Raw genomic sequence first — 72089 nt, forward strand, 5'->3', positions numbered from 1 at the left:
TAGTTTGGATATATGTGTTCTTTTAGTTTTTGGATATGTGTTTTTGTCTTTGTGTTGCACTGCTGTGGGCTGGGTGAAACAATAAAGTGTTCCTGATTCCTGATTATACACTTTTTATGAACCAATCAAGTGCATTTACTTTCCTCTTCGGGCAAAGCTCCGGTCAGGGCCGTGGTTCTTGGGCCCACGGGGTGCAGAAGTCCAGGCTCCCTCAGCCAATCCAATGCTGGCTCTCCCAGCCAAACACATTCAACACCCCCCCCCCCCACACTCTACACGACGACACTAAAAAACAGTCAAGGCTGGGCGAGGCCGCTGCCAGACCGCCATCGGTGTTATCAGAACTGCTGGTCTGCATGGGCTAGCAGTTAGCTTAGCCTGTTCCGCTTCCGCGTCCTGTCAGATCACCCTCAGTGTTAAATCTTCAGACACAGCTCCAGACAGGGCCGTGGTCCCTGGGCCCACAGGACGCAGCAGACCAAGCTCTCCCAGCTGATCCAGCGCCAGCTGTCCCAGCCATCAAACAAAGACAAACTTAGGATGCAGACGTGGACAAAGACACTGCGTGGACGGTACTGGGCGAGGCCGCCGAAAACATGAATTCGTGTTTTCATCTTCCCATACCGGAAGCAAAAACTTACATGCTCACTTCTACTGAATAAAGTCCCGATTCTGTCTTATCCTCCACGGCAATTTTCAACGAGGATATGCTTCCTTGCAACGACATCTTTGCTCCTTTTACTTCTTTCTACTTTCTTCATCTCTCGGACATCCCACTTCTTCTTTGCCAACCTCTTCCTCTGCATACTTTGCTGTACTTCCTTATTCCACCACCAAGTCTCATTGTCTTCCTTCCTCTGTCGAGATGACACACCAAGTACCTTCCTAGCTGTCTCCCTCACGTTTCTGCAGTGGTTGCTCAGCCATCCAGCAACTCTTCACTACCACCCACCAGTGCCTCTCTTAAATCCTTCCTGAACACCAGACAACAGTCTTCTTTCTTCAAATGCCACCATTTGATCCTTGGCTCTGCCTTCACTCTTTTACTCTTCTTGATCTCCAAAGTCATCCTACAGACCACCATCCAATGTTGTCTAGCGACGTACTCTCGTCACCAGTTTGCAGTCTCCAATCCCTTTCAGTTTGCGCCTCCTGCATAAGATATAGTCCACCTTTGTGAACTTTCTTCCACTCTTATACGTCATCCTGTGTTTCCCCCCTCTTCTTGAAATGTGTATTTGTCACAGCTATTTCCATCTTTTTCGCACAAACCACCACCTGTCCTTCTGCACTCCTCCCCTTGACAGCATACCTGCCCATCATCCCTGTTCCCTTCGCCAGCATGCCCTTTGCTGCCCCTTTAAGAGCTGGCAGAGTGGTGACGCTGTTTATCCATGTAGACGTAGTAAGGGCAGAATATGCTCATTGAAGTCCACTTCAACCACTACTCTCTCCTCCCAGGGTGTAATCTCCAAAATTTACTCCCACTCACTCCAGAATTATTCTTTCTCTTCCATCTCACGTCCAACTGGAGGGGAATATGCGCTGATAACATTCATCATCACACCTTCGATTTCCAGCTTCATAACCATCACTCGATCCGACACGCTCTTCACCTCCAACACACTCTTGACATTATCTTCCTTCCGAATTACCCCTACCCAATTTCTCCTCCCATCTAGAAGAGTTTGAACCCACCTCTGGTTCTCCTGGCCTTACTCCCCTTCCACGTGGTCTCTTGCACGCACAGTATACCTACCTCCCTTCTCTCCATCATATCAGCCAGCTCTCTCCCTTTACCAGTCATAGTGCCAACATTCAAAGTTCTGACTCTCACCTTCGCACTCCTACCCTTCCTCTTCTCCTGCTGCCTCTGGGCATGCCTCCCCCCTCTCCTTCTCCTTCACCCAACAGTGGCAGAGTTTCCACCGGCACCCTGCTGGCCAACAGTACCGGTGACAGTCTTTGGTAACCTGGGCCTCGATCAATCCGGTATGGAAATCTGATTTATGATCCGTATATTTCATTTTGCAAAGGTTTTACGCCGGATACCCTTCCTGGCGCAACCCTCCCCATTTATCCGGGCTTGGGACCGGCACTAAGAATGCAGTAAAAACGGGAAATAAAACACAGAATATGACAGTTAAAAAGGTACACAGGGTAAAAGGATGGTCAGATTGTAGAAAACACTATTTAGAGAAAAATGGGGAAGCATTTAGGATGACTGAAACAGATGTAGTTAAACAGGTAGTGTGCTGGAGAGAGGGGGAGTGATAAGAGAGAAGACAAAACATCAGCATCACCGTGGAAACAGCCCAAGTGGAGAGATAAAAGAGACGAGTGAAAAGCTGCGGAGAGGGAGGAGCGTGAGGGCCCCGAGATTCAGCCAAGAGAGGCTGAGTGGTCCTCTATTCATTTAGATAGGAGAGGCCTGGCCAAGAGGAGGGGTTGAAGATGGAAGTGGATGGTAAGTGTTTTAGTTTAAAGTCAGTCTGCCCTCCCTTTACTCTATCTTGACTAGTGTAATATCGATTTTTCAGTCGGCTAGACAGTCAGGCACAAAGAGCTGTCACTTTTGAGTAATCTTATTGCTTTTCCACGAGCATGTATATGTCACTTAGACTGCGGTTATCTCTCCCACCCTGGTATTTAATAATTAAACTTCATGTGTTTAATTTTCACACTTTCCCTACCCCCACCACCCCACCGCTTTACTAGCCCAAGGCGACCCAAGTCTCATGCATATACAGCTTCAATGATCCCTGTGAAATGCTGTGTGCATTACCACGTTCGTTCACTTTCTATACGTGGCGATCGGAGGTCAATGACCCTGAGAGGGAAGGTACTCATCTGGCCAGGAGATGACGCGGTGGGCAGTGATTAACCGAGATGCTGCTGAGCTGAACAAATCTCAACTCTTGACTCATTCTCAGTGGACAAAACAGAATCAGAATCAGAAACACTTTATTTATCATTTCATTTCATGCACTTGCGTACATGAAATTAAATGAAACATCGTTTCCCCCAGCCCACAGCAGTGCAACACAAAAACAAAGCTCGCCCAGCCAGACACCTCCGACACACCTCCCTGCACTCCACACGACAACACTAAAAACACAGTTAAGTCTGGGCAAGGCCACTGCCAGACCGCCCTCAGTGTTATCAGAACTGCCGGTCTGCATGGGCTAGCAGGTAGCTTAGCCTGTCCCGTTTCCACGTCCTGTCAGACCACCCTTGGTGTTACATCTTTAGGCACAGCTACAGGCAGGGCCGTGGTCCCTGGGCCCACAGGACGCAGCAGACCAAGCTCTGCCAGCCGATCCAGCGCCAGCTCTCCCTGCCATCAAACAAAGACAAACTTGGGACGCAGACGTGGACAAAGACACTGCATGGACGGTACTGCTGCTATCTTCCCACACCATCTTCCCACACATTTTCTTGTGGGAAGATGGACGGTGTGGGAAGCGGAACAGGACCTGTGTGATAGAAAAGAAACTGGAAGGTTGCATGTCAGCACACACAGTAAACAGAAACAGAGAAAAACACAGGGAGTTTAGTGACACACCTTTGCAAATGTTGTTTAGGAAAGCCCCACAAAAGGACACCAATGGCTCACACTATTGTTAGCGGGTTTATTAGCCAGTGTGAAAGGGGTATATATGATTCCTGTACAGGACACTGAACACTGAACACAGAATTCATTAAAAGATTAAATCTTCCTCTAGATCATATTGTAACGTGCATGGATAAGTAGACACGCTGGCCGCTGGCTGGCGGGCCTGACCCTTTAGTCGAGCGGTTAGCGATGTCTCGTGCGGGCGATACGGGTTCGCTTCCCGGCCGCGGCAGTTTCTGTGGTTGCGTAACCCTCTCGCTACAATATCAAAAGCGTAAATTTGTAGAACAACGCAATAGGGTTGGGCACAATAGGGCATGAAATTAGAAACGACTACTGCTGTATTTGATGCCTTAATTGATGTATATGTATGCAAGTAGCGACACTGACCATTGGTAAAGGCCTTTGCACACCAAGTCCGTGTTTTTCGTCCGAAATTTAAAAATAAATACGACGCCACGTTGTGCCAATCACGTTTCCACACCGTTTCCGGTAGTCGGGTTTGTCAGTACAGTTTTCGGAACAATTTCGATATTCTGCGTTTTTTCGCATCCGCCAAACGCCTTTAGAGCGTTGTTTGACCACTCCGAGCCACCGTAATACAAACATCGTCATCCAAAATGGCGTCGGAGATATGTTCAGTTCGTCTCCCAGCACAGAGGACTTTAGTACAAAGAAAGCAAAGAATACAGAGATGCGGAATTTATAGGCGGGTTGTAGCAGGCGATTGCAGAACAGCTTGGAAATGGGGATGGTAGGTACGGATCACAAAACAAAGGATGTACGAAAGATGAGACAGTAGCGATTGTGCTATAGGCAGCTAAGCTAATTTGCCTTGTTTTCTCAGGATTGGATGGAGCCAATATTTTATTTTCCCTTCTCTCTTTTCTTTCAAGAAGTGAGAGGACCACACAATCATCCTCACTGCTCGACGACTCCATTTTGTCTCGTATTGCGAATTTTCGCAACGAAAAGAATAATAATATGCATCTGACTCTAGTGTGCAAGGTTTCTGTGCGTAACGATGACGGATTAAAACAACGCATACCAAAACTACGGACTTGGTGTGCAAAGGCCTTAAGTCTTCACATTTCATCGAACACTAATGGCTAAGGTTTCTCATTTCATGAGTCCAACACATGCAAACAAACTTAATTTATAACTATTTCATAACTGCTCAAACGGGCTCACAGTAGTGGCGGACAATATTGCTAAACAGAGATGCCAGCTTGCTCTTCGTTGTCTTGTGTTATATCTTTATGCTTGACTTACACATGATTAATCGACTGTCCTTCACAAAAAAAAACGAACCCACAGGTCGTTTGTACAAGCAGCCTATTACGACCTATAGTTACGTTTTAAAGGTGAGCGACCTCTAGCGGCCGTGCTGCCAATAGCAATCTTAGTTACTATACTAGACAGCGAAACAACATAACAACGCACTGACTACATATTCTATTGTTCTCACATTGTTTTTAATCACTATTAACAGACTACTTACCTTTATTAGCCTTTTTATGACGTGTTGCAAAAATGATGTCAACAAGTAGATAAAAACCCATAATGCACAGAGGCGAAAAGTATCTGTGCTATATCTCCTGCCGCCGGTAGGGGCCCTAATTTAGGAAACGCTCCTGTGGGTCGTATTAGAGGGTATGACGACCTAAGTGGTCGCATGGGTTGGAAGACTTGTAGGACTAATCATGTAGCCGTTATGCTTATGACAGTGAAGTCTGATATTGCGTATCTTATACTTGAATGGCTAATCCATCTGTTTGTTCAAAATATCACATCACCTCACTCCGCATATCTATTTCCCAATTATAAGTAGTAATTATGTTTTATAAGAATGTGTTTATTAGTATTTACTGACATGTTAATGGTCTAATGAATTTAAAAAGTCTAAATTGTATGTTATAAAAAAACATCAAACAGCTATCCCGAGCGAAGACAACATCAGGAAGAAAAAGCATGAGAAGCTAGAGGAATACCCAGGGCCGATGGAAGAACTAGATCGGATGTGGAAGGTGAAATCCACAGTAGTCCCAGTGGAAGTAGGGGCACTAGGGTCTGTGACACCCAAACTGGCAGAATGGCTCCATTACATTCCAGGAACAACATCTGAGGTCTCTGTCCAGAAGAGTGCAGTCCTAGGAACAGCTAAGATACTGCACAGAACCCTCATACTCCCAGACCTCTGCTAGAGGACCCGAGCTTGAGGAAGATGCACACCACCTGAAAAAAGGGTAAGAAGGTGATTTTTAAAATGTTTAATTATATTGTTTCCTGTATCTGTGTTGATATTCTGCTCCTCATTAGTTGAGCACTTATAACACCATTGACGGCTTCGGAAAAAAACGCTATATATATATATAATATGCAAGTACACTGACTTTTTCATGAGTCTGACAACAGGACATTTATCACTCAGAGTATTTTATTTTTTATTTATATTATTTATTTTTTATATTTTCGTTATTTATATCATTTATATTTTTATATATTTATATCATATTTATATATATATATATATATATATATATATATGCGATGCGAGTACACTGACTATTTTTCATGAGTCTGACAACCTGACCTTTATCAGTCAGAGGTGTCACTCTTGTTTCCTGTGCAGCCTTTGTATCACAGGCAGCATTTCCATTTCGCCTGCAGAGCCTTTCTTTCTTTCTTTCTTTCTTTCTTTCTTTCTTTCTTTCTTTCTTTCTTTCTTTCTTTCTTTCTTTCTTTCTTTCTTTCTTTCTTTCTTTCTTTCTTTCTTTCTCCCAACAAAGTTCATACATCATAGCTGCCCCTCTTCTGTTAATGCTAAGCTTAACTGTCCAGTAAAGGCTGATTCTGGAGTTAGCTTGATGTGATCTGAGACTCTCTTCATCAATCAGGATGAGGCATGGCAATGGGGAAAGGTCAGCACATTTGTAATGGATTTAGTAGGTTACTAAAGTAGGGGGCTCAATTCCCTGTGTTGCGGCCCTATGTGGAGCCTGTGCCTTATTCATATCCTTACTCGATTTACTGTCCGTCTACAGCGATGCAGTGTCTGCTACTGCTTGTCTTGATGCATGCTCAATAATCCAAGAAAGGAAATCCCAGAAGTGAATCAGTTCATCTGGACACAACGTTTAGTGGGAGAAACGTTTCATCACTCACCTAAGTGACTTCATCAGTCTCAGCTGACTGCAGGTATCCTCCAACCTTATAAACAGCACAGTTGCATTATGACTAAAACCAACGATCGGTTTCATATGCAAATTGCAGTGACCATTAACTAGAGTTACAATGGCCCTGTGTACTATTGACAGAGGATTGGGGAATAGCTGCAGTCACAGCATTGTAAGATGGTGACACGTGTACTCTTAGGCCCCCCTCGGTTCAGGGATGGTTGTTCCTCTTCACATAGGGGGCCTCTTTGACTCCCCATTCAAACCAGCGTTCCTCCCTATCAAGGATGTGCACATCCTCATCCATAAAAGCGTGGTCACTGGCCTGTAGATGGATGTAGACTGCAGAGTCCTGGCCTGACAAGGTGGCTCTTCTGTGTTGTGCCATCCTCTTCACCAGAGTCTCTTTGTTTTCCCCGATGTACAATTCATGGCAATCCTCCCGGCACTTAACAGCGTAATCTACATTGCTCTGTTTGTGCTTGGGGATCCGATGACTCCTAGTTTGTGCTCCAGTGGATGAGTGCTGTGATTGCAGCTATTCCCCAATCTACTTTGAATGGTACACATGGCCATTGTAATTCTAAATAATGGTCACAGTAATTTGCATATGACACCGACCTTTGGTTTTGGTCCTTGTGCAGCTGTGCTGTTTATAAGGTTGGGGATACCTGCAGTCAGCTGAGACTGATGAAGTCACTTAGATGAGTGATGAAACTTTTCTCCCACTAGACATTGTATCCAAATGAACAGATTCATTTCTGGGATTTCCGTTCTTGGATTAATGAACATGCTCCAAGACATTTTGACTCATTTCGGTGAGGATTACGTTAATCTTGTACAAGTGAACAGTAAGATGGCAGACTACAGGAACCACCTGAGATTCAGCCTCAGGTGGGGACAGAGTGGGACAACACCTACGAGCCTGCAAATGAAATCTTCTGTCAAGGGCCACTGAGCTAGCAAGATCTCCAGAAGGCACAGAGCCAGCTGTTGAATGAACGGGTGAGAAAAACTAATTTTACCATTAACGCTAAGAAAGCCAAAGAGGAGCAGAGGCTTATGTCACATCTAGATGAGACCACTTTCCAACATGTGACTGAGTTAAAAAAACCAGGCAGTAAAAGAAGTTGGAACTATTTGCTGCATGCCAGAGACATCAGCAGACAACGGACGTCGCCCTCAACAGCAGGCAGAGAGATGGATGCCATACACATGCCTGTGATGTGCACAAGTGGGTGAAGAATCTGTCCGATAGACAACTCACTCAGGCGGAAAAAGACATCCTCGCTAAGGGGCTGAATTTTGCTGTCACGCTGAGGCAAGTCCCACTAGTGGAATTGATCACAGCCATGGAATCAGCAAATCCGTAACGACATCACAGACCCGGAAGCGGAGCAACTGCGGATGAAAGTATCAGCCTGCCTCAGCAATGCAAAACTGCCACCGTCCAGCATCAGTCGAGACGAGAGGAATGTGCTCACAACTCTCACTGTGGACAATAACATCATCATCCTTCTGGCGGACAAAGGCAGATGCATTGTTTCATAAAAACCAGACAGACTGTCATGAGAAAGTTATGACGCTACTCAGCGATATAAATTTTTATGAAGCCATGAAATGAGATCCAGTTAGTGGTTACAAGACAAATGTGATAGATTGCCTGAAGTGGTTAGAACAGGACAATGCTATTGACAGAATTTTGTACCATAGATTATACCCAGGGGAAGCTACACCTAGTCTGTATAGAAACGGGGTGTGCCGTTATGGCCTATTGTTAGTATGATTAACTCAGTGACCTGTAACATCTCTAAGTTTCTGGCATCTATTCTTAACCCATTGGTAGGCAATAATGAACATCACATTCGGAACACTATGGATTTTGTGGATAATATGAGGGACATCATTATGGAGGTGGATGAAACTGATGTTACATCTGTCTTGACGTGTATACCTGTTGATGAAGCAGTGGAGGTAGTCTGTATGAAATTACAGGACAACTCCACCCTTAGCAATAGGACCACCCTTAACACCGACCAAGTGTGTCTGCTCCTGAAGTTGTGCCTTCAGTCCACGTACTTCACATACAGGGGGCAGTACTATAGGCAGAAACATGGGTGTGTTATGGGTTCCCCAGTTTCACCATGGCCAACTTGTACATGGAGGAAGTGGAAAAGAGGGCCCTGATGTCCTATCCAGGGACACTACTTAGCCATTTGTTCAGATTTGTGGACGACACCTGGATTAAAATTAAATCTCAGGATGTACCACATTTCACCAACCACATTAACTCTATGGACAACCATATCAAGTTCACCAGGGAGGATGTGAAAAATGACAGGTTAGTCTTCTTAGACGATGAAATTGCAATTGGTGATGGGGGACATTTGATTGTTGATGTTTACCTACCATAAACTAACACTGTTAGAAAGGCTCCATTCACAAAGTTGATGATTGCCAGATCTTGGCCCCGCCCCCAAGACCAGAATCATTCTGGGGATAGCCTTCCAACAGAGATGAGAGAAAGTTTGCTACTAGGCTAGCAATATTACGTTTACAGTCTAATATTACTAGAAGGTGATCTAAGTTGGGGTTTGTCTTTGATCTATGCATGTGTGCATCCATGAGGATATGTAAGTTCCGCCCTTGTCCTTAGTGCACAACATTGATTTATTATTTGCTGAGATAATGTTAGCCTATTTACGTTGTTTAGATTAGCTGTAAGTGTCTGCTAAGTAACGGAGCCATTAGCCTCCTTGCTCCACAATGTTTAGCTAGATCGTTCGGGACACGTTATGAATGTGTTATGGATCCTAGCCTATTGGGCCCGTCATTGATGTATTTGTTATGAGCGTTATTCTCTTTGTGTACAAGCTACATGTTTGGTTAGCTAGCCTATATACTGAGTTCCATGTATACTTTCAGATCATCTGTTGTCGTCAGCTATAGTCTAATAACATTATAGCCTGATGTTTGACTTTGACATGAATGTTAGATCTGTTCGTTTACTAATGGTAGTATGATTTGTAATGTGTTACAGACCACACAGCATGTTAATAATTGAGAGGCCAATGAAGAGTACCCATGCCTTTGAGCCTTGGAATAAAGTGGAGTAAACTATAATCTACACTCCGTGTCCTCACTGACACCCTGGGGCGAATGCTAGCTATAAAAACTGTGACAACCACGGGGGAACTTAGCCCCCGACCCAACAACGAAACAGAGACCGTCGGCAGGTTGAGCCCGCTGTGGGCATTTATTCTAAAGACACACGGAGAGAACGCTCAACAGAAGTACTGCTCCTCGTCTGAGCCGGCTGACTCCCGTCTTCGTTGGCTCCTACGCTGGGCAGCCAACACAACTCTAGCTTTCTCTCTCCCCCCTGGGCAGCTGTCTCTGGCTCCCTTTTATCCTGGGGCTCCTCATCAGCCTCCGATTGGGGCCAGGTGTGTCGCTCAGTCTCCCTCTCATTGAGGGGGGAAGTGGGTACAGGTGCGTTTCTGGGCTGTGCCGGGTCGCTGGCCATGGTGCTGAAGCTGGGCTGACCCCGGGGTTGTCACAAAACAAACAACCGCCTATACAGTGCTTAATAGTCCTCCAGAACAAACACATACTGTTTTGACTCATCATCCGCTGGAGCACAAACTAGGAGTCATCAGGACACTGTACCACCGAGCTGAAAACGTCCCCACCAGATTAAGCAGGCCCTGGTTAAGTGTGGTTATCCTAACTGGGAGTTTGTCAAAGCCAGGAAGACGCCCAAACAGTGCACCAGCCAATCGAAGAGAGGAGAAGGACAACAGCTGTCTAAGCTTAAACCAGTGTTGGTTCCATTTGTGGCAGGAGTGTCGGAAAAGTTGAGACGCACATTTTCCAAACACTGTGTCTCAGTCGATTTCAAACCCCAAAACACACTGCGCCAGAAGATGGTCCACCCCAAGGATCAGGTCCCCAAGCACAATCAGAGCAATATAGTGTACGCTGTTGAGTGCCGGGAGGATTGCCATGACTTGTACATCGGGGAAGCCAAACAGACGCTGGCCAAGAGGATGGCACAACACAGGAGAGCTAACATGTCAGGCCAGGGCTCCACAGTCTACACCATCTACAGGCCAGTGGCCACTCTTTCAAGGACAAGGAGGTGCACATCCTTGATAAGGAGGAACGCTGGGTTGAACAGGGAGTCAAAGAGGTCATCTATGTGAAGAGGGAACGACCAGGGGCTAAGAGTACATCTGTTGCTATCTTACAATGCCATGACTGCAATCGTCATCTGTTTATAGTACACATGGCCATTATAACTCTAGTTAATGGTCACAGCAATTTGCATATGAAACCGATCGTTGGTTTCGGTTGTTATGCCACTGTGCTGTTTATAAGGTTGGGGGATACTGCAGTCAGCTGAGACCCACGAAGTCACTTAGAAGAGGGTGAAACGTTTCTCCCACTAAACGTGCCCAGATGAACTGATTCACTTCCGGGATCTGCTACTGATTCCTCCTCTGATAGGATAAAATGCTGCTAACTGGGAGTGTGGAGGGACTCTATTGTTAAACTATGTTCCAGGTTTATTTCACACATTCTGTCTGTGTCATAAGATAAGGTTAAAGCCACTCTCATACTCCCGCCCCATCCCAACACACATACACACACACACACACACACACACACACACACACACACACACACACACACACACACACACACACTGGGGTGTCAACTGCACAAGGTAACAACCAGCTCATCGAGAACATTTTGCAAAGAGGATTGAACAAGCAACCCTCCAGTTACCGGACAACTTTTCTCTACTTCCTGAGCCTTTGCCACCCAATTTTATTCTGTCTCAACTACAAAATAAAAATAGAAGTACAAACGGTAGAAATCTCTTTACTATTTTTCTCATATTTATATGAGGTACCGCTAGTTCAACTTCTCTCAGCTTCGCTCTCTTTTTTTCTGACACTCGTCATTAGACATCCATTTACATACAGCCAATTAGATCCAATCACCAAAATATGAAACTCCACTCACTCTTAACACTAACCTTTGCTTGCACTTGTCACTCAAAGGTAATCTCATCTCATCATCTCATCTCATCATCAGCCGCTTTTCCGGGGTCAGGTCGCAGTGGCAGCAAGCGAAGTAGGGCATTCCAGATGTCCCTCTCCCCAGCAAACGCCTCCAGGTCCTCTTCGGGGATCCCAAGGCGTTCCCAGGCCAGATTGGACATGTAGTCCCTCCAGCGAGTTCTAGGTCTACTCCGGGGTCTCCTTCCAGTTGGACATGCCCGGAAAACCTCCAAAGGAAGGCGCCCAGGAGGCATCCTAATCAGATGCCCGAACCACCTCAACTGGCCCCTTTCAACGCGAAGGAGCAGTGGCTCTACTCCGAGCTCCCTGCGGATGTCCGAGCTCCTCACCCTATCTCTAAGGCTGAACCCAGACACCCTACGGAGAAAACTTATTTCAGCCCCTTGTATCCGCAATCTCACCCTTTCGATCATTACCCAAAGCTCATGACCATAGGCGAGTATTGGAACGAAGATTGACTGGTAAATTGAGAGCTTTGCCTTCTGGCTCAGCTCCCTCTTCACCACAACAGTCCGGTACATGCTGCACCAATCCGCCTGTCAATCCCCCGCTCCATCCTACCCTCACTGGTGAACAAGACCCCGAGATACTTGAACTCCTTCACTTGAGGCAACAACTCATCCCCAACCTGGAGGGAGCAATCCACCATTTTCCAGTAGAGACCCATGGCCTCAGACTTGGAGGTGCTGACTCTCATCCCGGCCATTTCACACTCAGCTGCAAACCGCCCCAGTGCACGCTGGAGGTCACGTTCTGATGAAACCAACAAAACCACACCATTTCCGAAGAACAGAGATGCAATTCTGAGGTTCCCAAAACTGACACACGACTCATCTTGGCTTCGCCTTGAGAGCTTGTCCATGAATATCACAAACAGAATCGGAGACAAGGGGGCAACCTTGGCGGAGGTCGACACCCACCAAAAATGTGTTAGACGTTGTGCCGAGAATATGGGCACAGCTCTCACTTTGGTTATACAAGGACCGGATGGCTTGTAGCAATTGCCCTGGGACCCATACTCCTGCAGTACCCCCCACAGAGTGCCACAGGGTACACGGTCATATGCCTTCTCCAAGTCCACAGAACACATTTAGACTGGCTGGTCAAATTCCCATGCCTCCCTCAGTACTTCCGTAAGGGTAAAGAGTTGGTCCGTTGTTCCACGGCCAGGATGGAATCCGCATTTGTTCCTCCTGTATCCGAGGTTCGATAGTCGGTCAGAGCCTCCTTTCCAGCACCCTAGAGTAGACTTTCCCAGGGAGGCTGAGCAGTGTGATGCCCTGATAATTGGAGCACACCCTCCAGTCCCCTCTTTTAAGTATGGGAACCACCACCCCAGTCTTCCAATCAACAGGTACTGCCCCCGACCTCCACGCGACACTGAAGAGGCATGTCAGCCAAGACAGCGCAACAATGTCCAGAGCCTTCAGCATCTCAGGGCGAATCTCATCTACACCTGGCGCCTTGCCACAATGGAGCTTCTTAACCACCTCAGAGACCCCTACCAGGGATGTGGGTGGGGCTTCCCCCGAGTCTTCAGACTCTACCTCCTCCATTGAGGACATGTTGGCCAGGTTCAGGAGCTCCTCAAAGTGTTCTTTCCACAGCCTGACAACATCCCCAGTCTGGGTCAGCAGTTCCCCAGCTGAACACAGCCTGAGTTAAGCCCTGCTTCCCCTTCCTGAGTCGTCGAATGGTTTGCCAGAACTTCCTTGAGGCCAACCAAAAGTTCTCCTCCATAGCCTTGCTGAACTCCTCCCACACCCAAATCTTTGCTTCTGCGACCGCCAAAGCCGCAGCCCTTCTGGCCTCCCGGTATCTGTTTGCTGCCTCAGGAGACCCCTGGGCCAACCAAGACTGAAAGGACTCCTTCTTCAGCCTGACGGCTTCCCTCACTGCCAGTGACCACCAGCAGGTTCTTAGGTTGCCACCTTGACAGGCACCATTGACCTTATGACCACGGCTCCTACCTGCCGCATCTGCAATTGAGGATTTGAACATTGCCCAGTCAGACTCCATGTCCCCAGCCTCCCATGAGATACACGAGAACTACTTCTGGAGGTGGGAGTTGAAGACCTCACAGACAGGGGCCTCCGCCAGACGTTCCCAGTTCACCCTCAAAACACGTTTGGGTTTGCCAGGTCTGTCCGGCAGCCTTCCCCGCCATCTGATCCAACTCAACAGCAGGTGGTGATCAGTTGACAGCTCTGCTCCTCTCTTCACCCGACTGTCCAAAAAATATGGCCACAGATCTGATGATACGACCACTATCAACAATCTTCGGCCTAAGGTGTTCTGGTACCAAGTACACTTATGTGTGAACATGGTGTTTGTGATGATCAATTTATGACTCACACAGAAGTCCAATAACAAGGCACCATTCGGGTTCCGATTGGGGAGGCCGTTCTCCCCAAACATGCCCCTCCAAGTTTCTCCATCATTGCCCATATGAGTGTTGAAGTCCCCCAGCAGAACTATAGAGTCCCCCAGGTGGAACCATATCCAGGACACCACCCAGAGACTCCAAGAAGGCCGGATACTCCAAACTGCTATTCGGTGCATCAGCACACACAACAGTCAGAGCCCCCCCCCAGCAACTCGCAGTTGTATAGAGGCGACCTTCTTATTGATGCCGGAAGTCGGCACGATCCGGTCCCCGCCTTTGCCTGGCACCCGGCCTGCATTGCACCCTACCCCAGCGCTCATCCCCACGGGTGGTGGGTCCACGTTGGGCGATGGAAGGTCGACTCCGCCCACTCTTAACACTAACCCTTGCTTGCACTTGTCACTCAAAGGTCAGCTCATTAATATTAATGAGAACCAGACCACTCCTTCACAGTTCTTCAGTTATGGATGAAGCTATAAAACACAAGATTATTAATTTAAAAATAAAGGATTGTTACTGAGTGTTTGATTTTGCCGTGTTCAAGGTTTTTAGAAAAGTTCCATCTGATTACTGATTTTGGTCTGAATGTAAGATATGACATCTTTAACTATGTAACCAGACATGATGGCAATAATCAAAAATTATATTTAGATTTTCTTGATTGATTGATTGGTTGATTGATTGATTTCTCTGCACTGGAGAACGCTAGTGTGTTTCTAGGACAGAGCAATGAACTTCGCGAAGGAAATGATGCAACCAAAACACGTCATAAATAGTGACATTACGCACACGATCACGCGCAAATTACGAGACGTTCATGTTGACCGTCCATGGTCGTTTTAGGTAGATCTTATCGTAACTTTTTTGTGCGATTGATCTAAAACTAATTTTAATGCAAATATATGCAATTTAGGAGAATTTAGGGAGCGGCAGGTCTGTATCTGTTTTTTCCCCACAAAGTTATTAAACATTGAAAATCCAAAATGGCCATAATGACCGTCCTGGTCGTTCTAGCGGACATACGCCTCGGCACGTTGTTTTTACCTCACCGTTCGGGCACTGGAGAGAAATATTTAATGAAAGCTATGGTTATTGTATGGGAGCGAGACGTGGAGAGTCGGTCCTGATGGAGGTGTTGTGATTGGACTGCAGCTGTGTGGCAGAAATGGGAGTGTGTGTCTGTGTGTGTGGGGGGGGGGCCTCCACGGCAGCTATCAACCAATCACACGGACTTACAATTAAGCGCGCGCGTGTGTGTGTCAGAGAGAGAGAGAAAGAGAGAGAGAGAGAAGGAGGGAGTCAGAGAGAGTTGTCGTTATCAGTCATGGCAAAACAACGAAGGAAGTAGAAATGCAGTGAGCAAAATAATGAGAGGGAATTTGGAAGCGAACGAATGGAAAAGAGGGAACTGGAAATAGGAGGGGGGAAACAGGAACGAAGGGTGGGCGAGCCAGAGAGTAAAAATAGAGCGGGAGAGGGTTTGAGAGAGAGAGAGAGAGAGAGAGGGTTAGAGAGAGAGGGGAGTTAGAGAGAGAGTGCAGCGGGGACTTTGTGGTTTTTTTACCCTCCCTGTTTCTGAATGTCTGCTGCCAGAGGAGCAGATGGTGGGCCAAATAACAGAGGTGAAGGCACCCGGGAAAGTTTCTTCCAGCGCAGTTCTGAATGGGTGCGCCAGGTAAGCTTGGCTGAGGGGAGCCGAACCTGACCGCACGTAAGAGAAACATTTCGCGTGCTGCCGGGCTACCAAGGGGAAAGCGCGCGGAGGCAGGTGGTCGGGGTGGGGTTGGGAGGGGGTGGGGGGGGCTGTTGTTTTCCGTGGACAGTTGTTTTGAGAGCAGTCCTGGAAGGATACCTGAGGAAGGACGGAGTTCGCTCTAAGAGTGGGAATCTGACATGGAGCGGGACAGATGAGGAGACCCGATCACTCCACGGGTGAGTGACTTTCTCTCAGTTCTTCGCACATTTCCGCAGGACTACGTTCGCGTTTTCGTAGTTTGTGACGATCCGACGCGCAAATATTCAATGAAACGCGGTCGGAGTGATTCATATACAACTCTCTAGAGCCAGCCCAGTTGCTGAAGCCACGAATCAGCCTGCTCATTCAAGATTATTTTAATTATCTTTTCCTTTTGTTTCATCGAAAGCTTTGTGATTTCCGTAAGGGCAATATCCTCCAATTTTCACTTGTGGATACATGATGGTCTCCATCAAGTTTCCTTAGAAATCCCCGCGCAGCAAAAAAAAAAAAAAATCCAAAAGAAGAACTGAAGTTGACATTGAAAACCAGGCTGCGTTTCGAGTGTTGCGTCTGATCTGGTCTAAACAGGCTACTGTGCGTAAGAGGTTTTCTCTGTGAAGTATGCATAAATTTAGCATAAATATTGTGCCGGGGATGAACGAGATGGCTCTGACCTCTTCCAACTAGTCGGAGGCTGGTAGAGGGGGGTTGCGGTGATAGTTTGAAAATGGAAAAAAAAGAAAGCCGCTTTATTTTGTCATTGTATGGTTACAAGGAAATTCGTCTTCTGCAGTTTTCCCATCCTGTTGTATAGGGAGCGGCGGACCAACTCCAGTTCTTCTCCCCACTGCCTTTCTCAGGGGCACAGGCAGGAGTATTAATCCTAACATGCATGTCTTTTTGATGTCTCTTCGTGTCTGTAACATCCACCGGGGTGGCCCAATGAGCTCTTGGCACAGAAATAATTTTTTAAAAAAAGAAGAAAAAACGCATGCTGCTATTCAGCCATGCAGACAAGGAGACTATTTGTAACACTGGAAAAACTGTTTATAACATCTAACCCCTGATGCTTGCAGATGCATTCTGCCCCGATGGGCACCTGCTACACGGGGACAAGGTCGTCGTCAAAACCCCTTTTCCTAAATGCCGTCCTGGCTTTGGCTCAACCAGACTCCCAAAACTGCCACTCTTGTAAGCAGATGTTGAACACAGCTGGTCCTGTAGCTTATTTCAAATTAATTTGGAAGACCCAGTTCCTCTCTCTCTCTCTCTCTCTCTCTCTCTCTCTCTCTCTCTCTCTCTCTCTCTCTCTCTCTCTCTCTCTCTCTCTCTCTCTCTCTCTCTCTCTCTCTCTCTCTCTCTCTCTCTCTCTCTCTCTCTCTCTCTCTCTCTCTCTCTCTCTCTCTCTCTCTCTCTCTCTCTCTCTCTCTCTCTCTCAGCTTCTACCCTGCACCACCCACCCCGGCCTGATGAGCTCTGGACTTGCTCCAAGACTGCCGTAATGATCTTGTCAGTTACCACGCGACCGCGCAGAGCGCCGGTGTATTGGAATATGGCGCAATGATGTAGGCTGGGTGGTCAGCGTGAACGCCAGGAAGCAAAACTAGACCGGTTGGCTTACAGCATCTGGATTTGTGTCAGCTTTAATAGGTCAAAAATGCAATAAACTGCTAATGAGCAAGAACAATAACACTAAATTCCTATTATTGCAAGACTATTATAGGTAATACTACATAATAGTAACTATCACTAACAGCAAAGACTGGGTTAGGTGAGGTGATGTAAACCTGTAGCATCAACACTTCCACCTTCATTTCAACTACAGCTTATACTCTGCCATACCCTACTTCCGCCCCCCCAAAAAAAAAAAAAAAAAAAACAAAAACCAGTCTTCCATATTCTGCCTTGCTCCTGCATAATTTAGTTCTGTAGGAAACCACGTGTGTCACATGCTCTGATTAGCTCCTCCACGACCATATGGGAAACCGTGCACAGGTCAGTTGCTATGGAGGACGAGCGCAGACGGGGGCTTAAAATGCCCACCCCTTCTCATTTCCAACAGTTCTAGATGATGAGCACTATTGTTTGAGAAGCGATGGGCGGTGTGCGCCTACACACGCCGGCATTTCTGGGCGGCTCTGTGGTGGATAATCCCCCCGGAGGCTCCTGAGCACGCTTGGTCCAGTTTCTCAACCTGCTACCGTTTAACTCCTATGACCGTCTTCTCCTCCACGACAGCCTGCTGCTTACAGCGTTGCACATGGGTAGTACAATGGGTCCCATTCGTTTTATTTTTAACAAAAAGTAAAATGTTGTTCATTTAATTGATGTTAGTAAAGCCTCTCTCGGGAGAAGCCATTTCACTCAGGCGTCATTATGGAAACGCTGCTGGGCAGTAAGTTCTTCACCAACAATACGACACCTCTATTGTCCTATTCTTTTTGTTTTCCCCAGAGTTTCCCCCCCTTTTCTCCCCAATTGTATCCGGCCAATTACCTCACTCTTCCGAGGCGTCCCGGTCTCTGCTCCACCCCCTCTGCCGTTCCGGGGAGGGCTGCAGACTACCACATGCCTCCTCCGATACATTTGGAGTCACCAGCCGCTTCTTTTCACTTGACAGTGAGGAGTTTCGCCGGAGAGATGTAGCGCGTGGGAGGATCACGCTATTCCCCCCAGTTCCCCCTTCCCCTCGAACAGGCGCCCCGACCGACCGACCAGAGGAGGCGCTTGTGCAGTGACCAGGACACATACCTACATCCGGCTTTCCACCCGCAGACACTGCCAATTGTGTCAGTAGGGACGCCCGACCAAGCCGGAGGTAACACGGGGATTCGAACCGACGATCCCCGTGTTGGTAGGCAACGGAATAGACCGCCAGACCTCCCGGACGCCCTATTGTCATATTCTTAACTGATTTGATGTCTTTATATACGTTATTAATCCCCGTGGGGAAATTATGCTTTGCATTTAACCCATCCTAGCTGTATAGCTAGGAGCAGTGGGCAGCCGCCGTGCAGCACCCGGGGACCAACTCCAGTTCGTCTTGCCATGCCTCGGTCAGGGCCACACACAGGAGTATTAACCCTAACGTGCATGCTTCTTTTGATGGAGTGGGAAACCGGGGCACGCGGAGAAAACCCACCGTAGACACGGGGAGAACATGCAAACTCCACACAGAGAACGACCTGGGATGGGATGACCCCCCCCCCCCCCAAGGTTGGACAACCCTGGGGTTCGAACCCAGCACCTTCTTGCTGTGAGGCGACAGCGCTAGCCACTGTGCCGCCCATAGATAGTGTGACAGAGTGCGCTGTCTCAATTATATGTGTGTCCGGTGTTACGATGCTTTACAAAGGAAATGAGAAATCTCAGGGACCAGCTCTTGCTGTTCCAGTCGCAGCTCCGATGAGACGCGACGATGTGTAAAGCTGTTTGTTTGTACGTGCGCAGCAAGTTGTCACCAAGGACTGAACGAGAATTTCGGACATAGTGCAACAGCAGCTGTGTCGGTGCAGAGGGCAGCAGTTTTGGGTAATGGTCACCCCGCCAGCACAGCACAGGGGGAAAATGTGCCATAAAGACAGCGTAAATCAATGATGGAGCACATAGATCAAAGAATTGACGGTGGTGGTCGAAGGAGTGAGAGAGAGGGGGGGGGCGACCATAATGCAAGTGGATATCAGAGAAAAATAAAGACCAAGGAGAATATTGGGTAACTACTTCAGAGTGAAGGCTTATACCACGGCTATGCAAATACCCCATTCACGCAGGTAGATTGTGTGCCGTGCAATGCCTGTGCCCATAGTGTGTGTGTGTGTGTGTTTGTGTGTATGTATATATACACTCACCGGCCACTTTATTAGGCACACCTGTCCAACTGCTCGTTAACGCAAATTTCTAATCAGCCAATCACATGGCAGCAACTCAATGCATTTAGTCATGTAGACATGGTCAAGACGATCTGCTGCAGTTCAAACCGAGCATCAGAATGGGGAAGAAAGGTGATTTAAGTGACTTTGAACGTGGCATGGTTGTTGGTGCCAGACGGGCTGGTCTGAGTATTTCAGAAACTGCTGATCTACTGGGATTTTCACGCACAACCATCTCTAGGGTTTACAGAGAATGGTCCGAAAAAGAGAAAATATCCAGTGAGCGGCAGTTCTGTGGGCGAAAATGCCTTGTTGATGCCAGAGGTCAGAGGAGAATGGCCAGACTGGTTCGAGCTGATAGAAAGGCAACAGTAACTCAAATAACCACTCATTACAACCGAGGTATGCAGAAGAGCATCTCTGAACGCACAACACATCGAACCTTGAGGCAGATGGGCTACAGCAGCAGAAGACCACACCGGGTGCCACTCCTGTCAGCTAAGAACAGGAAACCGAGGCTACAATTCGCACAGGCTCACCAAAATTGGACAATAGAAGATTGGAAAAACGTTGCCTGGTCTGATGAGTCTCGATTTCTGCTGCGACATCGGATGGTAGGGTCAGAATTTGGCGTCAACAACATGAAAGCATGGATCCATCCTGCCTTGTATCAACGGTTCAGGCTGGTGGTGGTGGTGTAATGGTGTGGGGGATATTTTCTTGGCACACTTTGGGCCCCTTAGTACCAATTGAGCATCGTGTCAACGCCACAGCCTACCTGAGTATTGTTGCTGACCATGTCCATCCCTTTATGACCACAGTGTTCCCATCTTCTGATGGCTACTTCCAGCAGGATAACGCGCCATGTCATAAAGCTCGAATGATCTCAGACTGGTTTCTTGAACATGACAATGAGTTCACTGTACTCAAATGGCCTCCACAGTCACCAGATCTCAATCCAATAGAGCACCTTTGGGATGTGGTGGACCGGGAGATTCGCATCATGGATGTGCAGCCGACAAATCTGCAGCAACTGCGTGATGCTATCATGTCAATATGGACCAAACTCTCTGAGGAATGTTTCCAGTACCTTGTTGAATCTATGCCACGAAGGATTAAGGCAGTTCTGAAGGCAAAAGGGGGTCCAACCCGGTACTAGCAAGGTGTACCTAATAAAGTGGCCAGTGAGTGTATATATATATAACTCACACACACACACACACACACACAAGCAATTCTTCATTTGAACAAGCAATTCTTCTTCATTTGAACTAATTGACATGACATTTCCAAAATATGACGCATCTTGCACTCACTGCAAGCTCACCAAGTCTCATATGCCATTTTGGAAGGTGTGAGACAGAATGTCTAAGGCACTCTGTAGGGTGTCACGTACCCCAGGACACAAAATACCAGTCAGCTCCATTCTTGTCTCATCTCCTTAAGTCACGTTTTGGCTAATTGACATTTAGATGACTGAGAGTCGTGGATGGAGAAGGCAAGGAGAGCTGTTGGCACATCCTGGCCGGCTACTGAGGACCAGTGATTCTCAGTGTGTGAATGATTTGATGAAATTACACCCTGGCACTTGTTCAAATATCATCGCTCCGTTTGCAGCCATGTGCCTCCAGTGGTTTTCCTGCGCCTCAGGTAGATTTCCCATGGAGAGAGTAGTTTGAGATACACTTGGTCAAGGTATCCACGGTTTCACGAGGGCTTCAGAGGGACTCACGTGCTGTGAAAGGAAACAAAGCTGAGCACATGGCAAAGAACGGTTTGGGCGGCATGGTGGTTAGCGCTGTCGCCTCACAGCAAGAAGGCCCTGGGTTCGAACCCCGGGGTTGTCCAACCTTGGGGGTCATCCCAGGTCATCCTCTGTGTGGAGTTTGCATGTTCTCCCCGTGTGTGCGGTGGGGTTTCTCCGGGTGCTCCGGTTTCCCCCACCATCAAAAAAGACATGCATGTTAGGGTGAGTACTCCTGTCTGTGGCCCTGACCGAGGCATGGCAAGACGACCTGGAGTTGGTCCCCGGGCGCTGCACGGCGGCTGCCCACTGCTCCTAGCTACACAGCTAGCATGGGTTAAATGCAGAGGAAGAATTTCCCTACGGGGCTCAATAAAGTATCTCAAAATAAAAAACAAAAAAACATTTCCTTTAATGGACACGCTACTAAGATGGAGCAATATCAGAGGTGTCGAGGGAAACTGACGACGCATTACTGCTTTCAGCCAAATGCACATGACAAGCGACATCAAACATCGGTGGTGTAGCTCCAACACAGAGCACTTCCACAACCTCAATGCGTGTACACACCCACCTGACCCCACCGTGTCCGCTTTTGGTTTCCTCTTCCCAACAGCTTCTCAGCCTGCCTGCTATTGTTGTCTCTAATGCCTCCCGGCATGCTCTGTGCTGTACCACTGATGGCGCCGTAAAGAGAAACATAATAAATCTCGGGGTGAGGGGGCATGTCACTTCATTATAGCTTGGTTTGACAGCTTGATTTGGTGGTCGTTTGTGTTTGCCCTCTGGAACTCATCCTTCATAGGTAACTGGGTAAATGAATCCCGCAGCAGGCTCCAGTTGGTATTTGTTCCCTACTTTTTTTGTACCTGCAGTGAGTGGGCAGTCATTTAATATGGCCTGGACTTCTTAACTAATTTAAATAATTCAAATAAATACAGACACACATAACCCAAAGCAAAGAGAGAGGACAAAACTAAAGTGGAGCAGCTATTCCAGGATAATGACGCAAGGGAGGCGTGGTATGGACTAGAAACAATGGTTGGCCTGAACTCACAGCGGACCACCTCTGCACAAACAGCATAGCTTGCCAATGACTTAAATTGCTTTTTTTTTGCACGATATGAGACTGACAGACCACATCCCAGTTCAAGCCCAATGGCAGACTGGAGAGAGGGTGGCACACCAGCATGTGCAACATCGGAGGAAGTGCGGTGCACCCTCCCCCAGATAGATACCAGGAAATCCACCGATCCTGATGGAATGGATGGGAATACGCTTCAGAAGTGCTGTGAGCGGTTAAGCCCTGTATTCATGAAACTCTTTCACGGATCACTGGACACACAAATAATTCTGAGGTCATGGAAAATGACTGAATTAATCCCAAATCCTTGTGAATTAAATGATTTTTGACCAGTAAGTGGTTATGAAATGTTTTGAGCGAATTGTTTTGAGGCTGATTCAGCCTTGAGTTTGGATGAGTATGCTGAATCAGTCACTGGCTATGTTAGATTGTGTGGATAACTGTATCCCAGTACGGCCTATTAGCTTCTACCTCAACCAGAAGCCCCGGATTAACAGCGACATTCGCGTCAAGTTTAGGGAGCATGCCACTGCTTTTAAATCTGGGGACAAGGAATGCTCCAAAAAAAAAAAAAAAAGGTCCACGTATGACTTATGGGGAGCCATCAAAGCCGCTAAAAGACAGTACAGGTGCAAACTAGAAAATTACTACAGTGGCTGTGACTCGTGGCACATGTGGAGGGGGCTGCAGGCGATTATGGACTATCTAAACCCAGTGTTGCTATCAACACCTCTGCCTCTCTCTCCCGGCCAAGCTCAGCAACTTCTATGCCCACTTTGAAGCTCACAACGTAGACCCAGTGACAGCAGCACAGTGCCCACCCCCTGAAGTCGAGCTACAGGTGACAGAGGCTGATTTGTGTAAAAAGGGTTCTGGCTCAGTCAGCATCCCTTCCCGTGTCCTCAGTTACACTCAGCTATCTCAGGTTTTTACTGACATTTTTCACCTGTCCCTGTCAGTGTGTGTGGTTCCACTGTGTTTGGAAATTGTCAAGTGTCTGGAAAGATTGGTAATATCATATATAAAGTGCAACGTTCCTGCTACCCCTGACCCATTACAGTTTGCCTACTGTTCCAATACATCTGTAGATGATGCTATCTCGGCAGCACGGTGGCACAGCGGTTGGCGCAGTCGCCTCACAGCAAGAAGGTTCTGGGTTCGAGCCCCGGGGTAGTCCAACCTTGGTGGGTCATTCTGGGTCGTCCTCTGTGGAGTTTGCATGCAAAGACATGTAGGTCAGGTGAACTGGCCACAATAAAGTGTCCCTAGGTGTAAGTGTGTGTGTGTGTGTGTGTGTGTGTGTGTGTGTGTGTGTGTGTGTGTGTGTGTGTGTGTGTGATGGTCCTGCATCCTGTCCAGGGTGTCTCCCCGCTTGCCGCCCAATGACTGCTGGGATAGGCTCCAGCATCCCCGCGACTCTGAGAGCAGGATAAGCGGTTTGGATAATGGATGGATGGATGATGCTATCTCACGTGCTCTGCATACTGCTTTAGTACACCTTGAGAAGAAAAATACCTATGTCAGAATGTTATCTATTGATTACAGCTCTGCTTTTAATACAGCTGTACCATCCAAACTGGTGTTGAAACTCGGAGGTATAGGTCTGAGCATCTCTATCTGTAATTGGCAATGTGATTTCCTGACAGGCAGGCCCCAGACTATGAGAATAGGTAAAACATACTCATCCACATTAGTTCTTAGGACCGGCGTACCTCAGGGCTGCTGTCTCAGTCCCCTATTATACAGTCTGTTTACACATGACTGTGTTGCCAAATATGACAACAACAGCATCATTACATTCTCAGATGACACCACAGTGATTGAACTAATAAGCAACATTGATGAGAGGGCCTAGAGGAGGGAAGTGGATGATTTAACCATATGGTGCCATGATAACCTCTCTCTAAATATCAATAAGACAAAATAAATAATTGTTAACTTTAGATTCCTATTTCCATCAATGGTTGATTTGTTGAATTTGTGAACAGTTTTAGATTTCTCGGTTTACACATCACAGACACCCTCATATGGTCTCTCAACACCAATTTCATCCTCAAGAAGGCACAGCAGAGACTGTATTTTCTGATTCTGAATCTGCATTTTCTGAGACATCTCAAGAGTTTTGGTATGAGTACTAAACTTTTTATAAGCAGCTGGATAGCTCAGTAGGTAAGAACACTGGATTTCTCACCGGAGGTCTGAGGTTCAAACCTCATTGGGGATGAGTCTCCAGTAAGAGTCTGTGTTTTAGACTCCTGATGGTATACAAGTCAACTACCTCTCAGATGTATGTTGCTTTGGATGAAAGCGTCTCATAAATTGAATTTGATTAAATTTTATTGCAGTACCATCAAGAGTGTCTTGACAGCGTGGTTTGGCAACCTGACAGCTCAGGCCTGCAGACTGCTTCAAAGGACAGTAAAGACAGCAGCATAAATCACTGGCATGAAACTGCCACAACTTCATAATATTTACACCACTCACTGCAGAAAGAAAGGCCAAAACATCATTAAGGACACCAGCCACCCCACTCATGTTCTGTTCTCGCTCCTTCCATCTAAAAAACGTTGCCGGCGCATGAAATCACACGCCACCCGTCTCGGTAATAGTTTCTTCCCACAGTCAGGTTGCCGAACAGCTGATGCACTCATATGCACCTCACATTGTTGTTATCGTGCACTGTATACATTGTGTGTATAATGTAGGAATTCACTATTTACATAGTCTGGGGTTTTTTTTGGGGGGGGGTGGAGTGTCCTTGTGTTTGTCCTTGTGTCCCATGTGTAAAGGCAGAGACAGGGAGAGCACAAGAATTTCATTGTATTCTAAATACATATGATAAAGTTTGAACTTATATTCAGTGTTGGGAGGGAGCATTGTCTGTACAAAACAAGAACAAACTGGACAACTTAACAACTTCCAGTGGCGCTGCTCTGTAGGCAACCCGCACAACTGTGCTGCTATATAAACTGTGTTTTAATCATGACTGAGCGATTAATATGCCCTTGTTTCATTTCTGTTTTGGTATTAATGTTATGCAACACTGCAAAATGGCGAGTTTATGGAGATTTCCCTGCTCAGGACTGATTTTGCTGCTTTTCCCAGTAAGCCATGGTCAAACAACAACATTCCACTGAAACAACCAGGAAACACATGTTTACGACAGGGAAACGCTCATCACTGCGAACCTCCAGTGGGACAAGAATCCAGTTTTTGGCTGACCTGCTCGAGGAACTACAAAGACTGTGGAGGTGCCGATGATGAGACAACCAGTTCGAGAACGGGGAAAGGCCGCGGAGACAATGGCAGAGGGGCAAATGAGGGGGAGTAAGACAGAGGCTCAGAAGAAGAGGGAATAGGCCACCCTTGCCATGGATGATCCTGTGTAATGCGCGCTCCCTGAGGAATAAGATGGACAAAACCAAACTTTACACCAGAGCCTGCTACAAGTACCGTGAGTCACGTATCATGGTTTTTACAGAAACTTGGCTGCATCAGGACATACTAGCTACCTCACTCATTGAGTTGGATGGATTTTCCCTGACATGTTCTAATAGGAGTTCTGAGTCGGGTAGGACAAGGTAGACTGTGTGTTTTATTAATAACAATTGGTGTAGGCAATACACCACACGAGACACTGTCTGTATCCCAGACATTGAGCTGTTATGCTCGAGTCTCAGGTCATTCTTTCTTCCGAGGGAGTTTGGGAACATTGTGATTTGTGCTGTCTATGCGCTCCCAAGTGAAAGCGCAGGGAGACCTGCGGCCCAGGTGACGGACTGTGCACATAGACAGTTGCAACATACAACAGACGCTCCCATGCTTATTTTGGGGGATTACAACCGTTGTAAACTTGAAATGTCTTTACCTGGGTTTGAACAGTTTATGAACTGCGTGCCGTGTGCATCTTCCCCCGATCCACCTCTACTGAAATTTCATCTCCTTATTTCCGGCCTCGGCTCGGCACTAAATTGTGCACGGCCTGTCAGGCACTCGTGGATCCCAGTCCGTTTATAAACAAACATAATATCATGTTAATCATGTTGTGTATTGCTTATTACTAATGCAATACAAGTTGGATTTAGCGCCGTGACGCCGTCAGCACAGGCCGCTGATATACGCTATTTTTTCATTTGCCAGAACGTCTCATAATGACAAATGCCGGTTCAGCCAGTTTACATAAAATCAAACTGATTTAAGCTTGTACACCGGACTGGACCAGCTAAACCAACCCCTCTCTACTGGCTGTAGTGAATGATGGAAACTTCAGCCTCCAAGAGACCATGCTGTGACAAGGTCTAACCTCCTGATGTACCTTTGGCCTTTTCCATCTCCAACTGTATGTGGCTGAATGAACTATTTGCATCCTTTCTGTGGCCTGCAACTCCTTCCTCTTTTTATTCAACTCTAGAAGAGTCCTACTCAACTTAAGAAACCATGTAACTGCAATCTTAGGTCTCCGCCAATCTAAGAAGTAAGCAATGAGTTGGTCTATAGCATTAGGAGAGTCCTTGATGATGATTGCATTTACTGTGACATCTTTCTTGACTTCTGGATTGTCACCCGTAATAGTGGCTTCTGTTGTATATGCAGGCCAACATTTCTCTGGCTTAGAGAGAGACTTTGGGCCCTTAATCCATCTGCCACCATTCAGCAAGTCTTCAACTTTCATACCTCTAGATAAATAATCAGCAGGGTTTTCCTACCTCCATTGGGAGATATGAGTTGCATCTCTAATAGCCGATACCCTATTTACCACAAATGTATGAAAGCGTTTGTCCTCATTTTTTATGTACTTAAGCACTGAAGTGCTATCTGTCCAGAATGTTGACTGATCCAATGGAAGCTGATCCACCTGAACAGCAAGAACAACAGCTGTCAGCTTCAGACAGGGAATGGTTGTCTACTTTAGGGGGGTGACTCTTGCTTTTCCATGCAGGAAGGAGACATGGACACTGCTCCTGTTGTTTTGCATCCGGGTGTAGGTAACAGTGCCAAATACATCTTTACTAGCATTAGAAAAGTGATGCAGTTATGCAAGAGTGTGCTGTGCAAAGTCTTTGGGCTTAATGCATCTCTTCATTCTGAATAACGCCATCCTTTCCAGGTCTTCCAGCCATCTTGTCCATTGGTGTCTAATGTCTTTGGGTATTTTTTCGTCCCATCCACAACTTCTCCTACAGAGCGCTTGCAACATGACTTTGGCAGGCAATGTAATTGGTGCAAAAAAACCAAAGGGATTGTAAACTGAACTGATTATAGACAACATTTGTCGCCTAGTATGAGGTTTTTCCTTCACCGCCATCTTGAATTTAAATGAGTCCATCTCCACACACCGCTGTTGCCCAAAGGCTCTCTCAACTGGAAGCTCTTCTCTATCCAGGTCCAACTCCTTCAAGTCCTTAGCCTTGTGCTCCTCTGCAACAGTTTGCAGCACTGTCCAGCTGTTACTGATCCAATTTGTCAGATTGAAGCCTCCTCCCTGTCAAATATCTGTGACAGCCTAGACCACAGGAACTGCTTCCTCTTCTGATGGCAGATTTACTTTCACTGAAGTCATGATTGTATTGGACGTTCAGTATTTCCGCCAGCTTGTATATGAAGATCCTATTGACAGCAGCCACATGAAGCCCTGTCTTAGCCTTATCGTTATCTTCTGTGGAATTTGATGTGACCCTTGATGCTTTCTTGTATTGTTCAATGTCTCTGCTGGCTCTACTTTTGGTAGTGATATGAAGCACATTGGGATGATTTTGACCACAAACCTTGCAAGTTAAGTGCCTGTTGCAATACTTGCTTATGTGTCCAATACACAGGCAGCCAAAACAAATCCCTTTCTCCTTTAGAAAGATAATTTTGTCCCGATACTTCTTCCCTTTCAGCTGCAAAGACTCTTCCAAAGAGTGATCCCAAGAGTAGCGCGCGCACACACACACACACACACACACACACACACACACACACACACACACACACACACACACACACACACACACACGGTTAGACTTCTCCATGGAATTATGCCTTGTTCTATTGGGCTGTGCCCTCTGTGCCCGTTGGTCTTTACACAGTACTGGAAAAGTATACTACTTTGTGGCAATGCGCTCCTTGCTAAGGGTTCATATGACTTTGCTGCTAGGATGACCGTTTGGGAAGTTGTTTTTTGTCCAATATTCTTTGCCGGATAGGTATTCATCCCATTTGATGATGCTAGTGAGTCACAGACAATCTTAGGCAGCTTGTAAAACAGCTAATTTAGTAGCGGATGCAGCTATTTTAGCACCCAGGTCAAGGTGCTCCCTTTTTCTTCTCAACTGTTCCTCCTGTGCCTTCAGAGCATGCTTTTCCTTTAAGGCTGAGCAGGAAGTGCAGCTTTCTCTGCCTCTGCTCTAACGCATTCAGACAATGTAGCTCTAATACTGTTATTACTGCATGTACTCTTTCTATTAGAAAGACATTTGATATGTTGTCTTCAGGGTTAGGGTTATCATCAATCACATCACCGTACCCGTCATTGTAATCAGTATTTGTCAACCATTGTTTCACATCAGTAACGAAACCCTCCTCTTCAGCAATTTTTGCTCCAAACCATGTTTTGTTGATCCCTTTCCTAAGTGGGCATTAAAGACAACAGAACCATGCATGTTGTTTTTGCATTCCCACACAGTTTGACCAGTTTTGCAAGTGCACACTGCACCTCTGCTACATTCCTATTTTGTACAAGCCCTTGCATCATTTTCCTTAGATTTCTAGCCTTCTTTAAGTTATATTTCCTTTTATTTTGTAGCTTTTCTAACTTTTCAACAAGTGCTTTGTAAATCATTTTTAAGAACCATTTTACCTTTTACAGATTTTGTTTCTTCAACATTGCTCTCTTCATTAGACCCAGTCATGGCAACTTCAGCCGCAGCAAGCTTGCCCGAAACCGATTCAACACCGTCCATATTGTCCTCATTTATCCTTTTAACGATCCACAATAAACACAGGTAATACCTGTAAAGTTTTGAAATAATAACTCAAATACCATGAAGCTGCGTTTGGGAATCTTTAGTGAAACATTTGTATAACAACAACGATACATCTGCTGGTGTATCTCCTAGCCATGGCATACTAACGATCCTCTCTTACTCTCCTACTTCCGGGTTTAACACTTAACTTAGAGCGCCCCCTAGAGCGTCCCCTTGTGACCAGAATAAACATTAAAACTAAGACCAGAAACATTACTAAACATGTTACAAAGCATGGACATTACAACCCTCATTTCCTTACATTTTTTTAAACAATAACTATTAACCAGTCCAACTCAAACTTTCTCTTGCATTATACCTTTTAGTCAGTTCACTTTAAAGTCAGTGAGGTATGACGGGGGTCTTCTGTTTATCCTGACTGGGTATCTCTGAACAGGTGACTGTGACCCAGCGGGGTTAGGGGCTAAGGGCTCTGGGATTTGTTCAGGGTGGATTTCGGTCCAGTCCATGCCTTTCAAACCACATTGCTGAGAGTGGTGATTTTCAACCACCGGGAGGATCTTGAAGTGGGATGAGTTTCTGGTGATGACATGGTCATTCTGTTTGGCTGTCACCATGGAGCCTTCGATGGCGATGACCTTGTATGGGCGGGGATTGTAAGCAGAGTATAGCTTCCCTTCCTTATTTTGACAACACAGGACCCTGTCGCCTACTTTCACAGCCAAAGGAGCAGCATGGCGCATGCTGTCAGCATTGTGTTTCATCCTGTTCTTTGCCACTGCATCTGCTTGTCGTAGCTTTGCATCAGCCTGAGACTGGAAGGGAAGAGGAGATTCAGGCAGCTTAATTCCGAGGAGCCTACCGAACAGCACATCTGCAGGCGCCATTGAGCAGTGAGGCGTGGCACGGTAGTTGTGGAGGAATGCGTACAGAGTCTGTTTCCATGGGCGACCTTCAATGTGGGCAGCACATATGGTCTTTTCAAGGGAAGGCATGAAGCGTTCAGCCTCGGCATTGGCCTGAGGCAACATCGGAGTTATCTTCCTATGCCTGAAACCCAAGTATGTAGTGAAGTCTGCATATTCCGAGCTTTGGAAGGGTGGGTCGTTGTCAGTTTTGACCTCCAGTGGAATTTCCAGTGTAGATAATATTTTGTCGAGTTTAGGGATCGTGGCTCTGGCTGACGTGGACTGCAGAATCTCTACCTCTGGATACCTGGAGTATTCATTGATGATCACCAAAAGGTAATCACCAGAAGGGAATGGACCACAGAAGTCCACACCAACTTTTTCCCATGGTGACGATGGTAGCTCAGACATGCAGAGAGGTTCTTGCGTATGATTAGGCACAACAGCCTGGCATGGGATGCAGCTAGCTATCATGGTTTTTACTTGTCTGTCAATGCCAGGGAACAAGACTTTCTCTCTGATCAACTTCTTAGTTTTGACCACCCCCTGATGGCCTTTGTGTGCCAGTGACAAAGCCCTGATTTGTAACGAATGAGAGACAACGATCCTCGTGCCTCGTAGCACAGTGTCATCCGTAGCAGTCACAGTTAGTTCATCTTTGATTTTCTTGAATGACACTGGAGCAGCAAAATCCACTCCGTCAGCAACATGTTGTTTTTCGGACAGTGACTCCCATGAGCCTTCTTTGATGAGTCGAATGACTTCGCACAGAGTGGGGTCAGTTTTGGTCGCCTCTTGAATTTCACTCAGTGTCATTGTCTTAGGGACAGTATTTGCTGTAACAAAGTTGACATATTCTTCCGCTTGTCTTTCATTGTCTGAAATGTCATGAGAGATATGTGATACTCGTGCAGGGGGGGCGTGACATATAGTCTGCCGGGTTGTCCTTACCAGACTTGTAGCGGACTGGGTAGTTGTAAGGCTGCAGACGTAGACTCCAGCGTTCTATACGAGCAGATGGCTTGGATTTGGGGTTGTTGAAAATCCATTCCAACGGTTTGTGATCACTGATAAGTGTAAAGGGTGCTCCGTAAAGGTATATGTGAAAATGTTCACAGCCCCACACAATCGCAAGTGCTTCCCGTTCTGTTTGTAAGTATTTTTGTTCAATGGGGGACAGTGCTCTACTTGCATAGCTTATCACTCTAGCTGGTTCATTTGGGCCATTCCTTTGTGCCAACACAGCCCCAAGACCTACTGGACTTGCGTCAACTACCAGTTCAGTTAGTCTGAGTGGGTCAAAGTAAGTCATTACCGCATCACTTGTTAGACTTCGTTTCACCTCATCAAGAGACCTCTGGTGCTTTTCCGCCCAGGTCCAACTAACAGTCTTTTTTTTTGTAAGTTCTCTCAGAGGTTGGGTTATTGTGGCAAAATCCTTGATGAAACGGGCACTGTAATTTGCCATGCCCAGAGGACTGCGGACCTCACTGGCATTAGTCGGAGCAGCAGCGTCGTGAAGTGTCTGAACCTTCTTGGGACCGGAAGAGAATCCTCCATCTGAGAATGTGTATCCAAAGAAGTCCAGAGTGGTTTGTGCATATGAGCACTTGGCCTTGTTGAGAGTTAGGTTCTTCTCCCTCAGTCTCTGAAACGTTTTTCCAAGAGCTTGGTCATGGGCAGCTCTTGTTTTCCAAACACTAATATGTCATCACTTAGGTTGATTACTCCTGGGATGCCATCCAGGACTTGTTGAACGGCATTTTGGAACACCTCTGCAGCCGATGAATCTCCAACGCTCAGTCTTTTGTAGCGTCGCAGCCCGACATGGGTGGAGAATGTTGTGATATATCGAGAGAATGGCTCTAGTTCTAGCTGATGATATCCACTGTTCAAATCTAGCTTTGAGAAGAACCTGGCTCCATTGAGTGATTGTATCACATCATCTACTACTGTAGGTTTGAGATGTCGCTCCCGTTCGATGGCCTGATTTGGTACCCTCATGTGCACACAAATGCGCACTGCTTCCGGATCTTTTGGTTTTGGAACACGAACGATTGGAGAGACCCGGGAGTGGGACCATCCACCTTCTCGATTATGTCAACGTCCTTTAGACATTGCAGTTCAGCCTCAATTCGCTTCCTTACATGAAAAGGTACTCTGCTGTGAGGTTGTGTGACGGCAGGGACATCTCTCTTCATAGGAAACTTGACTTGAAAGTCATTCAGTTTTCCTATCCCCTGAAAGAGGTCAGCATACTCAGTGAGAAGATCATCCACTGCCCTCACTTCTGTCTAGTTTGAAGTTCTTGTGGGCTGCTCTGGCTGTTGTGGAGATGTGTGAAGAGCATTGGTGATTTTGATTAGTCCCAGTTGACTGGCAGTGTCATAGCCCAGTAGATTGCCATTAATTCCTTGTAGCACATGGAATGTTGCATTTGTGAAGCGTGATTTGGATATGACCAGTGAGGTGAATTTTCCTAGGGCAGGCAGTGGTGTGCGTGAACCACAAGGAAATATGGGAACCATGCATTTAGTGAGTGAGGGCTTCTGTCTCAGTCTCTGGTAAGCTGTTTCATCGATGATATTCACAGTTGCCCCTGTATCAAGCATCACTTTTATATTGCAGTCACTAACCTTTATCGTTGCATGTGGGAGATTTGCTTTCGATTTGGAGACTGTGTACAGATACTCCTCAGAAGATTCTGTGCCTGCATTGCTTATTTCTTGAGATGTGATGCCACTGTTTCCACTGGTGTGTACATAATGCACTTCATGTCGACCTCTGATGCCCCCTTGTGGCCGCTTAGAGCGACAGCATTTTGCGAAATGTCCTTGTTTTCCACACGCGCTGCATGTTTTCCCCCGCGCCGGGCACGGCATTTCGTCACGGTGGGGAAAGATACCAGAGCAGTTGTAGCATCTTTTCTTTACAGCTCCCCTCCTCACATCTACTGCCAGAACATCTTCCCTTAGATTACTTTGAGCTGCACGTTGTTGTGTTTGTTCCATTCCCGATGCTTGAATCTCCGCAAGTGCCATGGTTCTACCGCGTGAGAGGAGTTCGGTCAACGTCATCGCTGATTTCTGACGCCGCAGTTTATGACATGTGCACGTTTGAATGATCATAGTTTTGATCTCTCTTTCAACATCAGGAAAGTCGCAAGTTGCTGCTAATTGCCGCAGCCTGGTGTGATAGGAGTCGAGTGTTTCCCCTGCTAGTTGCTTGGCTTGTCTGAATTTGTAGGTCTCGTAGACTATGTCGAATTCAGGGGAGAAGTCCTCACTCAGTTGGTCTTTTGCTCGTTTATAGTCCTTTGCTTCCCCGGTGTCAGTGAGTGTATCGAAGATGTCCTGTACGCCTTCCCCTGCATAATGTAGAAGCATCGCACGCTTTCTTGTGTCATCCTTTACATCCAGAGCAACTACGAAGTTTTCAAAGCGTTGTAGCCACTTCTTCCAACGGACAGCTGAGTTCTGTTCGTCACTTATCAAAGGCAGGGAACGACGGCAATGCAGCGGCCATGTTAATGAATGATACTGGCTGCAAAGCATGCATGCAAGCATCAACCACAGCTCAGCACTTCAGTTCAGCCACACAATTAAAAAAGCGCCTGACTGTAAGAACAGCGGCATACCTTTGTGGACTCTATATTTGTGTAGGTTGGAAAAATGAACCATAAATATCAATGTAAACTAGAGGTCTAAAAATGAACAACAAATATCAATTCAAATGTTGTATAGATTTGTGTCTCTTCCGGTAAACAACACATTACTGCTTCACCTATTTGAACTTTCCCCATACTGCACATACCGCCTATTGTGCAAAAAGGTAATTACCACAAGTACGTCATACACCCACATGCATACGCCCGTGCACGCGCGCACACACAAACACACACGAATGAACCCAATACATAAATGGCACCAGCAGGTGGCTTTGGTGACTCATCTGTATCAAACTCACAACGCACTACAATTTTTGGCATCAGCACAGAATTATTCAAGTGTGACTCATTGAATTCAGACTATAAACTAATTATTCTTATCAACCAAAATATTAATATGACCATATTCCTAAGCTGTTTGAATTATAACATCAAAGATGCCATCCTTAGTTGGCAACATTTTAATTAAACCTATCAACCAATCCCAGGAAGCTTTTCATCAAATATATCCATATCACCATCAACCGCAAGACCATCCTTACTTAAAACCCCAATGACGGAATGTTCTAATTTCCTAGTAAAAATTATTTGGGATTAAAAAAGAGCAAATTTGAGAATGGGTCCTTTAGTGAGATGCCAAGCATCCAGGGATAATTCCATTCACATTCACAAACAAAAGAACATAGATGTCTAAAAGAGGTCACGTGGCCCTGTAAGGCAAAACAGAGGGTTATTTACCTCTGCTGTTTTTCAGCTAAATTACACAAATTGCATGGGTGAGCAGCTATTGTGCAATAGCAAATCATGGATAAAACAGAAATATTGTCCTACAGTTCGCAGTGAGAGCCAGTCCCTGAAGACAGATGCAAGCCTCGTTTATAGACTGGTTTTATGACAACGTTTGATTTTACTCGGTGGTATATTTCAAATCCGCCCAAATTGGTGACTAATTATATGACTTTATATGCAATCCAGTGTGGAAACAGCAACATATTTGTGTCTAGACTTTTTACACTTGATACATGCGGGCTATGCCAAGATACTGCTTGAGAAAAGAAAGAGCCAGGCGTGAACTTTCATGGGGTTCTGTGTGCACAAAGAGCCGCTAATTACTGCAGACGAAGCCTGTTATTTGTACAGTCTCGGAATCAGCCCGGAAAATGAGCTCTATTGGGGGATTTTATCAAAAACACCAGACGTGGTGATGATGCTGCAGTCTCATGAATTTGCAAAGCTTACTCTGGAATATTAAAAAGTGAGCTGAATCTGATTAGAGGAAAGAACGTGAGACAGGCTATTCAAATAAAAATGACTTGACTTGATTTGACAGACATATCTTGGAGTATAGCCAATTTAATAGATAATGTATGCATGTCCAGTTAGAGTAACACGCACGTGTGCAAAATGACAATGAAATTCAACCTTTTAAAATTAGGCCCCTGAAGTTTTCTCCCTGTCTAGTTCCAGAATACAAGTCCTGACTTCAGCCCTGCCAGAGATGCAGATTTGCAATATTGTAACACATGAAGATAGGCATGTATCTGCACATGGGAATTCAGCATTATTATATTTTACATAATTCAGTCTGGGCAGTCTCGAATTTGCATATGCTATAGAATTATGCAAAATATAATAATGCTGAATTTGCATGTGCACATACACAAATTCCCTGGTAATCTAGCATGCAATCTTTCAATTTTTTTTGGGGGGGGGGGATTTCCCTCCGCAATTGTATCTGGCCAATTAACCCACTCTTCCGAGTCGTCCCAGTCACTGCTCCACCCCCTCTGCCGATGCAGGGAGGGTCGCCAGCCACTTCTTTTCACCTGACAGTGAGGAGTTTCACCAGGGGGACGTAGTCCAAGCTATTTCCCCATCCCCTGCGAACAGGCGCCCCGACCGACCAGAGGAGGCGCTAGTGCAGCGACCAGGACACATACCCACACCCCGCTTCCCACCCGCAGACACGGTCAATTGTGTCTGCAGGGTGCAGACTACCACATGCCTCCTCCGATACATGTGGGGTCGCCAGCCACTTCTTTTCACCTGACAGTGAGGAGTTTCACCAGGGGGACGTAGTCCAAGCGATTTCCCCATCCCCTGCGAACAGGTGCCCCGACCGACCAGAGGAGGCGCTAGTGCAGCGACCAGGACACATACCCACACCCCGCTTCCCACCCGCAGACACGGTCAATTGTGTCTGTAGGGACGCTCGATCAAACCGGAGGTAACACGGGGATTCGATCCGGCGATCTCCGTGTTGATAGGCAACAGAATAGACCGCCACGCCACCCAGACGCCCCCTAGGAAAACCTTTGAATATTGTTTAACAAGATCAGCCAGATTCAGCCTGATATGAAAGCTTGTCAATCAGCTCTCTTTATTGAAGCGTTTACCATCCCCTACCCGCAAGTCTTTAAAGTAATTGATTCGTTCTCGTTTGATCTGACAAACATCAACAACTGGAGCCTTAATTCCTTGTCATGCCACTCCTTGTCTCTGTCATGCACTTGTTACATGAAAACGAGGACATGACAGGAGTTGTCAAGTCCGACTCCGTTCTTTGAACACAAATAAGAATACACAATGGAAATTGTGCAATGCCCTCCCACTACCCGCCCAACCATGTCTGAACATATACTATACACACAAACAACCTTCCACAAAACACACACATATACGATAAGGGAGAAAACCTAGTCAAAGGCAAGGGGGGGAACCCCGTGTTTTGGGGCTGTTTTTCAAAGGGGATAGACTTGGGGCACATCACAGATGATCTGTCAGGCTATTCCAGCAGCTGGGAGCATGATGGCTAATAGCAGCCGATTTTTGATTTTAACTTGAGAAAGAGGCTTGAGCCAGTTGACCTCAGGGGTCTGGATGGCTAAGCAGGTCTGAGATGTTATATGGATTCAAGCCATTTAATGATTTATAGACAAGTGGGAGGATCGTGAAGGCAAGTCCAGAGCACACAGGAAGTGAGTGCAGAGACCTAAAGAGTTGGTGTAATGTGTTCAGATTTGTTCATCCCAGTTAAAACTCATTTTGAACAGCAATTAGAATGAGCTGCAGCCAACCCACTGTCTCAATGCTAAGGCCAGAAGAAAGAGCATTTGCACGAAGCTATTAAAAATGATGCCATGTACTAGTTTTTCAGTGTCTGACTCTGACAGGAAATCTCGTACTTTGGAAATAAGTATATCATTAAAGTGATATAAAGTTTTAATGATACTGTTGGCATTACCCTGGAGGATTAGTATTGTACCTGGGTTTCTGGCCTACATTTAGAGACAGACAATCTAAGTGGGCACAGGTTTCCCGCCTCTAAACTTTTGCAACACCAACAAAAACCTCTGTCTTATCATTATTGAGCTGCAATTAAAAAAAGAAAAAATAGTCATCCACAAAAGTCCTTCGTTGATTCGCAATTAATCAGTGATAATCACAGAACTCAATTCCATTCAATTCAATTTATTGTCATTAAAAACTGTGCAGGCACATGTTAAAAATTAAATGAGGGCTGTGTCTTCACCAAACAGTGCAAGACAGACACAGACAAACACATCAAATACAGTATAAGATATACACACATGAAGACCAAAAGCTGAAAATAAGTTAAAAAAAAGAAAAAAGGAGCAAGAGTGCAAAATATTTAAAAATATCTACAGACATTCAGTGGGTAGCTAGGTTCAGGTGGGCAACAGCTTGTGGAAAGAAGCTGTTTTTGAGCCTGGTAGTGTGGGCTCTGGGGCTCCTGTAGCGCCTCCCAGAGCGCAGGGGGGGAGAACAGTCCATGGTTGGGGTGGGTGGGATCTCTGGTGATGCTCAGACCCCTTCGAAGGCAGCGTTTGTGATAAATGTCTTTTATGGCTGGGAGCTGGGTACCAGTGATATGCTGGGCTGCCTTGATGACCCGCTGCAGAGCTCTCTGGTCTACTGATGTGCAGTTGTCATACCACACTGAGATGCAGATGGTCAGGATGCTCTCTATGGTGCAGTGGTAGAAGTTGGTGAGAATTTTGGGGGATAGACGGGCACTCCTCAGCTTCCTCAGGAAATGCAGGTGTTGTTGGGCCTTTTTCACAAGGGCCTGGGTGTTTGATGTCCAGGAAAGTTCCTCGCTGATGTGGACTCCAAGGAATTTAAAGCTGGAAGCATGCTCCACTTCCACCCCACTGATGTGTATGGGGGAGTGGCTGCAGCTTCTAGACCTCCTGAAGTCCACAATCAGCTCCTTCGTCTTCTGCACATTGAGGACACGATAGTACACCCTGATGTGAGGTGCTGAATCTCGTCCTTGTAGGCCGTCTCGTCATTGTTGGTGATACGGCCAATGACTGTGGTGTCATCTGCAAACTTAACTATAACATTTGAAGGGTGAGTTGGCAGGCACTTGTGGGTAAAGAGGGAGAAATGGAGGGGGCTCAGAACACAGCCTTGAGGGGCACCTGTGCTGAGGGTCAGAGTGGAGGAGGTGTGGTCACCTAACCTAACAGACTGAGGTCTGTTGGTCAGGAAGTCCAGGGTCCAGTTACAGAGGGAGGGGCTGAGGCCAAGGGAGAGGAGTTTGGTGGTTAGTTGGGCGGAGATGATAGTGTTGAAGGCAGAGCTATAATCTATAAACAGCATCCGGATGTATGTGTTGTTAAGTTCAAGGTGGGTCAGAGCAAAGTGCAGGGCAGTGGCAATGGCATCCTCAGTAGACCTTTTGGGACGGTAGGTGAACTGATGTGGGTCGAATGTGTGGGGAGGGGGGTAATGTTTTTGATGTGAGCCAGAACCAGTCTCTCAAAGCACTTCATGGCAATGGGGGTGAGTGCTATGGGTCGGTAGTCATTCAGACATGTGGATGTTGGGTTCTTGGAGACAGGAATGATAGAGGTGGTCTTAAAGCATGTCAGGACTATGGATTGGGGCAGTGAGAGGTTAAATACAGTTGTGAAGACCTCAGCCAGCTGGTCGGCACATTCCCGGAGGACCCGACCTGATATGCTATCCAGTCCGGCAGCCTTCCATGTGTTCACTCTGCGCAGTGATTCTCTGACCTCTGCAATCGGTTTCTTAATGGACAGAGAGATGTAGCATAATTTTCTTAACAACAATTGGATGACCTAACCAAGTGGGAGAATGTACAGATTGAATAACAGGGGTTCAAGAATAGATCCTTGGGGAACCCCACATTAAATGTCTTTTTTTTCTCGACTCAAAACACAGAAACAAAGATTTTGACCTTTGAGGTAAGAGGCAATCCAATTAAACACTGACAAACCCTCCTGTCGAACCTTTCAATTGGAATGTTGTGTGATCGACAGTATCAAAAGCCAAACACGTCCAACAAAAACTAAAACAAAGATCTTATTTCTAGCTTTACTGAGTCTGAGATAGATAACGTCTGTGAAAATGGCTTTTTCTGTACTATGGTTGGCATTAAAACCTGAATGGGAAACATCGTGAAAACTATTGATGGTTAAGTAATCACGCAGTTGCTCGTAGACATGTTTTCAATAATGTTACTGAGAAAGGGAGGCTCAGACATCGACCTATGATTGCTGATGGAAATATTTATACAGGGCTGCTTCAATAAAATCTTTGAAAATGGCAGGGTTTTTTGGGGGGGGGTTCCCCCCTTTTCCCCCCAGTTGTATCCAGCCAATTGCCCCACTCTTCCGAGCCATTCCTGTCGCTGCTCCACCAACTCTGCCGATCCGGGGAGGGCTGCAGACTACCACGTCTCCTCTGATACATGTGGAGTCGCCAGCCACTTTTCACCTGACAGTGAGGAGTTTCGCCAGGGTGCCGTGGCGCGTGGGTGGATCACGCTATTCTGACCAGCCCCTCCCCCCGAACGGGCACCCCAACCGACCAGAGGAGGCGCTAGTGCAGCGACCAGGACCCATATCCACATTCCCACCTGCAGACACGGCCAATTGCGTCTGTAGGGACGCCCGACAAAGCCAGAGGTAACGCTGGGATTCAAACCGGAGATCCCCGTGTTGGTACGCAACGGAATAGATCGCTACGTCACCCGTATGCCCAAAATGGCAGTTTTAAGAGAACTAGGGAACATAACAGATTGCAAAAAGGTGTCATAACAGTCATTACTTTATTAGACAAGTACTTAAAATGTTCTCGTTAAAGGTTGTGGGGAAGCAGATCAAGAGAAAAAGTTAATGGTTTGAATCTCTGCAAGGTTTCCACTCTTTTTAATAAATCATTTCCCAGGACCTTTCAAGGCCATTTGATGACTTTTGATTCGATAGATGTGACAGCTCTTCCTAACAGGAGGCCATATTATTCTGCATTCACCATCAGTGGGAGCCTCAACAGTCTCTAAATGGACTCGACTAGGATCATGACAAGAAAACTAGCCTATAAATTTTCAGGTTTTCCAGGATGTGAGGGAACCCTGTTCTGCACCACATTTTCGAGTCAAGAGGAGTGAAGACTGTTTCCAAAACCAAATGACAGGAGGAGAAATGCATTGTGATGTGATTTCTGTCTGGGCAGCCCACTGCTCCTTGCTACACAGATCACATCTAGGATGGGTTGATTTGCAGTAACTGAATTTCCCCCATGGGAGTAATAAAGGACACTTAAATGTCATAACCAAAACAAAGCAAATGGCACAACTGTTAGCAATAATTCGCCACCAATTCCAGAATTAATGTTCCTACTTTTGGGGCTGAGTCCAACAGTCGGTAAAAAAGAACAGCATTTGTGGCCAGCGTGGTAACTGGAGCACACACGGTCCACTGGCTCACCTGTCAATATCTACTGGATCCCAGTTTGAGACAGGGGTCAAGTGGACACAGATTGACGGAGCTCTTCTCGCTCCTCTCACCTCCGGACCACCACCACGTCTCTGCCCCACAAATTGGAGCGTGGCTCTTAAATGCATCCAAATTATTCAAATCCCGTCTCTTCTCTTTTCATTAGCTGCGATTAAGGGGCAAACACTGAACATAAGAACTGTCTGGGGGGGGGGGGTGAAAAATGGCTTCCAATGGTGTGGGTGGGACACAACAGAAGGCCTGGTAAAGACCAGATGGTGATAAGTTATTTCCCTTCTCCTTTGTTTTGGCAGGTATAATATTCACAGTCCAGCAGAAGGCCATCTGAGAGACGCCTCAGGGACTCTGAACAGGGCCATCATGGGTATCAACGAGGGAACACGTTTGACTGACTCACGCCCACACAAACCTCAAAATGAGGTCGACACACCCAGCAAACTCTACAAGTATCAAGGCCTTGTGTCAGTAAGGTGAGACTGACATGTGCATGCATGCACGCACACACACACACACGTAACGGTCATGAATGAGTAGACTCGCGAGCCGGTTGGCTAACGGGTCGGACCCTTTAGTCAACTCGTTAGCGTAGTCGCCTGTGGTGCGAGAGATCCGAGTTTGCGTCCCGGCTGCAGCAGTTCCCGGCTGCCCCCCCCCCCTCGAATTTGCCACATTGGTGTCAGAAGTGGGATGGGATAACGTAGCGAATTCAGGGGCAGCCGGGAAGCGAACCCGGGTCACCCTTACTGCTAGCGACTGTGCTAACCAGTCAGTTAAATGGTCCGACCTGTTAGCCAACCAGCTAGTGCATCTATTCATTCATGATCAACGCACACGCACACACAGAGTCGTGCAGACCACACTAAAGGCTCTCCTGTTTGATCAGCAGATGTTAACTGCAGGCCAGTGGTGCTGTTCTGGGCCTCAATCATGGACAATGTGACGCCCAGCACCACTCCTGATGGGCTGGACCATCGGAGTTACCACTACCTGGCGCTGGTCCTGGGTGTGCCCTTAATCCTTGTTATCATCCTGGGCAACGTGTTGGTCTGTCTGAGCGTGCTCACCGAGCGCTCACTGAAAACAGCCACAAACTACTTCATCATCAGCCTGGCGGTGGCCGATCTGCTGCTCGCCGTGCTCGTGCTGCCCCTCTTCGTCTACTCCGAGGTAAGGAGGGGGAGCAGGGACGAGGATGCCCGTTGCTTTGCATCTCACTTGTATGTACATCAGTTTGGTCAAAATCATTCATACTCTGATCTTATCTCTAAAAAAAAACTTGCTTGTGTTATTTTATATTTCATGCTGTTTTGGACTGTGTGTAGTTCCTGGGCGGCATTTGGATGTTGAGTACACACATCTGTGATGCACTGATGACCATGGATGTTATGCTGTGCACCGCATCCATCCTAAACCTGTGCGCCATCAGCGTTGACAGGTAAATATGTGTTGAGTGCGTGTAACAGGTCTGAATGTGTGCTGGGCTCAAACTCAGATAATTATCTCCCAAAAACTCTGGTAAAATATGGAAGCGCCCAAACGTCTGTGACCTGTTAAAATTAATTCACTATAGATGGATATGAAAACACAACCGGGGCGTCCGGGCGGCCTATTCCGTTGCCTACCAACACGGGGATCGCTGGTTCGAATCCCCGTGTTACCTCTGGCTTGGTCGAGCGTCCCTACAGACACAACTGGGCATGTCTGCGGGTGTGGGTATGTGTCCTGGTCGCTTCACTATTGCCTCCTCTGGTCGGTCGGGGCACCTCTTCGGGAGGGGGGGGATAGCCTGATCCTCCCACGCACTACGTCCCCCTGGCGAAACTCCTCATTGTCAGGTGAAAAGAAGCAGCTGGTGACTCCACATGTATTGGAGGAGGCATGTGGTAGTCTGCAGCCTTCCCCGGATCGGCAGAGGGGGTGGAGCAGCGACCGGGATGGCTCGGAAGAGTGGGATAATTGGCCGGATACAATTGGGGAGGAAAAAGAGGGGGGGGGGGCAAAAATCTAGAGGCATGCTTGTCTACAGTGAAAAATTGGATGTCATCTAACTTATGACCTCTTAATTCTGGGGGGGGGGGGGAACTTAAGTGGGGTAATTGGCTGGGTGCAACTGTGGAGAAAAGGGGTTAAAAAAAAACACAACAATAGGAAAAGATACCCCGAACAGATCTTTGGTATGTAGTCTCCCTCGGGAACTGGCGCTCTCGGTGCAGCGATAATAAGCTGAGTTTTGATGTTAAATGCGTGATTTGACCCCCAGTGTGAGACAGAGTTAGAGCCGCTCTGAGTCCTTGCATGAGGCAGCTTCTGGGTTCAGGAGAAGACAGGTCAGACGTGCTAACCGAACAACAAGCTGTGCATCATTTCTACGGCTGTCTCGCTGCCAGCTTTATGCTGTGCTCTTTGTAAGACAGAGGACTTTTCGACCGTAGCATTTAAACCAGCTGTGCCATGGACATTTTACAACTTAACAGTGGTGATAAATGGGAGGGTAGCGCAGCCATCAGAACGGGTTTTGTGTGTGCGTGTGTGTGTGTGTGGGGGGGGGGGCTTTGCCTATGAATGCAACCCCGTGGCACCTCATCCCATGTTTTCTGTAGGTACATCGCTGTGGTGGTCCCTCTGAAGTACAACAGGAACCAGTTCAGCGTGCGTCAGCTGGCCCTCATCACTGCCACCTGGGTCCTCTCGCTGGGCGTGGCGAGCCCCGTCATTTTCGGCCTCAACCAGGTGCCGGGTCGTGACCCCAGTGTATGCAAGCTGGAGGACGACCGCTTTGTGGTGTACTCCTCGGTCTGCTCCTTCTTCGTGCCTTGCCCCGTCATGCTCTTCTTGTACTACTGGATGTTCCGCGGCCTGCGGCGCTGGAGCACAGGCCGGAGCCGCTCCCAGTTGGCCCCGGGAGGCCGCCGCACCCTCTCCCTACACCTTAGCGCCGGCCTGCCCAGGGCAAAAGCCGGGACGGGAGGGAATCGGGAGAAAGTGGTGTACCTGATGCCTACGGGGCTGAGTCCGACGTCCCCGTCCAGCATTTCTGTTGCATCACCCACGGCCAACCCGCTAGCAGAGGAGCAGCAGGACGGAACGAGGGTAGTGGCCGAGAGTGACCCCATGACCACACAGATGGACAGTGTATCCGAAGCAGACCCCGTGGAAAGGCCACCCGCCGAAGGGGGGCGCTCCCGGGAAAACGGCCTGGCAAAGACACGCAGGGTGAGACGAGTGCGGCGTAACAGCAAGAGCAGCCGGGTGAGCGGCAGGGAACGCAAGGCCATGAAGGTCTTGCCAGTCGTGGTGGGTGAGTACTCACTGTTGTGGTTTACTGGACTCGAGATTGTTTGCTAAATACATTTTCAACATTTGAACGATTGCAGTTTTTATCATTATTTCTTGTCAATTATTTCGACTGAACACCAAGTTAGGTGATTCAAATTAAACACTTTAGGATTTATGGGCACCAACATTGTGTCATGTGCCCTTGGCGGGACTTTAAAAAGGACAAAATGTAGTACGGGGCTCTCTGTACTTAAGCCATTTCACCCGGGGGTCAACATTAAATGAACATAAGGGTTGAAGTTAGGTTAAGATTATGGTTAGGTTTGAGGGTTAAGGGTAGGACCAGCATTGGGGTGGGGGTTAAGATTAACAATGGTAAGGCTGAAAATGGCGGCACGGTGGCGTAGTGGTTCTCGCGGTCGTCTCACAGCAAGAAGGTCCTGGGTTTGACCCCCGGGGTAGTCCAACCTTGGGGGTCGTCCCAGGTCATCCTCTGTATGGAGTTTGCATGTTCCCGTGTCTGTGTGGGTTTCCTCTGGGTGCTCCGGTTTCCTCCCACACTCCAAAGACATGTAGGTCAGGTGAACTGGCCACAATAAAGTGTCCCTAGGTGTAAGTGTGTGTGTGTGTATGTGTGTGTGTGTGTGTGTGTGTGTGTGTGTGTGTGTGTGTGTGTGTGTGTGATGGTCCTGCATCCTGTCCAGGGTGTCTCTCCGCCTGCCGCCTAGTGACTGCTGGGATAGGCTCCAGCATCCCCGCGACCCTGAGGGCAGGATAAGCGACTTGGGTAATGGATGGATGGATAGATGGATGGATGGATGGATGGATGGATGGATGGATGGATGGATGGATGGATGGATGGATGGATGGATGGATGGATGGATGGATGGATGGATGGATGGAAGGTTGGAAATGGTTAAAATGGCGTTATCCAGGTGAAATGGCACACAAATAGGGAGTCCCAATTTAGAACAGCACTCCACCTGAACCAGACTGCCTGAACCAGAGGGTGCCTAAACGCATGAGAAACTGGAAGAGAGAAAACGCCTTGATTGATAATACAAGACATTATAGTTATAGTTATAGTAGTCTATAATAAAGTTAATGGTGACGTGAAGAGTTGGCCACGAGGTGGAACATTGGTGTGAGGATTTGTTTAAATGAAGTGATGAACCAGACCTCCCTCCTCAATAAAGTAGTCTGATATTACTTCACATTTAGAAGTAAACATCAGGGGCGCCCGGGTGGCGTGGCAGTCTATTCCGTTGCCTACCGACACAGGGATCGCCTGTTCGAATCCCCGTGTTACCTCCGTCTTGGTCGGGTGTCCCTACAGACACAACAGGCCGTGTCTGCAGGGTGGGAAGCCGGATGTGGGTATGCGTCCTGGTCGCTGCACTAACGCCTCCTCCTCTGGTCGGTCAGGGCACATGTTGGGGGGGGGGGGATAGCGTGATTCTCCCACGCGCTACGTGCTCCTGGTGAAACTCCTCACTGTCAGGTGAAAAGAAGCGGCTGGCGACTCCATATGTATCGGAGGAGGCATGTGGTAGTCTGCAGCCCTCCCCGGATCGGCAGAGGAGGTGGAAGAGGGACCGGGACGGCTTGGAAAATAGGGTAATTGGCCAGGTAAAATTGGGGAGAAAAAGCAAAAAAGAAGAAAAAAAAAGAAAAGAAGTAAACCTCAACTTTGAAATTAGATGTCACCTACAATAACGTCCATTTGACTTCCACAGAGGGCTTCATAAAACCTGACAGTCACCAGGCTCCTTTGGCTGGTCAGTTCATCAGGCCTCTATGCCTCCCAGGTAACGAGGCTCTCCCATCACCCATTACGGTAACGGGGGGCTGCAGCTGACTGCAGATAATACTGGGCGCAAGGCAGGGTGGTTTCCTGCCGGACAGGGCGCCCGGTTCATCGAAGCAGAATTCATGCGCTATCAACAGTCTGAGCAGAGTCCTACCAACACGGGGATCGCCGGTTCGAATGCCCGTGTTACCTCCGGCTTGGTCGGGCGTCCCTACAGACACAATTGGCCGTGTCTGCGGGTAGGAAGCTGGATGCGGATGTGTGTCCTGGTGGCTGCACTAGCACCTCCTCTGGTCGGTCGGGGTGCCTGTTCGGGGGGGGGGGGAGGGGGGGGGGACAGGGGGCAATAGTGTGATCCTCCCACGCGCTACGTCCCCTGGCGAAACTCCTCACTGTCAGGGAAAAGAAGCGGCTGGCGACTCCACATGTATCGGAGGAGGCATGTGGTAGTCTGCAGCCCTCCCCGGATCGATAGAGGGGGTGGAGCAGCGACCGGGGTGGCTCGGAAGAGTGGGCTAACTGGCCAAGTACAATTGGGGAGAAAAAAAGGGGGGGGTCCAAAAAAAAGAAAAGAAAACGTTTTCCATTGTCACACCAAATCTTGCCCCATCTCCCACAGGTGTGTTCCTGGCCTGCTGGACGCCTTTCTTCGTGGTCCACGTCGCCAAGGTGCTGTGCGACTCCTGCAACATTGGCCCCACACTCATCTCGGTGGTGACGTGGCTCGGTTACGTCAACAGCGCCGTCAACCCCATCATCTACACCGCCTTCAACGTGGAGTTTCGCAACGTCTTTCAGAAACTGCTCTGCTGCCAGACATAAGCTGTTGTTGTTGCCCCCAGAAGTTTGAAACCCTCGGAGATGTTGTTTGTGTACGGTCCCTTTGGCTCCCCTGTACTTGTTCCTGACGGCCTTGCTATGCTGTCCTCTCTGACAGCCGCCCCCCCCTTTTTTTTCTCTCTCCCCAATTGCACCTGGCCAATCACCCTGCCCTCCAAGCCGTCCCGGTCACTGCTCCACCCCCTCTGCCGATCCGGGTCAGGGCTGCAGACTACCACATGCCTCCTCCGATATGTGGAGTCACCAGCCGCTTCTTTTCACCTGGCAATGACGACTTTCACCAGGGAGGACGTACCGCGTGCGAGGCTCACGCTAATCCCCCGCAGTTCCCCCTCCCCTTTGAACAGGCGCCTCGACCGACCAGAGGAGGCGCTATTGCAGCGACCGGGACACATACCCACATCCGGCTTCTCACCCGCCGAAACGGCCAATTGTGTCCGTATACACGGAAGTAACACGGGGATTCGAATTGGCGATCCCCGTGTTGGTAGGCAACGGAATAGACCACTACGCTACCCGGGCGTCTGGCAGCCGGCTTTCTGAATACTCGACCCCGGATACGAGACTCGCCCTACAGGAATGTTTATGAGAAACTTGAAAAACTGCTGTATCACGCCAAAGCGTGTAATACAGCCGCCGGTCCAGCGTGTCAGTGTCACGGTTTGCCTCGCTCAGGCATGAAAAGTACACGCGTGTATGAAGGTGCAGTGCCAGCAGGGGGCGATAATTAAGAGGTGAAGGCAGGTTAGGGTTAGGGTTAGGGTTAGGGTTGGGTTAGGGTTAGGGTTAGGGGAGGGATTTTGGAAAATGCTGTACGCTTCTTTTCCTCCGTGGGGAGTTGCTGGCATTGAGTTAATCATCGCGCCCTGCTGGTGCTGCACCTTCCTACACGCGTGTACTTTTCACTCCTAAGCGAGGCAAACCGTGACACTGACACGTTGGACCGGCGGGTGTATTCCACGCCTTGGCGTGATACTGGGCTGAAATAGATGGTCCCCCGGCTTTCCTGCTTCCGGCTCTGGCTTCATATGAACAGGATGCTCTTCGACCAACGCCTTACTTCAAACCCGAGACGGAAGAGGACAGCTGTGTTGTGTTTTCACAGTCACACCTTGTAAAAAGAGGGTTTCCTCTTGTAAAATACTGAACAGAGTTGATGTTAGTGCTCTCCAGAATCCAGCCCAGAGGCATAAAATACGTGAACATGTTCAGAGTTTTAAGTTACGTATGGACTTTGACACATCGTGAGTATTTTCATTCAAGATTTATTTACACGTCGGGTTATTTTGTATTTACTGTTTAAATGCTAGGGTTTTGCAAGAAAAACTTGAGTTATTTTCATTTTTACTGCAGGCCTTCTTCTTTTTTCCAGAAAATTAGATGGTTGATGGAATATTCTGATGGGTCAAACAGCGCGATGGGTTGAACCGCACTTCTCCAGCTGAAACCCAGCAGACTGCCCATCCTCCAGAAACACGCCGTGAATATTAACACGCAGGCTTTTGTCTTAAGCGCCAAATCAACGTTATGTGATAGCTGTAAAAGAAGACGTCATTTTGTAAAGTTGTTATTTGTGAAGTGCTATGAAAGTGCTGTGAAAAGATGAATGTAAAAAAGAAACAGTAGCTGAAACAGCAGTCATTGTCATTGAAGGAAACCCAATAAAGAGATTCCAGAAACGTCTCTCCTCAGAGTGAAACACGAGCGGCAACGGCGACATCAAGTCATCCGTCCCGTACACATGATGGCGCCTGGGGTCTTCTCCCGACAGTCTCCACAATGCCTTTCCCCGATACTTCGCCCCCCCCCCCCCCCTCGCCAATGTTTCTCCCAATTGTACTTGGCCAATTACTCCACTCTCCCGAGCCGTCTCGATCGCTGCTCCACCCCCTCTGCCGATCCGGGGAGGGCTGCAGACTACCACATGCCTCCTCCCATACATGTGGAGTCGCCAGCCGCTTCTTTTCACCTGACAGTGAGGAGTTTCACCAGGGGGACGTAGCGCTTGGGAGGGTCACGTTATTCCTCCGATTTCCCCCTCCCCTGGCGATCGGAATAGACCGCCGCGCCACCTGGACGCCCCCACTCTCCGATACTTCATCCTCCCCATTTTTCTCCCCAATCGTATCTGGCCAATTACCCCACTCTCCCGAGCCGGCCTGGTCGCTGCTCCACCCCGTCTGCCGATCCGAGGAGGGCTGCAGACTACCACATGCCTCCTCCAGCCGCTTCTTTTCACCTGACAGTGAGGAGTTTCGCCAGGGAGACGTAGCGCGTGGGAAGATCCCGCTATTCCCCCCAGTTCCCCCCTCCCCCTCCGAACAGGCTCCCCGACCGACCAGAGGAGGCGCTAGTGCAGCGACCAGGACACATACTACCCACATCCAGCTTCCCCCCCGCAGACACGGCCAATTGTGTCTGTAGGGACGCCCGACCAAGCCGAAGGTAACAGGGGGATTAGAGCTGGCGACCGTTGATTGGCAACGGAATAGACCGTCACACCACCCGGCCGCCCCACTCCCCGATACCTCATGACAAACCATGGAGACATGGTTGTGTTAACCATGGAAAAAAAGACCATTACATGTGAAATTAACCTTGTTTCCAAATCACCTGTTGTCCGAGGAGGGGGGGGTCTTGTTTATATCCAGAGGGAGAAAACGCAATCATGAAATTTCAGCTCAAGCGTTAAGGTTCCGGTGTCAGGTATAATGAGACGTCTTTACTGCTGGGCGGGAGCAGCTGTCACCTATAGGAGCTCATATGTAAGCAGGTGAACCAGGTCCCTAGCGAACAAACCTTAATGATCACATCCTCCGTGTGGCGAACACAACAAAGCCCACCATGCCATTAGGTATAGCGTACCTGCCACCCACGTTCCCATGAGGCCGGACTATCAATTAACCGCAGGAGAATGCGCACGAGCGGCACAAACCTGCAGATAAACCCCAATATGACATTTTAATCTCTCCAAGAATGCTAACACGTGGGCTTTTGCTTGAAAGTGACAGAGGAATGTTGATTAGAGAAAAACAGCGTGCGTGACTTTTTCAAACCTATTATGCTCTGCTTTTCCATTATCTCCCCGTGGCTATTTGTGCACAAAAATGCTCATGGAAACAACGAGGTAACCACGGTAACACTGAACACACACACATGATACCCTGGGCAGCACTAGTCTGCAACATGTGCCAAAACAATATGTTAAGCCTCAGTGCAATACCGTGCAAACAGCTGTGCACTGACAAGGAATGTGTAGCGTTATGAATTTATATAAGTCAGGATGACTGAAGCAGCATCTGTCCAATAATGATTAAATTAATAATCAAAGCAACACTTTAAATGCAGGAACAGTTTTTCTTTTTCGATAGAGTTCCAGGCAGCAAACCCTGGGTATCTGCAGGTGGACAACGCCATGATGAGGGCTGCATGGTGCTCTCGTTGAAATCCAACAAGTCCTCCAACCCGTACGACAACACAGGTCATTTGTTCCTACCCTCTAATACGACCCACAGGAGCGTTTCCTAAACTAGCGCCCCTACCGGCGGTAGAAGATATGCCAAAGATACTTTTCGCCTCTGTGCATTGTGGGTTTTTATCTACTTGTTGACATCCTTTTTACAACGCCTCATAGACAGGCTGATAGAGGTAAGTAGTCAGTAAAAAGTGATTAAAAACCATTTGAAAATAATAGAATATGCTTCTACAAATGACCTTTGGGGTCATTTTTGGTGGAAGACAGTCCCTTAAATCCGAGGAACTTGTCAGATTGTTTTCCGGTTAACCAATTGTCAAATGCTTTATCAGCTACGAGTCAAACACAACAAACCATCTGTAACCAAGCTTTTTTTTTCTCGCTCGGTGCGGGATTTGATCCGAAGTGTACTGCACCTCAAGGCGACGTCGCTAACCGCTCGACTAAAGGGGCCGACTTCCTGGCGATTGGCCAGTGACTCTTTTTGCAGGTTACATTAGGCACCTTCTCCCGGAGGCGCGCCCTCGCGCTTTGTCATACCCGTGCTCCGAAGAGACTTCTGAGGATCTGCACGCTTCCGGATCCCACCAATGTAACCGAGCTATTTTCTCGTCCGGTGCGGGATTCGACACGGGGTGTACTGCACCACAAGGCGACATTGCTTATCGCTCGACTAAAGGGGTCGACCTCTGGCGATCGGCCAGTGGGTCTTTTTGTAGGTTACACATCTATGGCATTGTTAACGGTAAGATAAAAGTCTCTGTTGGCTCTGACCACGTTTCCTTGCGCTGAATGATGATCACGACTGCCAATCCCTGGTTGAGTTATTATACCAAAAGGATACATTTCACTTCTAATCTCATATTCTAATTCTAAGATTTCACTTCTAATCGGCTGGCACTCAATTGTTCTGTTGTACCTGAGAAAAATGTTGCCTATCATTTTCCTAATTGCATCTCTATTTCTTATTCATTACTATGGCCAACTTCCACTGAGCGAGGACTGTGCTGTTTTAATTTTAAGCAAAGTCACCATGATTAAATTGTCATTTACCGAGGGGCGTCCGGGTAGCGTGGCGGTCTATTCCGTTGTTTACCAACACGGGGATCGCCGGTTCGAATCCCTGTGTTACCTCCAGCTTGGTCGGGCGTCCCTACAGTAACAATTCGCCGTGTCTGCGGGTGGGAAGCCGGATGTGGGTATCTGCCCTGGTCGCTGCATTAGTCCCTCCTCTGGTCGGTCGGGGTACCTGTTCCGGGGGGGAAGCGTAACAATAGTATTGTTGTTCCTAGTTTGTTTTTCCGGGGACCAGTTTGAGTGTGACACGCTACAAGAGTAAGATGGCTAGAGCCGAGTGCAACGTGCAGTCTGTAAAGACATAAGTAAGCAAGTTCCAAGTGCTTTAACCGTCCATTCTGTATAGTTCAAGAAGAACAGAACAGAATGAAACACGGTGGCAGCGGTGTCAACAGCTTTAGTTGCCGTTTGATGTGGACGAGTGTAGCAGTGCAGCTAGCTAGTGTAACCTATTTTTCTGGACTTGCCTGTTAGTGATTTTAAGTTCCTGTTATAAGCTGTTGCCAGAGTATATGCCTTGAGCTCTTATTTTGAAGGCTGAAGAGAGAGCGGAAGTGCTGCACGCAGTGTTGTTGCTGTGGAGTTCTGTTGGGGGAAGAATCCAAATAAAGTGGTCCTCGTGTGAAAGTGGAACCTCCGTATTTGTTATTTTATAGTTTCATACAGTATAGGCGACATCTACAAACCCTCGGTTACACTAGCTAGCTAATTAGCTTGAGTCGACTGGCTAAACACCCAACGCAACAGGCGCAGTGGCGCCCCCAGAAATGTTTCATAGGGGTGGCCAAATGGGGCCACTGAAAATCTTGGGGGGGGGGCACACCAAAACCAAAAGCCATGACTGAATTTCGGGGATTCTATGATGCTGCTGTAGTATACTGTATAGGCTAGTTGAAAACTGTCAATATGAGAGTTAAGAAAAATGTACATTATTGATTTAAATGAACAGCACCTAATGTAAAATATCAGATAGAAGCATATTATGCATAATCAGAAGCATATTCTGCATGTGCGACTCGTGGCTGGGGGGGGGGCAGCGGGGGGCCAGGGATAGTATCAGGGTGGCCGTGGCCACCCCTTGGGGGCGCCACTGAACAGGCGGAACGCAAAGAAACAACTGACGTTGGGATGGAAGGACTGAAACCTCCAGCAGTGCTTGCTTTGGACTCCCGACAACTCAGCAAAGCCATGGAAGAGTTGCAAGAGGAGTTTCTACTGTATATGGACCTTACTGCGCCCGATGCTGGAGAAACTACGAAAGTCAAGCTGTTTTACTATCTCATAGGAGAAAACGGAGGAGAGCTATTGAACACGCTGTCGAGCGGCAGCACGTCAGCGAGGACAGTGAGTATGATGGTAGCGCTGTTTGACGAACATTGTAATCCAAAACTGAATGAGACTGTTGAGAGATCCAGGTTTATTATTGATTTGTTTATTTATTTATTTATTTTGCGTGACCAAGAATCAGGAGAAAACCTTGACAAGTATGTCTCGGACTTGAGAGTGTTGGCCAGCAGTTGTAATTTTGGAGACGTCAGAGACTCATTAATAAGAGATCGAATTGTGTGTGGCAGGCACAAACTGCAGGGGAGAGATTACAGGGAAGAGAATCTGACACTTGACAAATGCCTGCAAATATGTAGAGCTACAGAGCTGTCAAAGGAGACCAGCAAAACACCACAAGAACAGACGGTGTAGGAAGTACATGCACTGAAAAATACAGCAAAGAAAAGCAACAACGACGAGATCAGCTGAAAGTTTTGTGAGAGAAAAAGGAGCAACAAACTAGGAACAACAATACTATTGTTACAGGAATAGCGTGATCCTCCCACGCGCTACGTCCCCCTGGTGAAACTCCCCACTGTCGGGAGAAAAGAAGCTGCTGGCGACTCCACATGTATTAGAGGAGGCATATGGTAGTCTGCAGCCCTCCCCGGGTCGGCAGAGGGGGTGGAGCGCCGACCGGGACGGCTCGGAAGAGTCGGGTAATTGGCCGGGTATAATTGGGGAGAAAAAGGAGGGGAAAATAAATTTAAAAAAACTTTAAATCAGCACTATTTTACCAAAAAAGATGCATAGTTTTTCCCCGTTTAAATACAATTTCATTCACAAGATAAGAATGTTACAGCGCTTTTCTAACGCGATGCTCTCAGTTCGATTACTGGTAGAGTTTGGCAGTTGGAACTCCTGTACTTGCAGGTCCTCAGATCACAGCGTGAACAGATATACCTTGACTATGTGGAGTCACTCCTAAAGATAATCCCATGGATGTTCGCCCCTGACTACTATCTCTGTGCTCGCTGGATGACAGTTCATGTGATAGACTTACTTGCTCTTGAAGTCAACTGTCCTACCACATATGCTGAGTTCCTCCACAATGGAAACTTTGTGACGCAAACGTGTTTTATGGCGGCCACCTTGAATTTTTAATTTTCGGCGGGAACCGTTGGAGGGACGTCGTAGTTCCCACTATTTTTGAAATCAGCATGCTCTAAAACCCCCATGTACCCATTTTCATGCTTTTATCCAGATGTGCACGCTTACATGTCCGCTCCGCTATAGGTAGCTTGAATGACCTAGAACAGTGTTTCTCAACCGGGGGTCCGCGGACCCCTAGTGGTCCGTGGTGTAATTGCAAGGGGTCCGTGAAAATAAAATATCTTTAAAAAAAAAGATCCTATGACATTTATAGAAATAGGATAATTTATCAAATGTGACTGATACCTTTATCTACCTAAACTATAAAGGGTAACAGGACTTGTTTCTCTAATTACATCTGTTTCACAAGTGTTATTTATTGTATTTTAATAAGAGATCTCGCTCCCGTTTGCATTGTTAAAAGTTACTGCATAAAAATTCTGTCGTTACATATATCTGAAAGTTACTGAATACATATTCTGTTTTGTTACATATATCTGAAAGTTACTGAATACATATTCTGTTTTGTTACATATATCTGAAAGTTACTGAATACATATTCTGTTTTTGTTACATGTATCTGAAAGTTACTGCATACATATTCTGTTTTGTTACATATATCTGAAAGTTACTGAATACATATTCTGTTTTGTTACATATATCTGAAAGTTACTGCGTAAGAATTCTGTTTTGTTAACTATATCTAAGTTACAACTGAAAGCTCTTATTTTTGCCCCAAAGAGTGAATAAATGCTATAATGCAATTTAAAATGCAGTTTCTACTGTTTCTATCAAATTGCAACCCCCCTCCCCCAAGATCAGGTGGAGGGGTCCTCAGGGTAGATCAAATATACGCAGGGGGTCCAGGACCCCAAAAAGGTTGAGAACCACTGACCTAGAACATGTCGAAGGACTTGGTACCAAGCTCAGTGGGGCTGCAAGCGTAAACTATGTGTGTGCTGAATTTAAAGATGCATCGCCTGACATCAACTATGTTATTGCTGCTGGCAGCTTTATTTTTAGTTTTGTTTATCAAGGAACTCATTAGTTAGTCAGTGCATGGAGAGCAAAGCTAAGCTATTACTCTGAGGAGAGCATCCAATGAAAACTGTCCACATGATGTGGTATGCTGTGGCTGAAGAGGATGCTTCCCAGCCGAAACGAATGGGATCCTGAAACATGTCGAAGGCAATATCACACCCTGTGTGCATTGCTGAATATGAAGAAATAGAGGGATGATAAATGATGATAGATGACAAAGCAAAGCAATATAACAGCACTTGCCTTCAACGCAGATACAAGAACATCATCAATCAGACTGAGAGGCCTGATTACAAACAGTTTGATGGCTTTTTCATGTTTTAATCCCATACAGTTTTAGTCCCTCTTAACCAGAAATCTAATGTCATTTTTTCATGTGATAATTATCTTTATCAAATTGGGAAAAAAATACCCACCTGATGCTGAAATGGAACCTACATGTCAGTGTCTGTTTCTATGTATCATGGCTGTTGGGATCTGATCAGGGAAAGGCAATCTTCACCCTTTTTTCATCACAATCATCACATTTATTTACTCTGGAAGAGTTTTAGGCTTAATATCCCGTCCAATCTTTGACTGAAATCAAAGAAACAGGAGAATAAAACTCAACCCATCTCATCATCTTTCACAACTCATCTTGTTCCTCATCTCATCAGTCTTTCCCCTGGACTCCCCTTTGCTTCACTTTGTTGTCAGATCCTGTTTGTGTGGCATGTTGGTAGGTTGAGAGCAGGAGTGGCGTGTGTTTGTGTGTATCTGTGAGTGTATTTGAGTGTTTGTATGTGTTAATGCTTGTATGAGTATGTTTGTGTGTGCTTTGGAGGTGTAGAAGGCCAGTCTCTTCCATACAGTCATTTCTTTTGATATTTTGGTCCCTGTTGGGAGAGTGTCAGTCACATTGAAGCTTTTTTTTTTTGCATAGCAGCATCACATGTTATACTGGATCACCCCAGAGAGCAGACACATTTGGGCCTAATGTGGGGCACTTTTGGTACTTATGGCTCAGTTACAGCACTAACAACTGTTGTGTGGGCCAGACCTGTCCCACATGTCGTAAACCGGGCCTGACTTGGATTACGGCAAGTGTTGTGTGCGTCAGACATGGCCCAAATGTAACGAACCAGGCTTGACTTGGGTTACGGCACATACTATATGGGCCAGATGTGGCCCAGATGTGGCCCAAATGTGGCCCAAATGTGGCCCATGTGTGGCTGAGTTGAGGCAGCCACACGCCCATATTTGGGCCAAAGATTCTTTTCTATCTGGGACTACACTACACTGCATGATGTTGTTGGGATATAGGGGGCCCTGTTGGACCAGGTCAGCGAGAGTGTGTAACATTCAAAAGTAAGGCTAAATGAAAATGGAAAGGGTTGCTTTATTCTGCTCGGTAATTTTCTTGCTTGTTCCATAGTGGGGCTAACAATTTTTGGTTGGGCTTCTTGGTTGGGCTGCAGCCCAACCAAGCCATACCCTGCCGCCACCTATGTGCCTAGCTCAAGTTTCTTGTGCTGTGCCTAGCTCAAGTTTCTTGTGCTGTGCCTAGTTCAAGTTTTCTCTTGCCATGTCTATCTCGTTTTCTCTTGCCTGCTCACAGCTACTTATCTTGCCTAGTCCTGAGACTTGATCCATGCCACAGTTGCCATTCTGAACCTCCCCGCGACCGGTTGCCAGGTGGCATCTGTGGGAGGGAGGTACTGCTGTAATGGCCGCTTCCAGTTCTGGCCACTCTTGCCCTGATCGCTTCCAGTTCTGGCCACTCCTGCCCTGGTTTGTGTCTCATGTCTTGTGCTGTTCTGACAACACCATCAGAGTCCCGAGTCCTGTCCAGTTTTCCTCTTTTACCCATTTGCCTCAAAGCTGTTGTTCATTATTCAGCCAAGTTTCTGTGTATTTAAGTTTTGCTGTTTAGTTTGTTCATTGTCAGAGCGTTCTGGGCCAGCACCATGTCTGTACCATGTCACTTTCATGCTCACAAGTCATTTTTTTGCAAGTCAAGTCTCAAGTCTTTGAGCTAGAGGTCAAGTCTCAAGTCTTTGAGCTAGAGGTCAAGTCTCAAGTCTTTGAGCTAGAGGTCAAGTCTCAAGTCTTTGAGGACCAAGTCCAAGTCAAATCTTTGGTCACAAGTCCAAGTCAAGTCTCTTATGGTTGTTCCTTATGTTGTGTTGCTGATACCCTCATGTTTCCTACCAGTAAACCTGTTGTTTCACCCGTTACCGTGTCTGCATTTGGGTCTTCCACTCCTGCTCCCGCTGGGACAGCAAATTCACATCTGTCCACAACAGCAGACAGATGTGAATGTTTGCTGAAACTGCCCTGGAGCCTGAAATATATATTTTCCTTTAAATCCAACTAATTTGCTTGCACGGATGAAGTCAGACAACTCGTTTGCCATGTAAATCACTGCAGTATTGTGCTGCTATCAACATACATTCTTTACCATCATAGTAAACATATTTAACATACAACAAGTTTACCAGGTGGAAGAGAGGTTTATGGGCCCCACATCTGCAAAAATGTTAATTTGTGAGTTCAATACAATCCATCAATATACCTTTGAAAGGTGAATGTTTTGACGGAAGACAAACTAGAATTTGCTTTCATGTAAATTATTTCGTTGCGGTAAGACTGCTGAGGCGATGCAATCTTGTCACAAGTCTCAATCTAGATTAAAACAAATTGATAATTAATTATTAGCTATTTGCCATCCAAAAAACATCATCTTATTTGGAAAAAAAACATGGATTAATCTTGTTATAGCTAAAACAAATAGGATGGCAAATTGGGCTGCACGGTGGCCCAGTGGTTAGCACCGTTGCCTCACAGCAAGTCGCCTCAGTTCGAATCCCGGGGTTGTCCAACCTTGGGGGTCATCCCAGGTCGTCCTCTGTGTGGAGTTTGCATGTTCTCCCCATGTCTGCGGTGGGTTTTCGCCGGGTGCTCCGGTTTCCTCCCACCACAAAAGACATGCATGTTAGGGTTGATACTCCTGTCCTAGCCCCTGACCGAGGCAGTGGGAAAAGAACTGGAGTTGGTGCCTGGGGGGCAGCATGAAGGCGGCAGCCCACTGCTCCTAACTACACTGATCACAGCTAGGGTGGCTTAATTTGCAGTAAAGGAATTTCCCCAAGGAGATTAATAAAGGAAACTTAATTAACTTAATTAATAAAGGCAATTTTAAGCGAGAACAGAACAAAGGACATCGCATTAATCTAATCTGGATGAAACAAAAGCACGGATCAGGATCTCAGCATCAGCCATAAAGAGAGAAGACTGAGTTTTGGCAATGTTTCGTGGTGGGAAAGGAGGTCTTGGTGATTTCTCTAATGTGAAACTGAAAAGATAAGGATTGATCACAAATAACACCAAGATTTTTGGCTGTGGAACTTTGGGAGATCACACAGTTGTCAAGAGATACCGTTTCTTGGTCGTAAAGGTGACTTTGTCTTGCAGGGCTGCTACCCAGCATTTCACTTTTTTCAGAATTAAGAAGTCATAAATTACATTTTTCATTGTAGACAAGTATGCCTCTAGATTTTTTTTTAAATTTCCCCCCTTTTTCTCCCCAATTGTATCCAGCCAATTACCCCACTCTTGGTGAAAAAGTTTGCTGACGACACGACGGTGATGGGCCTGATCACCAGCGATGATGAGACGGCATACAGGAGAGAGGTCAACAATCTAACAGAGTGGTGTCAGGAGAATAACCTCTCCCTCAACATCGACAAAACCAAGGAGCTGATTGTGGACTACAGGAAGAGAGGGGGGAGGCTGGACCCCATCACCACCAATGGGACTGCTGTAGAGACGGTCAAGAGCTTCAAGTTCCTCAGTATCCACATTGCTGTAGACCTCACCTGGGATGATCACATCAGCCATGTGGTGAAAAGGTACAGCAACGTCTCTTCCACTTCAGACGACTGAAGAAGTTCAGCATGGGGCCCAGGATTCTACGGGCCTTCTACAGAGGCACAACCGAGAGCATGCTGACTGGATGCATCACCGCCTGGCATGGGAACTGTACTGCCCACAACCACACAACCCTGCAGAGGGTTGTGTGGACGGCCCAGGACATCAGTGGATGTGAGCTTCCCTCCATCCAGGACATATAAAATGGACACTGTGTCAGCAAAGCCTGTAGGAATATCAAAGACCCCAGCCAGCCCAACTATGGACTGTTCCAGCTGCTACCATCAGGCAAGCGGTACCGCAGCCTCAAAGCCCGGACCAGTAGGCTCCAGAACAGCTTTTTCTACAAAGCCACAGGGCTTCTGAACAAAGACACTAAGCCTGGTGCCGGATTGATGGTACTTACCTTCAGCGGATCATCAGTTTGCACACACACACACACACACACACACACACACACACACACACACACACACACACACACACACACACACACACACACATACACTCACCGGCCACTTTATTAGGCACACCTGTCCAACTGCTCGTTAACGCAAATTTCTAATCAGCCAATCACATGGCAGCAACTCAATGCATTTAGGCATGTAGACATGGTCAAGACGATCTGCTGCAGTTCAAACCGAGCATCAGAATGGGGAAGAAAGGTGATTTAAGTGACTTTGAACGTGGCATGGTTGTTGGTGCCAGACGGGCTGGTCTGAGTATTTCAGAAACTGCTGATCTACTGGGATTTTCACGCACAACCATCTCTAGGGTTTACAGAGAATGGTCCGAAAAAGAGAAAATATCCGGTGAGCGGCAGTTCTGTGGGCGAAAATGCCTTGTTGATGCCAGAGGTCAGAGGAGAATGGCCAGACTGGTTCGAGCTGATAGAAAGGCAACAGTAACTCAAATAACCACTCATTACAACCGAGGTATGCAGAAGAGCATCTCTGAACGCACAACACGTCGAACCTTGAGGCAGATGGGCTACAGCAGCAGAAGACCACACCGGGTGTAATGAATGAAAGATGGTTATTATTTTGAAGGTCCTGTCACGTGTTTAACTTGACCTACTCACGGGTGTACGTGCAGTGCGTGAGACGTATACAGGAAGTTAGACACTCATGTTATGAAGGTTGTATGATGAACGAACGCTAGTAAAAGCTACACAGTTAAGAACCTACGAAGTCGGCTCATTCTTGAATTATTCTTATGTCAGTAAGACAAAGCGTCTACGGACATTACACCGGGTGCCACTCCTGTCAGCTAAGAACAGGAAACCGAGGCTACAATTCGCACAGGCTCACCAAAATTGGACAATAGAAGATTGGAAAAACGATGCCTGGTCTGATGAGTCTCGATTTCTGCTGCGACATCGGATGGTAGGGTCAGAATTTGGCGTCAACAACATGAAAGCATGGATCCATCCTGCCTTGTATCAACGGTTCAGGCTGGTGGTGGTGGTGTAATGGTGTGGGGGATATTTTCTTGGCACACTTTGGGCCCCTTAGTACCAATTGAGCATCGTGTCAACGCCACAGCCTACCTGAGTATTGTTGCTGATGTAACCAGGTTAAAATTAATGTTTTTATTTTATTTTGTTTGAGTATGAAATATCACCAAATCCTGTCTGTGTGCTGTTATTTGTGTTTACTACATTTTATTTTATGTCATTATTTACTTTTATGTATGTTTTACAACGACCGTCATATACGTGTACTGTCGCTTTAAGAGAGAGGTCTTGTGGGTACACGGAAGAGGGAACGCGGGAGAGGCCTTTTTTTTTTTTTTGTGGGAGGAGTGTCAAGCAGTGATCGAGCCGAGCCACGCGTGTTTCTTACCGTAGGACAGTTTTGCTGGTTGAGGATAACGTAACCTTGAGTATCCCTGTAAGAAGATACTGCAAGCTGTGGGATAAAATACTTGTTTATCCTTTCTTACATTGGAGTCCCGTGGACGGTTTCTCCTTCTAACGCACACGAGTGAAGCCCGGGCAGTGGTTGAACTTCAACCCCCACGTCCGTAAGAAACACCGCTCCCGCTGGAGGACTGGACGTTTGTCGAAGGGTTTGAAACCAAAATAAATGGCAAGGTGGGCCAAATAGAGTCCTGTGTGTCCCCCCTCCTTCCTTGATCATGATGATGTTGATGATGAGAGACTGAGGGCCCCCCACAACACCTGGGGCCCCACCCAACTAGAACACAACGCAGAGCTACTGATGAGAGTGACGGGCATGCAGCAGGCTGACCAGCATAGAACAGCATAGGACTGCCCCTGTTACACTGACCATGTCCATCCCTTTATGACCACAGTGTTCCCATCTTCTGATGGCTACTTCCAGCAGGATAACGCGCCATGTCATAAAGCTCGAATGATCTCAGACTGGTTTCTTGAACACGACAATGAGTTCACTGTACTCAAATGGCCTCCACAGTCACCAGATCTCAATCCAATAGAGCACCTTTGGGATGTGGTGGACCGGGAGATTCGCATCATGGATGTGCAGCCGACAAATCTGCAGCAACTGCGTGATGCTATCATGTCAATATGGACCAAACTCTCTGAGGAATGTTTCCAGTACCTTGTTGAATCTATGCCACGAAGGATTAAGGCAGTTCTGAAGGCAAAAGGGGGTCCAACCCGGTACTAGCAAGGTGTACCTAATAAAGTGGTCAGTGAGTGTATATGCACATTTATTAAGGCACAGCCTACATACGCACAGCACCTTACATACACCACACACTATTTATTTATTATTGTTACTGCTTCTTTATGTTGTTTTGTTGTTATTTTATTGCTGTTGTTGCTGCAGTGTTGAGGAGCCGAAACACAAGAATGTTACTCTCTTGTACTTGTATAATGACACGTAACAAATAAAGAATCTTGAATCTTGATTTTGAATCTTCCGAGCCGTCCCGGTCACTGCTCCACCCCCTCTGCCTCTTCCATACATGTGGAGTCGCCGGCCGCTTCTTTTCACCTGACAGTGAGGAGTTTCGCCAGGGGAACGTAGCATGTGGGAGGATCACGCTATTCCCCCCCAGTTCCCCTTCCCCCACGAACAGGCGCCCCGACCGACCAGATGAGGCGCTAGTGCAGCGACCTGGACACATACCCACATCTGGCTTCCACCTGCAGACACGGCCAATTGTGTCTGTAGGGACGCCCGATCAAGCCGGAAGTAAAACGAGGATTCGAACTGGTGATCTCCGTGTTGGTAGGCAACGGAATAGACCGCTACGCTACCCGGACGCCCTCGTGCCTATAGACTTCTGATATGGGAATGACTGTCTGACTTGATGGGCACGCACAACTTATAGCAGCACTGACGGCTTGACTGACTCAGTTCTCGTGCACCACAGGGTGTAACGCAGTTTCATCTCTTGGGATGTTCGTCCAAGAGTGACGCAATGACGATGACGTCATTGCATTCACCATTGTTGATAACATGGCCATTATCAGAGGCACTGGCGTACCCATAAGACTATACCAAAAAATATTTGCCATAACTTGGTCATATCACATCCTTCCATCCTGCCTGTCTGACACGTGATCTAATTTCCCCACCACTCCAGCCTTCATGGTGGACAAATATAACGTTTCATCCTCATTTTTCTTGTAATGCAATAAATGCACAACCGACTGTCTGCCTCCATTCTCCTCTCGGTCAAACCCTGGGCTCATCCCTCTCTCCCTCTCTCGCTCACCAAACATTTCCTCACTTCTCTTTTAGCGCCAACGCTGACGTCGCACGAATATATCGACGGCCGTGAAGACAACCAATCCACACCTCCCCCTTCCCTCGAGGCCTGTTTCCTTTTCATCATCTCCCCCAACATATCAGCATTTAACTCCCCACCATCTCCTCTCTTCTGAAACGTACTGCTGGCAGCCAAAGTTCGATGCCGACATCTTAAAGAACTAACTGGAAACTGTAATGCAGCCTCTCGTCTTAAAGCCCAGCCTACTGAAGTCCCGTCACCCGTGTGAACCCCTAGAATCTGAATTTAGACTGCCGCGTGGATAGTCATTTAACGCATCCTCTTTTATATCAGTTTCCTTTAACTATTCTCACACTTTACTCCTCAACACAGCAGTTTATATCGCCAAAAACTGGATCATTTCTCAGCTCGAGTCCTGCAGTGAACCACTCATGCAGTGCAGAGGTGGGTTTCATTTCAGTCATCCATCATTGCCATTCAGAGTTAGTACAAGTAATGGAGGACAAATCCGCAGTCCTTGTTCAGTGCCAGAAAACATGATGCTTTAGCAGTCTATTATTGTTATTTGCAGAGCTTTTTATTAGCTTGTAGCGTGAGCTACACACACAGCGTCAACAGCATGATACACACAGTGCGCACGAACCGGAACTCTAGAGTAGAAGAAGAGGTGGTATACTGTAGAGCAGTGCAACAGTGCCATCTATTGGCGATGTCTATTGGAAAAGTACTACATTCAACACTCCCACTTACTTTTTCAATAACATTAAGTCCCTTTAAATAATATTACAAAGCCGTGCTCTCCTTCACAAAAATAATGTCATCAAACTTTAAACAACAACACAAAATCTTCCTTTTTCAAATACTGTTGTTTACATTGTTTTTATCTGGAACTCTTTTTCACATTTCAGATTCAAGAATCACATTTTTCAGACTTGTTTTGATCAGGCAGCGTTCGGCGTACACCTGTCAAGCACAAATAACCACTTTAATTAAACAGGGAAACAGGGAAAAGTCCAATTTCTCCCCTGAGATACTCAAACTTTTGTTTGGTCAGTGGCTTGGTCAATATATCCGCTTTCATGTCATTTGTTGGACAATATTGCAGTTCTATTTGTCCATTCTGCACACATTCACGGATGTAGTGATAGCGAATGTCTATGTGTTTGGTCCTGGAGTGGTTCACAGGGTTCTTTGCGATTGCGATGGCTCCTTGGTTGTCTTCCAGAATCACTGTGGACATAGACTCCACTCCGAGATCACTAAGTAATCGTCTCAGCCAGATTCTTTCCTGAGCGGCTTGACTGAGTGCCATGTACTCGGCTTCTGCTGTTGAAAGTGCAACTGTTGGTTGCTTCTTGCTGAGCCAGCTCACCGCTCCTCCACTCAGTAGAAAGATGTTGCCTGTTGTTGAGCGGCGATCATCCTGATCTCCAGCCCAATCTGCATCTGAGAATCCAATCAAAGCTCCAGAGGCTGACTGCTCATACTTGAGAGCAAAGTTCACTGTCCCTTTCAAATAACGAAGTATCCTCTTCACAGCAGTCAGATGTGAAGCATCTGGATTTGCGTTGAACTTTGACACAGCACTCACTGCTTGAGCTATGTCTGGTCTTGTAACCATTTCAGCATACAGCAGACTTCCTACCATTGACTGATAGGCATGTTGGTCCACTGGCTTACTGACACCATCACTCTTCCTCAACTTGACGTTGGCATCAGCAGGAGTTGCTACAGGATTTGCATTGTCCATTCCATATTTCTGAAGTATGGCTTCAATGTATTGCTTCTGATGAAGAATGACACAGTTCTTTTCTTTATCTTGAATCACAGAGATGCCCAGTATATAGGACAGCTCACCCATGTCCTTCATCTTGTAGAGCTCCTTGAGAGCCACTTTTAGCCCGTTCATGCTTTCAGTTGACTCTGTTGTCAGGATGAGATCATCAACATAAACCGCAAGTATGTCAAGCTCTTGTCTTAATCTCACAAACACACAGGGGTCTGATGTGCTCTGTTTGAATCCAATTTCCATCATGAACTCTGTGAAGGCCTTGCTCCAGCAGCGAGGCGACTGCTTCAGTCCATAGATTGATTTTTTCAGTTTACACACCAGGTGCTCCTGTCCTGGTTTTATGTAGCCCTCTGGTTGCTGCATGTAGATTTCCTCTTCCAGGTCTCCATTAAGGAATGCAGTTATGACTACCATCTGGTGTACATGTAGATTGTTTTGAACAGCAAAGGACAGTAATGTACGAACAGAGCTGAAGCGTACAACTGGTGAAAAGGTTTCATCGTAGTCAGCACCATACAACTGAGAGTAGCCCTTGGCAACAAGCCTACACTTGTATCGTTCCACTCTTCCATCACTATGATGCTTGACTCTGAACACCCATCTCGATCCTACTGCTTTTCTTTCTCTTGGTAAATCCACCAAGTCCCAAGTCTCATTTTCCAGCAGCGACTCATATTCCAAGTCAGCCGCCTCCTGCCATTCTTTTGCATTAGGACTCTCCAATGCTTCTTTTAGTGTGATTGGCTCTGTCACACGACACATATTGGCATGATGATCAACAGTCATTATATCAGCGAACTCATCATATCCATATCTCCTTGGCGCATTTCTGGTTCTGCCGCTTGTTCTGACAGTGCTGCTATCAGCAGTGACTGCATCATCTTGTGTTTCACTGTCATCTGTTTTCATGTTTATCTCGTTCTCTGAACAGGATACTTTCACTTCCTGCTTCCAGTCAAAGTTTGATTCATCAAAGATTACATCACGACGGATTAGAATCCTCCTCTTCTCTTCATCGTACAGGCGATAGCCCTTGGCATTGTTTGCATATCCAACAAAACGAAGCTTTATAGCCTTTTTGTCCAGTTTCCGTCTCTCTTCATCTGGGACATGTGCATAAACAATACAGCCAAACAGCTTCATGTGACTCATGTTAGGTTTCTTTCCACACCATCTCTCATAGGGTGTCTCTTCCTTCAGAACAGCTGTGGGCAGCCTGTTCTGTATGTAAGCTGCTGTGGCTATAGCCTCTGCCCAGAACATCTTCGGCAACTTTGCATGAGACAGCATGCTTCTAGCTGCTTCGACCAACGTCCTATTTTTTCTTTCTGCAACGCCATTTTGCTGTGGTGTGTGAGGTACAGTCATTTCATGGTGGATGCCTTGAGCCTTCAAATATTCTTGAAACTCCTTTGAGGTGTACTCACCACCATTGTCAGTTCTCAGCCTTGCAATGTTCAAGCCACACTCATTTGAGAATGTTCTCTCAAATTCCTTGAACTTGTCTAGTACCTCATTCTTCTGTTTCATGAAGTATACCTTGCAGCATCTTGAATAGTCATCAATGAAAGTCACAAAGTATTTTGCTCCACTTATCAACTCAGTCTGCATAGGACCACAGACATCACTATGAATTAGCTGCAGCTTGTGTTTGGAACGGATTCCTCCAATCGACTTGAATGGCTTTTTAGCCAACTTGCCTTCCACACATCCTTCACAAAAAGGAATGTCTTTCTCTGCGGAGAAGTCCACTCCATTTACCAGATTTTTTAGCTCCTTCAGCTTGGTAGTGTGACCAAGGCGCTGGTGACACAGGCTGGCAGCTACTGATGCACTGTGACAGATAGATTCACTTCCTTCAATGTCTAGCTGATACAGTCCATCAACTCTTTGTGTTCCCATTCCTTTTAGTGTTCCATCTTTTCCACGTAGGTAGCAGCGAGACTTTTTGAACTACATTGTATTCCCTTTTTTGGTAGCAGCTCCCACTGAGAACAAATTCCCAGACAGCTTTGGAACATACAGTACATCATACATTGTGGCATTTTTTACATCACTTGATTTGAAAGTCATTTTCATGTTGACATTTCCAATTCCTAGAGCGTCAACCACCCTGCCGTCACCTAGTTTCACTGACTGTGCTTTTGAGAATTGCTGATATTCTTGGAGAATTTCTTTATCACAAGTCATGTGCTTTGATGCTCCAGAATCAATTATCCATTCAACCTGTCTTGGTCTGTCAGTGCTAGCCTCTGTGACTACAAAAACACTTTCAGAGGAATCTTCCTCATCCTCACGGGTCACGTTTTTGGCCTTGTGAATCTTCTTTTTTGTTTTATTTTTCAAGCTTGGACAGTCCCGCTTTATGTGACCTTCTTTCCCACATTTATAACATCTCCACGTGCTTTGTCTGCGGCTCCCACTGACTTGGAGCCATCCTGCACATTTCCTCTAAATTGTGATGACATGGCTGATGCACCACCTGACGTAGCACCACTTGAATCATTAGCATTCACTCGCTTTTGCTCTTCATTTATTAATGCTTGCTGAACAAACTTCAGTGTCAGGTTGTCAATCTTTGTTTCTAGTGCAATGACAATCGTAGCATAGCTTGGTGGCAAACTGCCCAACAGTGTTACAATTTGATCTTCCTCTTCAATCACAGATCCTATTGCTGCTAGCTGATCAGTTAGCTCCTTCATTTGTTTCAAATGATCAGTTAAGGCATCTCCTTCCTTCATTTCACATCGGAAATATCCTTTCTTCAGGAACAGTTTATTTGCCAAAGTATCTCTCTCAAAATGGGCTTTCAGCGTGGTCCAAGCCTCTTTGGGAGTCTGGCAGCTCGTTATCAGATACAACTGGGGTGTACTTACATTCAGCACCAACATAGAGAATGTTTTCTCTCTCCTTCTAGTGAACTCAGCTTGTGCTGCTGCATTAGCATCTGCAGCTAGTGTTTCAGTCTCCATTAACATACCCCATAGTCCTTTAGCTTTTAGCAAGTGTTCCATTTGAAACTTCCATGTTGCCCAGTTCTCTGGTCCGTTCAGCCTGTCAATAAACAGCTTATCCTCCATTGTGAATTCCCACAATACTGTTTACTCCACACAACCGTGTACAACAGCTTTCAGCGATGTTCTGGGCCCATAACCTATTGTTATTTGCAGAGCTTTTTATTAGCTTGTAGCGTGAGCTACACACACAGCGTCAACAGCATGATACACACAGTGCGCACGAACCGGAACTCTAGAGTAGAAGAGGTGGTATACTGTAGAGCAGTGCAACAGTGCCATCTATTGGCGATGTCTATTGGAAAAGTACTACATTCAACATCTATAACGGTGAACGGAAGTAGTCATTTAAAGAATTTACAGTCGTTTTTTCCCCCCAGTTGTATCCGGCCAACTATCCCACACTTCTGAGCCGTCCCGGTCGCTGCTCCACCCCCTCTGCCGATCCGGGAGGGCTGCAGACTACCACATGCCTCCTCTGACACATGGGGAGTCGCCAGCCGCTTCTTTTCACCTGGCAGTGAGGAGTTTCGCCAGGAGTAGCGCACAGGAGGTTCACGCTACCCCACCCCCACGAACAGGCGCTCCTACCGACCAGAGGAGGCGCTAGTGCAGCGACCAGGACACATACCCACATCCGGCTTCCACCTGCAGACACGGCCAATTGTGTCTGTAGGGACGCCCGACCAACCTGGAGGTAACACGGGGATTCGAACCGGCGATCCCCGTGTTGGTAGGCAACGGAATAGTTATGTAGCGCTATCTACCCCTTTTAACTGTCAAGGACAACGCTCCTGAGTTCTCTATACAACTCTGTATCCAATAAACTATTGAAGTATGCTATCGCTTCTTATGTGTTTAAAGTATGTTCTAAAGGGTATAAATGTCTTACAGTGTCATCTGGTAACTCCAACTAAAAATGTTGACTACCCCTTTAAGGCGCTTAAATATGGCATATGACCCCTTTAAGGCAATCTAACACTGTCTAGACACCTCAATGTGCCACCGAGTAACATATTAAAACGGTGGACTAGCCCTTTAAGGTTCTAAAATATGGTGTATTAGCCCTGTAATGTTATATACTATGGTCTACACATCTCTGGGTGTCACTAGGTTACTTCCAGTAAAAAGGTGGACTAGCCCTTTAAGGTTGTAAAAATATGGTGGACGGTGTGGAGTTAGAAAACAACGAGACAGGAGACGTGAGAGTAGACGTAGTCGAGGTAGTTTACTAGCTCCAACTTTGCATATCATACGTTCGACAACGACACTGAACTCTGTGTACCGGAAGCGGAAGTGCATTATCTGACCTCTTAGGTGAATGTCTCTAGTTATATAGATGTGGGTCACCACACAGGCCCCCCCAGAATTCACCTACACAAAACAATGCAAAACAGCAAAAGCGCAAGTCATGAACATAAAAATAGACTCTACAACAGAACAGTCAATGACATAGTGCAAAGTCACGGGGAAAACAAGTGACGAGTCGGGGGGCGGACCCTGCGGCCATAACGGCTGCGCTTCACAGGAGGGGAAACAGATGGGGCCGAAACCCGGGCCATAGGCGGGGCCGAAGCAGGAACAGAGGCAGGTGCCGGGGCCGACCTAGGAGGGCGTCCCCGCCGCGGGGGTAGGGCCAATTGCATTGGCTCCCCAATGTCCAAGTGAGCGGGCTTGAGACGGTCTATAGCGACCCGCTCCGGCCTGCCCCCCATGTCCACCACAAAGTTCTTATCCCCCGCCTCCAGGACGCGGAAGGGCCCGTCGTATGGGGGCTGCAGCGGGGACCGATGGCTGTCGTGCCTAATGAAGACGTACCTCGCCGATGGCAGATCCTTGGGGACGTAGGACCGGGGGAGGCAGTGTTGAGATATCGGAACGGGAGCGAAGGCACCGGCAGCGCTCCGGGACGCACTGAGGTGAGAGGCGGCCGACCAGGGAGCCGTAGCATCCGGAAGAAACTCCCCCGGAACTCGCAGGGGTTGGCCATACACCAGCTCAGCGGAGGAGGTCTGGAGGTCTTCCTTCAGGGCAGAACGCAGGCCGAGCATGTCCCGATGGAACCGCTCACAAAGTCCGTTGCTCTGCGGGTTGTACGCCGTAGTGCGGTGGATCTTCATCCCCAGGTGCTCAGCGACCGCCGTCCAGAGCTCCGAGGTAAACTGGGAGCCCCGGTCGCTCGTGATGTCACCCGGCGTGCCGAAACGGGCCACCCAGCAGCCGATGAACGCCCGTGCTACCTCTGCTGCCGTCGTGGAGGACAAGGGAATAGCCTCTGGCCACCTGGTGGCCCTGTCCACAATAGTGAGGAGGAACGTATAACCACGGGAGGGAGGCAGGGGACCCACCAGGTCAACATTGACGTGGTCAAACCGCCTCTCTGGAACCACAAACGGCGCCAAAGGGGCCTTGGTATGGCGGTGCACCTTGGCGCGTGGGCACGCCACACACGAGCCGGCCCAGGCTCTAACATCCTTACGGAGCCCAGGCCAAACAAACTTGACGCTCACCAGCTTGGTCGAGGCCTTCACTCCCGGTTGGGAAAGGCCGTGGACGGTGTCGAAAACTCGGCGCCGCCAGGAAGTAGGCACCAGGGGGCGCGGTTGACCGGTGGAGATGTCACAGAGGAGGGTGGTGTTGGCCGCGTCGAACGTCACGTCCTCCAGCCGTAGCGCCGTAGGGGTCGACCGGTAGTCTTGAACGGTCGCGTCCTTGGCTTGGTCCGCTGCCATAGCGGCGTAGTCGAGTCCCAAGTGAACGGCGTTAACAACCGCCCGTGAAAGGCAGTCGGCGACGAAGTTATCCTAGCCCGACACGTGTTGTATGTCCGTGGTAAACTCGGAAACCGCCGCGAGATGGCGCTGCTGACGCCCAGACCACGGTTCTGAGGTTTTGGCCATACAGAACGTCAGCGGTTTGTGGTCCACGAAAGTGGTGAACTGTCGGCCCTCCAATAGGAACCTAAAGTGTCTGGTTGCGAGGAAGAGACCCAGTAGTTCCCTATCAAAGGTGCTGTATTGCGCTCGCTCTCACGGAGTTGTTTACTGAAGAACGCCAACGGCTGCCAGCCCCCCCCCCCCCACTGCTCACACACGGCCCCCACGGCGTAATCGGAGGCATCCGTTGTAAGGGCTATGGGGGCGGTAGGCGACGGGTGAGCTAGCAGCGCAGCGTTGGCCAGCGCGGTCTTGGCGGCCACAAAAGCCTCGTCCATCCCCGAAGACCAGTCCAGCTCGTCCTTAGACTTCTTACCCCGCAGGGCCTCATACAGGGGACGCATGATGTGGGCGGCACGGGACAGGAAACGGTTATAAAAGTTCACCATGCCCAGGAATTCCTGCAGCGACTGTACGGGGCGGGGGAACATGGTGACAGCCTCAACCCTGGCAGGGAGGGGAACGGCCCCCTGTGGAGTGATGTGGTGCCCGAGGAAGGTGATGGACGACTCCCCGAACTGACACTTAGCTGGGTTGATGATGAGGCCGTGTTCGCTGAGCCTGTCAAACAGCTGTCTGAGGTGCGTCATGTGTTCCTCCGCCGACGCGCTGGACACGAGGATGTCGTCTAAGTACACAAACAAAAATGGCATGTCGCGGAGCACAGAATCCATAAGGCGCTGAAACGTCTGCGCCGCCCCTTTAAGGCCGAAAGGCATACGTAAAAACTCAAAGAGCCCAAAGGGTGTGATGACAGCCGTTTTTGGGACATCCAGTGGGTGGACCGGCACTTGGTGATACCCCCGCACTAAGTCGATTTTGGAATAGATGGCAGCGCCCGCCAGGTGGGTAGAGAAATCTTGTATGTGCGGTATGGGGTACCGGTCGGGGGTCGTGGCATTGTTTAGGCGACGGTAGTCCCCGCACAGGCGCCAACCCCCGTTGGCCTTAGTAACCATGTGAAGAGGGGAAGCCCACGGGCTGTCAGAACGGCGGACAATGCCGAGGCGCTCCATAGTCGAAAACTCCTCCCTGGCTATTGCGAGCTTGGCCGAGTCGAGGCGTCGGGCCCGGGCGTAAACTGGGGGGCCCACTGTGGTGATATGATGTTCCACGCGTGCTTGGCCACCGCCGAGGAGAAGGTGGGTGTGGTGAGCTCGGGGAAATTTGCGAGCAGGCGTTGGTATGGATCCCCGGTGGAGAGTGTGTTAGCGAGGCACAGCGCTCCAGCGCCCCCAAGCGTGCAGGGGTATGACGCAAAAGAGACGGCATCAATCACGCGACAGTTTTTAACATTCACCAGCAGGTTGAAAGCACAGAGGAAATCCGCACCTAGGAGCGGGGTGGATACAGCAGCCATCACAAAGTCCCAGCCGAAACGTCGGCCGCCAAAACACACGTCCACATGTCTGATACCGTACGTCCGAATGGACGTGCCGTTGGCGGCGTCCATCTGGGGGCCGTGACTGTCGGTCATCGTGTCCACAGCTTGTGCTGGTAGTATGCTGCGTTGAGCGCCAGAGTCAACCAGCAGCCGCCGGCCCGACAAGGAGTCTCTGATGAACAACAGCTTGCAGTCACGGCCGGCGCCCATAGCCGTTAACGAGCGCCAGCCTTGGCGTTTCCCTGAACCCTGTAACTGCAGGGTTTGCGACACCGTTTTGCTTTTGCCCCAAACCTGGCATGGTAATAACAGAGCCCGTCGTCAGGTTGGCGGCGGGCTGTCACCGCAGCCGCG

The 72089-nt window shown here is 47.5% G+C and overlaps 1 protein-coding gene across 2 annotated transcripts; it reads left to right on the top strand.

The window, feature by feature from the left end:
• The first annotated feature begins 15664 nt into the window (after positions 1-15664).
• drd4-rs (dopamine receptor D4 related sequence) lies at positions 15665-47022 on the top strand. 2 transcript variants are annotated; one of them, XM_056277480.1, is made up of 6 exons: positions 15665-15943; positions 41331-41507; positions 41924-42204; positions 42360-42472; positions 43638-44335; positions 46743-47022. In XM_056277480.1, the coding sequence occupies exons 3-6, from the start codon at positions 41965-41967 to the stop codon at positions 46943-46945; spliced, it is 1254 nt and encodes a 417-aa protein (XP_056133455.1). In that variant the 5' UTR covers positions 15665-15943; positions 41331-41507; positions 41924-41964; the 3' UTR covers positions 46946-47022. The 2 variants fall into 2 exon arrangements, with proteins under 2 accessions (XP_056133455.1, XP_056133454.1); XM_056277479.1 differs by lacking the exon at positions 15665-15943 and adding an exon at positions 16086-16200.
• The last annotated feature ends 25067 nt before the right edge of the window (positions 47023-72089 follow it).

The sequence above is a fragment of the Lampris incognitus genome, chromosome 3 (assembly GCF_029633865.1).
Source record: "Lampris incognitus isolate fLamInc1 chromosome 3, fLamInc1.hap2, whole genome shotgun sequence".
Taxonomy (NCBI): Eukaryota; Metazoa; Chordata; class Actinopteri; order Lampriformes; family Lampridae; genus Lampris; species Lampris incognitus.

What these genes read in the sequence shown, in the direction of transcription:
- drd4-rs (XM_056277480.1), top strand. Translation starts at nt 41,965, where the DNA reads ATGGACAATGTGACGCCCAGCACCACTCCTGATGGGCTGGACCATCGG. An exon ending in TGCGCCATCAGCGTTGACAG is followed by an intron (nt 42,473 to 43,637) that starts GTAAATATGTGT and finishes TGTTTTCTGTAG; the next exon opens with GTACATCGCTGTGGTGGTCC. An exon ending in GGTCTTGCCAGTCGTGGTGG is followed by an intron (nt 44,336 to 46,742) that starts GTGAGTACTCAC and finishes CATCTCCCACAG; the next exon opens with GTGTGTTCCTGGCCTGCTGG.